Below are 63,278 nucleotides of genomic sequence, written 5' to 3'. Positions count from 1 at the left end.
CCCCAGGGAGCTAAACAACAAACACTACATGACAGATGTGTAGTCATGTTGCTTAATAAACTACTGGAAGGTGCTCAGGTTCCACAATAAGGAGCACTATATAAGAACCATTATGGGCTAGAACATCTGACACACAAGATAGGAGCCTGCTGGAGGATCCCTCTTTGTATCTATGTTTCTACTCTTTCTTTTTAAGAGAGGCTTAGGAGGGATCGAAGGAGCACTTCTAGCTTTCAAAGGATTTAGCAACTCAGCTCACCGGAAAGAGAAGCAAGACCTCCAAATCCACAGTTACATTTCCATGTAAAGCACATTGCAATAGTCTAATTTCAAAGGTGACAAACTACAAGAATAATGAGTCCTAGAGTCCATATTAAACGTCACAATCTTGCCAAGTTCAGATAGAATAAAGCACTCTTGTTCACAGCTGCTATATTGTCCTTTATTAGCATCATAGGTCCTTCCAGACCTCATCAGACACAGCAACAACTGACATCTTAATTCAGATGTTTTACTTAAGTACTTCATCTTGATGAAGAATAATTTATCCAAAAGTAGGGATGGCAACCTAAATGCTTTTCCTGACTAGAAGTCAACCTGCTTGTCTTACAATGGTGGCACCTCAGAAAAAACTAAATTAGTTATTAAAAATGTTAATGCTTATTGCTTACACTTAAGAAGCTAAAGACTGCCATTTGCACAGCTTTAAAGAATAAACAAGACAGAAAATTTTGAACAAATGTGCTCTTCATGCATGTGCATCTGAAAAAAATGCCTACTTTGACTATTCACAGGAAGCTATAATTGACCATCAGCATGAAGGGAAATTTATTCTTCACAAAATAGTTTCCATGGGGTAAAGTCATAACTACTAATGACTAAAGAAATAACAGACATGTAAAAAAAATTTGGGAAATGGACTTTTTAATATACTTGTGCAAAGTCTGATCAAATGAACTGCAATTTATTTTCCTCAAAAGTAGTTCTACGCTTCTCTATCCCTGTATCTGTTCATCCAAAAATCCTTACAAAAATGTAATAATTTACTTCATATAGTAAGTGAAAAATGGTTACTTACTCTACTGTAATAGTGGTTCTTCAAGATGTCATAGTCAGTGTGGATCCCATAGTAGGTGCATATGCATCTTGTGTGCAAGATGAAATTTTTTTTTTAAATGGCAATATCTATTGGGCATGTACCCTGCCACCTTTGCTCTCTAGAGGAGTGACCTCAACCCTCCCTCGCAATTTAATGCCATGGTAGCTCAAAACTCTGAAAAGTTGGGATGGAACAGAAGTCATAGGATCCACACCACCAACTTCTCAAAGAACCACAGTTAGTTACTGTAGTGTAAGTAACTGTTGTTCTTCAACTATGTTACTGTTGCTCTCACTGTAGGTGACTGGCAAGCAGTATCCCCTCAAAATGGTGTGCATGACAAATTTCAGTCAAACAGCCATAGTAGAATTGCTCTCCTGAATTTGGCATCTCACTCGACTGCAAAGTTGAAGTCATAGTATTTGAGAAAGGTCAGTGGCTTACTCCATCCCACAGCCTTGCAGATCTCAGATACTGGCAAATTTCTGAAAGCAGGCAGATGTCACCTGAACTCTGAGGGAGTGAGCCTTGATGTTCAGTAGGAGATGTACATTCTCCAACTGCTAACAGAAAAAGATGCAATCTATTTTGATATTCTTTTAGATGAGATGGCCTTATCTTTAGAATCTATAGATTTAGAGCTATAGCCAGAAATAGATGGGCCAACAGTCTGAACTGTTGTTCCTGTCCATGTAATAAAACAGAATTCTAGACACATCTAGTGTATGCAGTTACTTTTCTCCTGGTGTTGAGTGTGATTTCAGAAAGAAGACAAGCTGGTTGATTGGTGACAATGAAGTTCTGAGACCACCATGGTGATGAACTGTAGATGAGGTTTCAGCACTACTTTGCCCCTATCAAATGCTGTACGGGGAGGGTCACTCATTCTTCCAGCCAAAGTGATAGCTCCTACAACAGTCTTCAGACTGGAGAGGTGCAAGCAGCGTTCCGAGAGGCTCCAAAGGAGGCTTCTTAAGTCTCAAGAGAACAATATTGGAGAACCCAGGCAGAAGTGGGCTCTCTACTGGTGTGCAAGTGTGTAGTAGCCCTTTAAGAAACTTTGATACTGTGGAATGAAAAAAACTGAGCATATTTGCACAGGTGGGTGCTAAGCTGAGATCACTGCAAGACGGGTTCTAATAAAGCTAAATCCCCTCCCCCCCAAAAAATCCTGTTTGAGGTGCAGTAAATAGTCAAAGATCTTTGGCATTGAGGCCTGGATCATATCCAGGCCTTTTTGGGCTGCCCATATCAAGAACCTCCTCTACTTGGAAGAATGTTTTTCTGTGAAATGTTTTCCTTTGTATCAGGATTTCCTGGACATGTAGGGAGCAGTGCCTGTTTATGGTGCTTAGGCACACAACAGCCACGATGTCAGGTGCAATGATTTTGGGCTTGGATTGAGCATCTGGTTGTGATGCTAAGTGATCAAACCCAGGAAATCTGAGAGCTGGATCAGAGACTGAATGAACCATCTGTAGTAGATATCAACCAAAACTGCCTTGGCCAGTATGAAACCCCCAGAATGATCACAGCTTTGTCTCTTCTGATCTTGGAAATCACTATGGGGATCAGTGGAATTGGTGGAAAGGTATACAGCAAGCCTGTGTTTCATTGCAGGACAAAGGCATCCATAACACAGTTGGACTCTGGCCAACTCTTAAACAAAAGTGACATTTTTTAATTCTTCCAAGAAAACCTGCATTACATAATTTTGGAGGACAGATTGGCTTGTAATGGCATTCCTATCTGATGACTCCAAGCTCCAGGACATTAGTACACAATCCCATGTAGTGTCACATACCTGCATGCTGACATGTGCCCTAACACTCTGAGCCTTGGTCTACACTAGGAGTGGAGGTCAAATTTAGCAGCGTTAAATTGATTTAACCCTGCACCCGTCCACACAACGAAGCCCTTTTTTTCGACTTAAAGGGCTCTTAAAAATGATTTCCTTACTCCACCCCTGACAAGGGGATTAGTGCTGAAATCGGACTTGCCGGGTCGAATTTGGGGTACTGTGGACACAATTAGACGGTATTGGCCTCCGGGAGCTATCCCAGAGTGCTCCATTGTGACCACTCTGGACAGCACTCTCAACTCAGATGCACTGGCCAGGTATATAGGAAAAGGCCCACGAACTTTTGAATTTCAATTTCCTGTTTGGCCAGCGTGGCAAGCTGCAGGTGAGTGCAGAGCTATCAACAGAGGTGACCATGATGGAGTCCCAGAACCACAAAAGAGCTCCAGCATGGACCAAACGGGAGGTACAGGATCTGATCACTGTATGGGGAGAGGAATCCATGCTATCAGAACTACGTTGCAGTTTTTGAAATGCCAAAACATTTGTCAAAATCTTCCAGGGCATGAAGGACAGAGGAGATAACAGGGACCCGAAGCAGTGCTGAGTGAAACTTAAGGAGCTGAGGCAAGCCTACCAGAAAACTAGAGAGGCAAACGGCCACTCTGGGTCAGAGCCCAAAACATGCCGCTTCTATGATGAGCTGCATGCCATTTTAGGGAGTTCAGCCACCACTACCCCAGCCATGTTGTTTGACTCCTTCAATGGAGATGGAGGCAACATGGAAGCAGGTTTTGGGGATGAGGAAGATGATGATGATGAGGTTGTAGATAGCTCACAGCAAGCAAGCAGAGAAACCGATTTTCCCGACAGCCAGGAACCATTTCTCACCGTGGACCTGGAGCCAGTACCCCCCAAACCCACCCAAGGCTGCCTCCCGGACCCGCCAGGTGGAAAAGGGACTTCTGGTGAGTGTACCTTTTAAAATAGTATACATGGTTTAAAAGCAAGCATGTTTAACGATTAATTTGCCCTGGCATTCGCAGCTCTCCTGGATGTACTCCCAAAGCCTTTGCAAAAGGTTTTTGGGGAGGGCAGCCTTATTCCATCCACCATGGTAGGACACTTTACCACTCCAGGCCAGTAGCACGTACTCGGGAATCATTATAGAACAAAGCATTGCAGTGTATGTTTGCTGGCATTCAAACAACATCCGTTCTTTATCTCTCTGTGTTATCCTCAGGAGAGTGATATCATTCATGGCCACCTGGTTGAAATAGGGTGCTTTTCTTAAGGGGACATTCAGAGGGGCCCGTTCCTGCTGGGCTGTTTGCCTGTAGCTGAACAGAAATGTTCCCCACTGTTAACCATGGGGAGGGATGAGGGGCTAGCCACGCGCTGGGGGGAGGCAAAATGTGACCTTGGAATGAAAGCACATGTGCTATGTATGTAAAGGATGTTAGCAGCAAGGTTTACCGTGAAAGAGTATACCCATTGTTCTATAAAATGTGTCTTTTTAAATACCACTGTCCCTTTTTTTTTCTCCACCAACTGCATATGTTTCAAGGATCACAGGATCTTCTCCTTCTCAGAGGCTAGCAAAGATTAGAAGGTGAAAAAAACGCACCTGCGATGAAATATTCTCTGAGCTCATGCTGTCCTCCCGCACTGACAGAGCAATACATGGAGGCAGACAATGGCAGAGTGCAGGAAAGCACAAAATGACTGGGAGGAGAGGCGGCGGGCTGAAGAGAGGGCTGAAGCTGAAAGGTGGCGGCAGTGTGGTGAGAGGAGGCAGGATTCAATGCTGAGACTGCTGGAGGATCAAACTAATATGCTCCAGCGTATGGTTGAGCTGCAAGAAAGGCAGCTGGAGCACAGACCGCCGCTACAGCTCCTGTGTAACCAACCACCCACCTCCCCAAGTTCCACAGCCTTATCACCCAGACGCCCAAGAATGCGAGGGGGGGGCCTCTGGCCACCCAGCCACTCCACCCCAGAGGATTGCCCAAGCAACAGAAGGCTGGTATTCAATAAGTTTTAAACTTTTAAAGCGCTGTGTGGCCTTGTCCTTCCCTCCTCCCCCCCCACCCATCCCGGGCTACCTTGGTAGTTATCCCCCTATTTTTGTGATGAATTCATAAAGAATGCATGAATGTGAAGCAACAATGACTTTATTGCCTCTGCAAGCGGTGATCAAAGAGAGGAGGGAAGGGTGGTTAGCTTACAGGGACGTAGAGTGAACCAAGAAGCGGGGGGTTTCATCAAGGAGAAACAAACAGAACTTTCACACCGTAGCCTGGCCAGTCATGACACTGGTTTTCAAAGCTTCTCTGATGCGCACTGCACACTCCTGTGCTCTTCTAACTGCCCTGGTGTCTGGCTGTGCATAACCAGCAGCCAGGCGATTTGCCTCAACCTCCCACCCCGCCATAAACGTCTCCCCCTTACTCTCACAGATATTGTGGAGCGCACAGCAAGCAGTAATAACAGTGGGAATACTGGTTTCGCTGAGGTCTAACCGAGTCAGTAAACTGCGCCAGCACGCTTTTAAATGTCCAAATGCACATTCTACCACCATTCTGCACTTGCTCAGCCTGTAGTTGAACAGCTCCTGACTACTGTCCAGGATGCCTGTGTAATGCTTCATGAGCCATGGCATTAAGGGGTAGGCTGGGTCCCCAAGGATAACCATAGGCATTTCAACATCCCTAACCGTTATTTTCTGGTCTGGGAATAAACTCCCTTCCTGCAGCTTTTGAAACAGACCAGAGTTCCTGAAGATGTGAGTATCATGTATCTTTCCTGGCCATCCCACATTGATGTTGGTGAAACATCCTTTGTGATCCACCAGTGCTTGCAGCACTAATGAAAAGTATCTCTTGTGGTTTATGTACTCACCGGCTTGGTGTTCCGGTGCCAAGATAGGGTTATGGGTTCCGTCTATGGCTTCACCACAGTTAGGGAATCCCATTGCAGCAAAGCCATCCACTATGACCTGCACAGTTCCCAGGGTCACTACCATTGATATCAGCAGATCTTTGATTGCATGGGCTACTTGCATCATAGCAGCCCCCACAGTAGATTTGCCCACTCCAAATTGATTGCCGACTGACCGGTAGCTGTCTAGCATTGCAAGCTTCCACAGGGCTATTGCCACTCGCTTCTCAACTGTGAGGGCTGCTCTCATCTTGGTATTCTTGCGCCTCTGGGCAGGGGAAAGCAAGTCACAAGGTTCCATGAAAGTGCCCTTACGCATGCGAAAGTTTCACAGACAGTGGGAATCATCCCAGACCTGCAACACTAAGCGGTCCCACAAGTTTGTACTTGTTTCCGGAGCCCAGAATCGGCGTTCCACCGCATGAACCTGCCCCATTAGCACCATGATGCCCGCATTGCCAGGGCCCGTGCTTTGAGAGAAGTCTGTGTCCATGTCCTCATCACCGTGCTGAAGTCGCCTACTCGCCTGGTTTCGCTTTGCCAGGTTCTGGTGCTGCATATATTGCTGGATAATGCGTGTGGTGTTTAATGTGCTCCTAATTGCCCAAGTGATCTGAGTGGGCTCCATGCTTGCCATGGTATGGCGTCTGCATAGAAAAAGATGGCGAAACAATTGTCTGCCGTTGCTCTGATGGAGGGAGGGGCGACTGACAACATAGCTTACAGGGTTGGCTTAGAGGGAATTAAAATCAACAAACGGGGTAGCTTTGCAAGAAACGGAATGGCCCCCTCAAGGATAGAACTCAAAACTGGATTTAGCAGGCCGTTGATTTCACAGAGGGAGGGAGGAGAAAATGAATACAAAACAAATCTGGTCTATTTCTTGTTTTGATCCACTTCATCTATCTTTATACATCTTGCTGGCAGCAGACTGTGCAGTACGACCACTAGCCATCGTCGTCTCCTGGGTGTTCGGCAGAAGACGGTGCAGTATGACTGCTGGCCATCGTTTTCCGCTGGCTGCAGATTAAAAAAAAACAGTGCACCGCCATGAGACGAAACTTAAAGGGGAAATGAGCTGGCTGAGTCACTCCCATGTTTGCCCAGGTGCCCCCGACCTCATCGAGGTCGGTTAAAAGAGCACCCTGGACTATGTCGATGACGGCTACCAGTCATACTGCACTGTCTGCTGTCAAAAGGCAATAAACTGTTGCTGTGTAGCAATGCAGTGCCGCGTCTGCAAGCACCCAGGAGACATACGGTGACCGTTAGCTGAGCAGGCTCCATGCTTGCCGTGGTATGGCATCTGCACAGGTAACTCAAGAAAAAAGGCGCAAAACGATTGTCTGCCCTTGCTTTCACGGAGGGAGGGAGGGAAGGGGGGGGCCTGATGATATGTACCCAGAACCACCCGTGACAATGTTTTAGCCCCATCAGGCACTGGGATTTCTACCCAGAATTCAAATGGGTGGTGGAGACTGTGGGATAGCTACTCACAGTGCAACGCTCCGGAAGTCGATGGTTGCCTCTGTACTGTGGACACAGTCCGCTGACTACATGCACATAGAGCATTTGTGTAGGGGCACACACAGTCAACTGTATAAAAACACTTTCTACAAAACCGACTTCTATAAATTCAACCTAATTTCATAGCGTAGACATACCCTGAGATGTGTCCATACTATCAGTCATTTCTGATGTTAACTGGAGTAGGAATCCTAGTAGGGACTGGAGTCTGTGCTAGGGCAGGTACACTTTTTCTGATCTGGATTTGATCAGGGCTACTATAAACTATCATCTGTGATAGATAAGTGATGATTTTTTTGTATTTCACTAGACGGCCTAGTCAAATAAATATGGATAGAGAGTATTCAAGGCTTACGGCTGACTCCCATTATGACTAGCCTCTGCTCAGATGTAGGAGCAGGATTTTATAATTGTACTACAAGAATAGAGGTACTAATGTCTGCTTTGATTTAATTTTACCAGCCAGCCCATTTAAATAGTAGAAAGGAATGACCCTCTGGCACATTGGTAGAAATGCGTCTGACAGACTGCCAGCATCGGTACTGATGTTAAGGCAGGGACAGACCAGAACAATCCTTATGACTGATTATGGTCACCCTTTTGTTTTAGGATAAGTTATAATATCTACTATGGTTTCCTATATGTATTACAAATTAGGCACTCCAGTTAAATATACATTTCTTTGTTTTAAGTAAAAGACAGGATCTTGTATTGTGTCTGTTAAGAAGATTCAAAATAAACTGACACTGTTAGTATTCTCAAAGGTCTCTGTAAAAAGACTGTGTGAATAAGCAATGCATGCATCAGGAAAAGATAAGGTATGAAGGCCATTGTTAACCCAAATGCTTAAGAAAGGAGGAGCGAAGACCCTCATCAAGATTTGTTGATGCCAAAGAACCATCAACATGCATCCATGATTGAAGAAGAGTAGATGGACAACCCTGAGGTAGAAGCTGGCACCCCTAAAAACAATTGATTAAATCGAAACCAGTACAGGATGACCCTCTCAGAGGTGTTTTTGGAATGTTAACGACAAAAGATACACCACTTCAGGAGTAACTGGTCACAAACTGACACAGCAAAATCTATAGACTTTAACAGAGGAAAAAAAAAAAAGACTATAAGAACAGGGTGCTTGGCCATGGGACTTTGGGTTCGTCTTGCCACACTCCAGGAGCATTGGATCGTGACTGACAGAGCCCTGCTCCCCTTTGTGACCAATCTGGCTGGCCACTGGATTGATCCAGACTCTGGACTGGTAATGATAAACATCAACTGGCAGCGGGGTGGGGTGTCTGTCTGTCTGTTTGAGAGAGAGATGAAAAGCATATGCTAACTTGTATTCTCAATAAATGCTGCATGCTGCCTTTTCCCCTATAAAGATCCCCTGTGCTTCTTATCAACACAGACGGGTCCATGTAGGAGTAGATGTGAATGCCTTGTCTTCTCAGGTGCTACCACCCCAAGGCATTTTGTGAAGTCCCTTGGTGCTGTGGAGAGCCTGCCCAGCAGTACCTTGTACTGGTCATGATTGATCCCACCGTGAATCCAGGTGGACAGCTATGTGGAAGTACACATTTTGGTTTGTGTCTTTCAACTTGAAGTCTTGAGCCTGAAGAGATGGAGGCAAATGTTACCATCCTGAATCTGAGACAGCAAATATATTTATTCAGTCTCCTCAGGTCTAGGATAGGATAAACACTACCTTTCTTCTTCATGTTAAATACAGTGAGAAGCCTTACCCCCTGTATTCTTATGAAACTTCTTCTACAGCTCCTTGACAAAGCATCAAAGACATTTCTTTTTGTAACAGATGCTCATGAGAAGAGTCCCTACAGAGGAACAGGGAGGCAAGAGTTGGGTCTGGATGGAATAACCATAGGTGACTATTTCCAACCACCATTGTCCAAGGCAATATTTGGACTAAGCCCAAGGGAAAGGGGCAAGTAAGTTCCCACAGGTAGTTGCTGACCCTGATCAGCCCTGATGTGGATCCTGACAGCCCCATCAAATCTGCTGCTGGTTGATGGGGTGGTGTGTGTATGATATGGAAGGCAAGTGACACGCATCTCCTGTGGGTACTGTGCCTGTTCCCACTGGGGTAAATCTGGTTATCTATGCTGGGTCCAGGGTCCCATGGCCTCTGCTAGGACAAATACGTGCAGGGATTCTTGTAGGCGATTGATGTATATAGCCCCAGAAATCTGAGGAAGGCCCTTGAGTCTTTTAAGGAGCGGAAGACTTAGCCAATCATTGTGTGGAAAAGCACCATTCCCTCAAATAGGAGGTACTGGATAGTATCTTGGACCTCTCAGTATCCCAGAGGCTGACAGCCAGTGAGCTCATATTGTAGTCATAGCTTTGGCCATGAACCTTGTGGCCATGTCAGAGCATCTTGTGATATATGGCTATATGGTAATCATTTGGCTTTCTTTAATAGTCTCCTATAGCATGTCCCTAATGTCTTGTGGCAGTCTGGCTAGAAAGGAAGTTCCCACATCAGGAAATTATATTTGGCAAGTAATGCCTGATAGCCTTGCTTAACTCTGCCTGGCAAACTGACAAGTAAGCTTTGAGCACTTCCCAGGGGTACCCAGCATTGTGAGCACTTGCTACCGCCTGCCCTTAGCGTGTGGAAACCTTGTCTGCCATGGTGGGGGTTAGTTCCCCAACTCCACCAGCCTCTGGCAACAAAAGCATGATATCCACACCTCACACTCTCTTTACAGGTTAATGATAGGTACACTCTAACCCCCGAATCCTCAGCCTCCCTCCGGACTGCTCAGCCCCTATTCCACTGGACACTCACAGAATTTGCATATCTGCTATTCCCAAAGGAACTGTACACATTAGCTTAGCAGTTATGCCTCACAATCACAGCTCCCCTCAACTCACAGCCCTGGGAATTATTTATAGAGAAAACAAGTTAACATTTAATTTAACAAAGATTCAAGGAGCAGTAGATAGAAATAATGGAAACAAATGGTCACAAAATCGTTAACATTTTCTACAGTCTAAACTTAAGACATTGTCATGCCATATAGAGCAAAAGCTCACCCAAAACCTTCCAGCTTATTACAGCCAGGCTTGGTGGTACTTCTCCATTCATGAGACAAGCTCCTGTCCTCTCACTGTCTCAGTGGAAAGATGCAGAGTGTCTTACAGTAAGAATCCAAATATACATTATCTTCATTTGCAAACAGGGTAACCCCCACTTTCATTTCCCTGCCTATAATCTCCCCTGGAAAAACTTTGAAATCACTAGTATTTTCCTGAGACTCTAAATGGGGACCCATTGTGAACCATACAACAATTTACATAAGCAACTCTTGGCTGAAAGAAGCCTGTCTCATCTTTTGGTGACAAGCTCCAAGCCACAAACCTTAAGTTAGTTTTCCGTACATATACATAACTCCTTACATATTAGCCGTACTTACATGTTGCAATGATTATGAGGATCAATGTGAAACAGGCTTTCAGAAGAGACCTCACATGACACATTTTGACAAACCAGTACATAGATACCAGACCCAGGGGCTCTCTGTAACCAAGAAATCTCTGGGTCTAACTTCTGAGAGCCCTTTTCATCATTTTGACTTTTTCTGCATTGCTGCTAAAGATCCCTGGCTTAGGTGGGAGTAAAACTAATCAAAATTTTTCAGGGGCACTTGATAGGGCTTCTCCCTAGTTTGGATTTGGACTGAACAGTGGCTCAGGTTTGCTAGAGACCCTCGGCCAGTTCTAATATGCCCTCATTGATGGGGGGGGGAGAGATCCTAGCTGGGGCTAATGTGCTCAGGCTGTCAGAGTTTATAGGATCTCTCCTGGATAAGCATCATTCCTATATCCAAAGACTTCGCTATGTAAGTTATAATGCCTTTCAGGATCTCCTAATGGTCTTCTGCCAGGGCATGGGCTAGTTAAATTGCCTCAATGCCAGGGCTGGCTCCAGCTTTTTTGCTGCCCCAAGCAGCGAAGGAAAACAAAAACAAAAAACCCCAAGCCCGGTTGAGCTGCCACCAAAGTGGAAGAGAAGGACTGCAGGACCAGCCACCGAAATGCTGCCGAAGACCCAGACGTGCCTTCCCGATGACGGACAGAGTGCCACCCCTTTCTATTGCCCACCCCAGGCACCTGCTTCCTTTGCTGGTGCCTGGAGCTGGCCCTGCTCACTGGATGACGACGATTCTATTGGCAGAGACTGGAGGTGCCGCTGTTCTTCTAATTGCGGTTCCAGGGTGCAGATGTCAAGCTCTGTGTCAGTTGTTTAAGTAGTAATTCCACCACACAGCTGGATCGCTTCATCTTTCTAGATCCGTAAGATGATCTGCTATGGGACGCGAGGGATGATGTTCCCCAGTAGGGCTAGTACAGCCAACATGCCATTATGAATGGGTACTGGCTGGTCAGTGTTGCAGCTGGTCAGGCCACCGAGATGGTGCCTTGTGAGAGGATCTTTGATGCTGGTTCTAAGGTCACTCCTTAGAGTGGAGAGAGAGGTGTCCCTGTTTGACACTAAGGAAAAGGTGAAATCTAGAGATTAATAAGGAGTTGCACTCTTTGAATGGCAGAGCTGTGGGGTAGTGCTCAGAGCCTGAATCACGCTGGTCCACTGCTGACAATATCCTTGGTTATTTAGGCTGTTCTGTAATGACATATCTTGGGCCTGTAATTGGTGCAATGGTCAGCACTGGAGACTTTGCTAGTTCCAGTATTGGTCCTGGTTTTCTAAGCATCACTTACCCTGGCAGAGAACTTAAACTCGGTCTCTGGAAGAGTCTTATCTCTTTCTCTCCTTTTAGGAGAAAGTCTTCTGGTATTTGGAGCTCTGCCCAGACTCCGGTTGGGCCCTTTTGGTACTCACCCTTGTATTGGGGTGCCAAACTTCATTCTGATGTTGTCAATGTTGTGGGGGCCAGTGCCAAGTCAGGTTAGCCCAGTTGCCTGTAAAACTTATTGGTGCCAAATTTTCTTTCCTGCTGCTGCTCGGGTGTGGTTTCTGCTCAAGGAAACACTTGCTGAAGATGACGCTTTTCATTGTTTGGAGGCAGTAGTCCCTCTCAATTGAGTAGGTGTAATTTCAGCCATGTCCCTTGACTTACAAGTCCTCAATAAGGATTTGCATACTGGCACACTTACTGGGAATGTGACTTCCTCTAAACAGAACAGGCATCTACTAAGCCTCTCAACCCAGGGGATATGTTCAGCACAGGTTGGAGTTCGCCATAGTGGTAGATGCAGGGTGCCAAAGCTCTGCTACAGGGGATGTACTCAGTCTTTTCTATTTTTGGAACTTCCAACTTAAAAACGTAAAAATGAGGATGAAGGTGATTTTTTCCACCAGAAAGTTCAAAAAAGGAATATGTTTGAAGCTCCAGAGAAGCAAGACAAGCACTCACTGGGTTCTGTCTTATTGCCATGGGCAGTAAGAGAACTGACGGAAGGTCACGGCTGCTTCACCTTTCATGCCCTTGCATGCGAGCATGAGATGACACAGGGTACATGCATGGCCCTGACAGACATTATTAAACAAAACCCCATCTTGTGTGCAACAGGCATGTGCTTCTACAGCAGGATCCACCCTGACACTCACTCGAAGATGTTTGAGCCAATGAAGGTTTGTGAGTATACAGAATAGACCTACCAACCTTTCCAAAGGTCAGAAACATAAATACAACATACTCAAACTATATTTTTTTGCCTATACATGTTCTTTTTTAAAAGGATCATGAGTTTCAGTGTTCTTTTCTGCTTTGGTAGTTTGTCCAACAACAAACATCTGTTAATGGATGCTGACATCAATTCTGTTAAAAATACAATTGTCCCACGATCACAAAATAGCCCATTGTAAGTTTCACAAAAATGAAGCCCAGGTATAAGCATAAAGAACGTAATACCATGATCACATAATACCACATAAGACAGTATATCATACTTTTCCGACTGCTATAATTAGCAGTTTGTCAGTAATGAGAGGAGCTTTCATAACTGAATGAATATGCTACATAGCTTTTACTATATATAAAGTATATTAGTTGCTTCAGTAATCATCTTTCATGAAAGAATCCACATTAAAAAATAGAAATCAGAATAAAGCTTTTGATAACCATGTGGAATTGCACTCAAGAGTCCAATTCTCCACTGTCTAGAAGTGTAATGAGAGACAGCTGTACAAACTGGGTACTAAACATTATGGACAAAATGCCTTAAACTGATAGCCCAGGGAAAAGTGGGGGTAAGATGGCTTTAATCTATCTTTGTGTCCTTCCAGTTCTGAGCTGCTATGTCCCACAGCATAAAACTCATGCAGAATGAGGAGTACTGCTCAAGTTATGACAGCTTGTCATCAACTGCCTATGGGCAGCAACACTGCCCGTGATCTTTGCTGGCAAACATACCATATCCCTGGTTTTGTGAAGGGGGCCTCTGAAAAACAGCCTGCAGATGATCTTCCTCAGAAATATCAGTCTCCTTTTATAGTTGTTAGCCAGATAGTTGTTTAGTATGTTGAAGTTTTTCAGAAAAAAAAATAAACAGCATATTGTGTAATATTATTTACTGTTAGTTAACACATCTGAACCAAATCATTCACAATATTTGATAATACATTTAATTACACAGTAGTTTTGGACAATCACAAAAACAAGAACAAACTACATAAGGCCTTAAAATTAGAAGCACAGTGTGTATTCTTGGAATATTACTATGTTTACAAATTAGGCTACATCTAATTTTAAGTTTGTCATTATCTTTCATAGTTTTATTCAAGCAAAACTCATTCAAGGGAAAGGCAACTTACAAAATTTATTTCACTATGAGTTAATACAAAAAAAAGTGTCAACATTCTCTTTCTTCACTGTTCAGGACCAGATTAGTAAAATTATCATACAGTAATAAAAAACAATAGGTTGCATACTAATAAACACCCAAAAGTAAACCTGAACTGACGACTGCAAGCTTTCATTTGTTCATTAGAAAGTTAGACAAACTTCCAGAATTCTTTCTATCCATATACTGCATCTCCGCAGAATTGACATTTAAAACGAGCTCTAAATACCTTACCGGTTTCAAACAAACCACTAAAATATTTAGTTACACCTCAGTAGTGAGCATATGAATGAAATTTATTATAACAGTGGTATTTTATGACTCCATTTTACAGAATAACCTCTTTAGCTAAGGAATAGATGAGTAGGCAGATTTAAACCTCATCTTCCAGATAAAAAAAACAAATTAAGCACAAGACATAAGATATAATGCACTGTAGCAAAAAAAGCTTGTTTTGACCTGCTCCCTATAAAACAGGGCCTGGGCCAATTCCAGTGAGTGTCTATGTTTTCATTACATATTTGCTTAAATTTCATGGCTATTGGTATTTTTACAAGTACAGCTGTTTCGAAGTCTGATTTTTAATGTACACCTGTGTAACAGAATAAGTCACAGTACATTTTGAGATGTTTAAAAAATATTTATAAATTTGTTTGATATGCTAAAGCATTTGGCAACACTTTTACAGCATCTGATTTTACATAATTAAAATTTCATACAGTACTCCTTGTGATATTTTGTACATCTAAAAAGAAAACTCACACATAGTATACGAACTACACAAGTTGAACTGCATGATCATGTTATTCCAGTTTATAATACTGGTATTAAAACCTTCATTAATTATGTTCACAAATCATTACCTGTACATTTATGAAGGCAACTGACATGATTTGAAAACAAAACCTTCAGGTTTTATGTTAGTATTTATCAAAGTGTGCAGTTCTGCAGTGAAATGAAAAAGCATGTAAATATATAAAGTACTTTACAAATTCACCAGTTCCTGTGATACAAACTGTTTTAATCGTTCAAGGTACTGTCCATAAAGCTCCACATCATTATGGCCTGCTCCTTCTACCCACAGTGGCTCTACAGGTCTCTGGCAACGCTCAAACAATGCTAAGCCATGCGAAAAGTCAATTACTTCATCTTCAGTCCCATGGATTATTAACACTGGTGATGTTATTTTAGAAATTTTGTCAATGCTGCAAGAAAAAAAGATTCAAACAAACATGAACACAGAGCAGTCAAGTTTACACACTTAACCTTCAAGAATAAGAGACTCTTAGGCTATGTCTACACTTAAACAGGTACAGCAGCATGGCTGCAGCTGTAGTGCTTCAGTGTAGCCACTTGCTATAGCAATGGGAGGAGTTCTCCCATTGCTGTAGTTAATCCACCTTCCTGATAGGCAGTAGCTAGGTTGATAGAAGAATTATTCCATTATCCCTAGTGCTGTCTACATCAAGGGTTAGGTCAGCTTAACTATGTTGCTCAGGGGTGTGGATTTTTCACAACTCAACGACATAGCTGGGTCAACTTAACTTGTTAGTGTAGACCTGTCCTTAGGCTATGGGTTAATCTTTTTTCATGTATTCAAATGTTTCTGGATTCACCATGTCTTGATTCACTCTTTGTACACAAGAACGGCCATACTGGGTCAGACCAAAGGTCCATTTAGCCCAGTATCCTGTCTTCCAACAGTGGCCAATGCCAGGTGCCCCAGAGGAAATGAATAGAACAGGTAATTATCAAGTGATCCATTTCCTGTCACTCATTCCCACCTTCTGGCAAACAAATTATGTAATTAGAGGATATTAGAGTTTATATTACATTACCTTAAAGGACAACTGCAAAGAATTTGCAAGATTACTTTCTTCCCTATTCTGAGAATGTTAGTAGCAACTTACTTTGGGAACGCATCAAAGCAGTAGGTCTTCTTCGTATCAGGAAAGGCTACTCGCATTCCCGAGGTCAAAGGAGAATGAAGAATTACAGCAGCACTCTCATACCGAGCAGCGAGATCCACAGATGGTACTGTTCCTATACTTTGGCCATATATAATCACATTTTCAGGGCGGATTCCGTACCTATAACATTAACAGTGTTAAAAACTGGTATACACTAAAATAAACTGAATTGGTTTTGTTACATGAATTAGGTAGAAAAATAATCATATTTGTGGATCAAAATTTACCAAGTAGGATGAACAAAAGTGACTAGTAAGAGAACCACATATCGTAGTTGTAATATTACTTTCCTGTACTTCAATCTTCCACTTTTGTCTGACTTAGAATTTTGACAGTAAAGCTTTTCTACTACCAGTTTTGTATTTGCCAAACATTGTCGTCTTAAGTCTGGAAAGATACTGAAATATGGGGGGTTTGTTTTTTGTTTAAAGGCTACATGTATGCAATAGCACCATGGATAAAGTCAGAACTCTGGAATCATGTCCACTAGTTAGCCTGCTACAGAAAACAGAAGTGTTTGTTGTATTCCAAGATGACAGAGTATTTTGAATTAAGGCAGCTTTCTACATCAGATTTAACAAAGTTAGGGACATGCCTAATTTGGGACAAACTATCTTGTTTTTTTTTTTTTACAAAACTTAAATATGTTTAACCATAAAGCCCGGTAACCACAAAAAAGGCTCATGCTGCTGTCACAGTCCATTCTCCCCCCCCCCGCCCCTCACTATACTTAAGTTATGGATAGGGCCCTACTAAATTCACGGTCCATTTTGGTCAATTTCATGGTCCTAGGATTTTAAAAATAATAATAAATTTCATGATTTCAGTTATTTAAATCTAAAATTTCATGGTGTGGTAATTGCAGGGGTCCTGACCCAAAAAGGAGTGTGTGTTGTGTGTGTGTGGTTGGAGGAAGGGGATCTCAAGGCTAATATAGATGGGATTGCAGTATTGCTAGCTACCCTTACTTCTGTGCTACTGCTGGCATTGTCTTCAGAGCTGGGCAGTGAGAGAGTGGCAGCTGCTGGATGGCATCCCAGCTGTGAAAGCAGAGCCGCCCCCAGCAGCAGCACAGATGTTAAGAGTGGCATAGTATGGTATTGCCTCCCTTACTTCCGCACTGCTGCTGATGGGGCACTTCCTTCAGGGCTGGGCAGCTGAAGGCAGCAGCACAGGAGTAAGGGTGGCAATACTGTGAAACCCCCCCCTGCAACAACCTTGCAACTCCCTTTTGGGTCAAGACCCCCAATTTGAGAAACACTGGTCTCTCCTGTGAAATCTGGTCTTTTGTTTGCTTTTACCCTCTATACTACACAGATTTCACAGGAGACCAGATTTCATGGGCTGTGACATGTTTTTCATGGCTGTGAATTTGGTAGGGCCCTAGTTATGGATAATGTAATCTTTTATTGGTTTAATCCAGTGATTCTTAAACTTTTATACTGGTGACCCCTTTCACATAGCAAGCCTGTGAGTGTGACCCCCCCCCCATACAAATTAAAAACACTTTTTAATATATTTAACACCATTATAAATGCTGGAGGCAAAGCGGGGTTTGGGGTAGAGGCGGACAGCTCGCAACCCCTCCACATAATAACTTAACAACCCCGAGGGGTCCCAACCCCCGTTTGAGAACCCCTAGTGTAAACTTTAAAGACATCTGATATTGACTTCAAAAATGTAGTAAGTTATCTATTTTTGTTAAATGGCTGTATAGTCCTTTCCCACCCCTTTTTATCAAATATCAAGGTAGGAGTACTTCATTAAACACTATTACACAAGGTTGTGGCAAATGGAATAAACACTGTACAAAAGAGCTGTTAATACTTGATATGCAGCAAACATGGGATGCTAAAGAAGATGGTCAGTTACAACATTACTCAGCCACTCTTAATTTTTAAAAAATTACGTACAAGTAAAATGAGGCATCACCTGAAGCATCACCTTGTTAAACCACAAACCCAACTCTGAAATAAAATCCTCCTATACAGAGGCAATGTCAAATTTCAGCTCATCAAAATTAGTACCATCAAATTTTAAACTCCAGAAAAAAGGCTTATGATTAGGACTTGAAAAAATTTACCAGACACCAACCAGCCAAAGAACATGTGAAAAATTATGCAGGTCCCCTCAGGTCAGATCAAGGAACAAAGCCCTGGAGAGGTGCCCAGGCCCCTCCCTGTTTGAAGAGAGGTTGATGCTACAATTGCAAAGTGGGTAGTGTTTCTGGATCCTGCTCAGTCCTCTCCATCTTTCATATTGGCTTTCCAGTCTCACACACAGACCATTATCAACCTCTGTCACTCCTGCTGGAAAAGAGAAAGCATTCTCTCTGCTACCCAAGAGCTTCTTCACTCAGTTTAGAATACAACCCATTTTATGGAACAATATGTTCAACTCTGATCACCATCTCTCAAAAATATGTAGCAAAAATAGAAAGAGTTTGGAACCAGGTGATGAAACAGTGGAATGGAAAACATTTCAAATGGAGAGAGATGGCAAATACTGGAACTGTTCAGAGAACAAATAATGGAGAGACATGATATAAATAATGAATGGTACTGAGAAAGTGGACTGGGTACTTCTATTTAGCTGTTCTCATAATGCAACAATAAGGAGGCATTCAATTAAACTGACAGGCAACAAATTCAAAACGGATGACAGGAAGCATTTTTTGCAAACCACGCTATTAGTCTGTTAATTCATCCTCATCAGATACCACTGAGGCCAAGAGCTTAGCAAGATTAAAAAAAGACTAAGATTATATGAACAGTAAGAACATCCAGCTATGTTAAGATCACATTTTAGAAAACCCTTAACATTTCGAAGGCATATAAAACCTTCATGCTTTATTCAAGGAATAAGCTAACCATTAACTGACTTCCTATATGGGCTTGTTACTACATAAATTGTCCCATTTGAGGTTTCTTGCATCTCTCTCTTTGAGGCATTAGGTAACTGGCCAGAGACCAGATACTGAAACAGATTAACTACTGATCTAGATAAGGGAGAGCTTGGATGCTTGTTCAGGGGTTCCATCCTTCATACTGTCTCTGTCCAATATATATATTAAGCCCCCTCTCACTGAACCCTATTTAGCTGCTGTAAGGCAGAAGATCCTCCCTTTCTGTTCCTTCCATGCACCCCAGAGCCTCCTAGCCACTGTGGTAAAAGTCACAGCTACTCTATTCTGTGGCTGCTGTGAGCTGGTATCTCCATTTTAAGTTCTCTTCCCCAGTAAATTGCTTTAGTGCCTGCCTCTGCTGCAGCTCAGTTTTCCCCAGGCAGAGTGAAACTGACCTAATTTTTGAGAGTTTCACTTCTGCGTAACAAAACTGGCAAGATTAGTTAGTTTTCACTCTGCTGCAGCTTTGCAAAGCTGTCAGCAGCAGCAGGGGCCCTGGAGCTTAGGAAGAGAGCACAACATTTATTTATGCTAGTTGCTACTAGCATACTCAATTGAGTGACAACCAGCTACTCTTGTTATATAGGGATAAATGATTCCTACAGCCACCTTCTAGGAGCAAGAAGATTCCCATTTGTCTGTGATGACAAAAATCGCAGTGAGATGTGCTCTGCTCATTCACAGATTTTTTAAGGCCAGAAGTGACCATTATGATCATCTAATCTGTCAAACTGCATAATACACTATACAATTTCATGGAGTAGTTCCTTTATCAAGCCATTATTTCTGGTCAATCTGGAGTTTTTTTTATAAGAAGACATCTATCTTGATTCAAAGTCTTGAAGTGATTAACAGTCTACTTTTGGTAACTATAACACCCATTTTACAAATGGGGAACAAGGGAAAGAGATTCAATGACCTGTCCAAGGCTACACAGGCAGACTGTAACAGAGCCAGAACCCAGATTTCTGCTGCCCTAACCAAAAGGCATCCAGTGCAACAACCTTGCTCTACATCACTCACTCCCATAAGAGCATGGCCACTGAAAAGCAATTCATAAACTGGTGCTTGGAAGCCTTAAAGGGGAAAGAACCAAATGAGCACCAATTGCCACGATAAGTACTCCTCCCATCCTTTGCCAGAGCTACACAGCTCTTTACAGTCTGACTGCTAGGAAGTTCATTGAAGCAGCATCAGGGCTTGGCAGAGAGAGAACAGGTCAGACTGAAGAAAGGGGTTAACTGAATCAGAATTAAGAACCGACAGGTACAGTGGGAAGGAGTAGAGAAAAGTAATGGAGAAAAAGGAAACTAGAAAATGGATTTGAAAATGTGAGTTGCCCTATTTAGTTTTCCTTTTGGAAAAGTGGATATGCAAATGTGCATAGGAAAAATCTAAATAAAGGACGAACACAAAATAAACCCAAACAGCATAAATGGAAAACAAACAGAAGCTTTAAAGTAGTGAAATATTTTAGAATATCACAGAAGAAAATAGAAAAACTGAGAAAAAATAGCCATAAGGTTTTTTCTTTCTTTTTTTTTAAAAAGGTTTTAATAAAACAGTATTTCACCATTTAATGCAATTTGTGTAAAAAATGACCCTGTTTTTCACATGTTGAAATAGTGGTATCACACACGTTTAGACATTCCCCCCCCCACGTTGTGCAACATTGATACATTGAGAAAGATGTCTGTCAGTATGTTTTAAAGTAGTCCTGTCTGCCTTAGAAAAATAAAACTCAGAGCTCCTCTTGAAGATACGAGAAGCCACTCCCTTTAGGAACTCTGCTTTAATTTTCGTAACTAATACAGTAGCATGGTGTACATTTGCACTGGTATTTGTAAAAAGTTTTTAATTTTACCAATTCAATACATACGAAACTTAGGCTAAGTATACATGACAAACTGTTGCCAGCATAGCTACGTTGGTCAGAAGTCTCTAGCCTCTAGTATGAATGCAGTAATACTGGCAAAACTGCTCTTTTAGTTGTATAGCTTATTTTGTGGGGAAGGTGACCAGGCGGCTGTGTTTGCTGGTATCAAACTGTGTCCACACAAGGAGCACTTTGCCGTTATAGTATACCAGCAAAGCGCTTCTAAAGGTAGACCTGGCCTTACTATCAGGTACTTGTGAACATATACCTAGCCAGATACTTTGGGGAGCTTATCCGGGAAGACAGGTATTTAAAGTAGAATATGAAGATACAGAGACAAATCTTCATTCAAGATTAACTTAGCACAGGAAAGAAAGGACACTCGGGTAGTTGGTTTTGGCTCTCTGATTCTGCCTCAGTTGTCCCTGGTCCCAGTGTCAACTAGACCAGCACAGGGACAACTTGAACATATGCCAACTGGCAACTTTCCTAAAAAGGACTGTCTACCAGCTGAGAAGAGCTGAAGCACTGGCCATGCCCCTGCATACATTTGGCCTATGGGGGAAGTAGAGGCAGAGAAGCCTGATGAGAACACTCGTACCAGGGGAGTTCTCAGCTGAACAGATACAACTAGATTCACCCCTTTGTATCTCTGAACCTATGAAGAGGGATAAGAAAGGGAAGGGAAGAATCTGGCCCATATTATACAAAATATGGCTAAACAATTGTATGACGACTGGCTGGTATATGCAGTGATGGAATATATAGTTAACTTCCATTTTCAGAAAGTCTCCAAATCCATCCTGTATTTAAAAAAAACTACTAGGAAACCTTCTAAATACTTCCAACACTGAGTGGCTTAACAATTTCCCAATAATCCAAGACAGAAAACATTGCATTTAAACATAGAAGCTAGTAGTCAAAATATAAAACAAAGCTAGCAAAATGGGTACAGTGCAACCAGGTATCAATTTTAAAAGGACTACAGATTGTAAAAATGAAACAGATTTCATTTGACTCCTCAAAACTTCAGAAATTAGGATGTAAATCCACTGTTCACAGCTGGGCATGTCAAAAAGGGAGTATAGAAAGTATTGCCCTACTACAGCAAAATATTGGCTAGAAGCTAGCCTATGTTTTTGATTATTCTGAACTGCGATCTCACCCATTATTTAGGGAAATAGTAGCTATGATTATAGTCACATGTATAATTCTTAAACACTGGGAAAAAGAATAAGACACCTGGACATAAGGAATGGCTGAAGGACAAATCCATTTATCAGCTATAAGACAAAATGGGGAAATACATCCTGGAATCACTTCCCAAACATCCACCATGCAGAAAATACACAATTATGTATTTTGGAGCACCAGTACAATTTATCCACACTAAAGACCCCCCCTGTTATTTCTGTGTATATACTTGAACATCTGAGCACCTACCCATCATTTTCTCATTTCCTTATTCCGCAATATATAATTGTTTAGATGTAAGATAAGGCAATGTTCATTGCATCATTTGCCTGACTGAAATATGCTATACCAGTGGTTCTCAAACTTTCACACTGGTGACCCCTTTCACACAGCAAGCCTCCGAGTGTGACCCCCTCTTATAAATTAAAAAAAGACTTCTTTATATATTTAACACCATTATAAATGCTGAAGGCAAAGCAGGGTTTGGTTGGAGGCTGACAGCTTATGGACCCCCCTGTAATAACCTCGCAACCCCTGAGGGGTCCTGAACCCCAGGTTGAGAACTGAATGCTACACAAACTCTCAATAAAGAGCATATGGAATCCTCAAACAAATAACATGGGCTGTGTTTAATTTATTGCATTCAGAAATTTCTTAAATTATTTATTTTTGAAAAATGCAGGTCCTTCTATAAAAATTTAAGTGAAAGCTCAAATTATTATACAGAATTAAATACATTTTTGGAGGGTAAATTCCTCAATTTTCCCTTGCTTTCCCAATTTTTTTTTTAAACAATTCTTTCCTCCAGCCAAGGGATTTGGCCACAACTATAAACTGGGAAAAGTAGTTCAAGAATAGTACAAAGTAATTTTTCTCTACAATGACTGAACATACTGTCTACATAGCGTTCTCAGCTGCTACTGGCCTCAAAGTTTACAAACTGAAATAGAGAAGCTACTTATCAGTAAGGTTAGCTCAAGAGCATTGCTGCACATTCCCACATGTGGATAACTGGGACATACAAACGTGGAATATAGAGAGTAGCGTCAGTCGGGGCCACATTTCCTTTCTATGTTCTTTTCTTGCTGTCCTTCAATGGCAATACTTAACACTAGACTCCAAAGATTTGAAGAGAGGGTGGGTACTAGGCATAAACACTAAGAACTACAGGTTTCAGAGTAGCAGCCATGTTTGTCTGTATTCGCAAACAGAAAAGGAGTACTTGTGGCACCTTAGAGACTAACCAATTTATTTGAGCATAAGCTTTCATGAGCTACAGCTCAATGCATCCGATGAAGTGAGCTGTAGCTCACGAAAGCTTATGCGCAAATAAATTGGTTAGTCTAAGGTGCCACAAGTACTCCTTTTCTATTTAAGAGAACTACAGTTACTGTAAGTAATTTGCTTTTTCAAGGTGGCCTCTGCTTACTCTGTTCCCACTTGTGGATGTTTAGTAAACAGTACAATCTCCACTGGGGTTGGTGGAGAAGTTCTAGTTTAACAGAGTACAGAAATATCCTCCCAAATAGTGCATCAGTTTTGAGTGTCAGGTTGAGCGTATTAGTAAGAAATGACTAATACTGTTCTCCCAAACTGGGCCTCAGATTTAGAGACCAAGTTGAGGGAAACATTGCCACTTAAAGAGCATATAGAGTTTCAATTAGCAGCTCTGAAAAATACTAAGATAATGACAGAGCAAGAACACACTATAAGAACTGCCATGTGTCTAGTTCTGCATAAACAGATATCTCTAGGAGGCTGAATATCTGCAAGATCACAAGAGTAATACACAGTGTCAAACATTTGGACAACCTTTGGGCTGTGATTGGCAAAGCCCTGGTCTTCCCTCATCTGCCTGAGAGGCATAGGGAACTAGAACATAAATTGTCTATTTAGGATCAAACTTTGGGCCCTCCAAACATCTAAAATACAGAGTTTGAGCTCCTTTAAATATCAATGAGGTGGGGGGACAGGGGGAGGGGAAAGAGATCTAAACAGGGTAACTGCCCCATTAAGATGGAAATCAGGGGTCAATTTAGACAAGAATTATGAATAAAGACACAATTACCTTATTCTTATGGAACACAACATTGGGAGAAATAGAATCATATCACAAAACTTTGGGCTGGTGTGATGGCTATGAAGATTACTGTCCTCAAAAGATAGATGGTACAGAGAACAGTTTGACTTAAGTTTGAACAGAGGCTGCGCTAGCTTTGTGAGAATAGGATTCAAGCCTATGGTGCAGGTGGTACAACAATACTTTCATCAACATGGTTACTGTAGTGAGTGACTACTGTCAACCCTTGCATGAGTGTGAAAAGCTGAGATAGCGGTGAAGTGCATCCTGATAGCTGTAGCTTTCTGATTCTTTTGGGGATGGCCTAGGAACAACATGGAAGAAGGCTTTGATTTTGAAGAGCAGGGACAGGTTCATTTGCACCTATTCAGAGGAGATCTAGGATAGCTGCCTGCATTCCCTGATTCCTCCTGGGGCAGAAATTTAGGTTGTACCATTTTTTTTAAATGAGTTGAAAGACCATACTTGCAATACTGTCCATCCACGTTAGCATTTTTGCGAAGGCATGCAAGGGCACTTAGGGAGTCAGATGACTATTTTCTTTGGTTATTTACTTATTCCTGTGGGCCTGGTGCCCTAGATAGTTTTAATGCCTGAACAAAGGTGCTTAGGTGAAGCCTGCCTGGACTTCACTATATAGGCCTTTCACATGCAACAAAGAGGCCAGGTTTTCTGGTAAAAATGTTTTCCTGTTAGATGCTACAAGTCCTTGACCACCATTTATCTTCATTAGTGACACTAGGATAAATTTTGACTAGTGCACACCAAGGCATCTGACATTATAGAATGGAGACCTCGGGGGGGAGAGGGGGAAGAGGGAGAGAAGAGAAGCAGTATAAATGTGGTACATCTTGACCTTAGTAAGGCTTTTGATACTGTCTCTTATGACCTTCCCAGAGAGTAGTTATCAGTGGGTCACAGTCATGCTGGAAGAGCATAATGAGTGGGGTCCCGCAGGGATCGGTTCTGGGTCTGGTTCGGTTCAATATTTTCATCAATGATTTAGATAATGGCACAGAGAATACACTTATAAAAAGTTTGCAGATGGGAGGGGTTGCAAGTGCTTTGGAGGATAGGATTAAAATTCAAAATAATCTGGACAAACTGGAGAAATGGTCTGAACTAAATAGGATGAAATTCAGTAAGGACAATGCAAAGTACTCCACTTAGGAAGGAACGATTGCACAGATATGAAATGGGAAGACTGCCTAGGAAGGAGTACTGCGGAAAGGGATCTGGGGGTCATTATGAGAGCCAGTGTAACGCTGCTGAGGGGGAAAAAAAACAAAACAAAAACGCAAACATCATTCTGGGATGTATTAGCAGGAGTATTGTAAGCAAGACACAAGAAGTAATTCTTCCGCTCTACTCCGTGCTGATTAGGCCTCAACTGGAGTATTGTGTCCAGTTCTGGGGGCCACATTTCAGGAAAGATGTGGACAAACTGAAGAAAGTCCAGAGAAGAACAACAAAAACGATTAAAGGTCTTGAAAACATGACCTATGAGGGAAGATTGGAAAAATTGGGTTTGTTTAGTCTGGCAAAGAGAGGGGACATAACAGTTTTCAAGTACATAAAAGGTTGTTACAAGGAGAAGGGAAAAAAAATGTTCTTCTTAAGCTCTGAGGATAGGAAAAGAAGCAACGGGCTTAAATTGCAAAAAGGGTGGTTTATGTTGGACATTAGGAAAAACTTCCTGTCAGAGTGGTTAAGCACTGGAATAAAGTGCCTGGGGAGGTTGTGGAATCTCCATCATTGCAAATTTTTAAGAGTAGGTTGGACAAACACCTGTCAGGCATGGTCTATAGAATACTTAGTCCTGCCTTGAGAGCAGGAGACTAAACTAGATGACCTCTCAAGGTCCCTTCCAGTTCTATGATTCTATGACAGTGATATCACATCATCAGACGATCTCCTCATACAGCAGGCTATATTGGATTTAGGACTAGCTTTGCTCTGGAAGAGCACTGCAAAATGCACCAAACCCAGGAGAAAAATCTGACCAGTGTCTAAACCAATCACATACTATTTCTCAAGCACAATGCACTTTCTACAGTTTAGATGCACAACTAGCAATTTATACTATTTTGTTCTTCTGTCTATGCAAGACAGTCCATATGTTTGTTTTTTAAAATACTCTAATGTATACAAGATATGATTTACAAGGTTTTAGAAAAGGTTTTGCATGCCCCAAGGTTTTGCATGGCCCTCCCCCACAACATCAAGGTACCTCACAAGCCCCTTAAACTACTTGTTCCTTGTTGCTGAAGTTCCAGGTCTGATGTGGGAAATGGGAAAGGAGTCTGCTGCAGGTTACCAGCACACCAACAAAGAACATTACAAGGAAAACAGAAGACAACTTTCTCAGATCAAATGTGATATCACTCCAGGAGCAGTGGGTTTGGTTGACATTTGCCAACATTGGTATCTGTTAATCCTCCAACGGAAGTGGGATACACATAGGTTAGTTAAGTGGACTGGTCCAAAAGTATCTGCCTTTGGGCACTAGAATTTCAAGCCATCTATAATCATTTATACCCCAATCCTGCAAGCTGATCCAATCTACAGAACTGGAACCTAAAATAGATTTAACATATAGCAGTAATTTTTGTAAGCAATTCACTTGAAATGTGGCAAAGTCTGACCACCCAGATCTAATATGAATTTGATAATGCTAGAATACAGTATTTTAAGATGGGAATAGACTCCATGCTAGCATAGATTAAGTAAACTTTTGTAAAGCACAGCAAAAAACAATTTGCAATTAACTCCTTACCTTGTCCTAAGAGCCACCCAAGCAGCATCAACATCAGCATACAGGTTCTTCTCTGTTGGTTTCCCAGAACTTGCGCCATATCCAGAATAATCATATGAGAATATGTTGCAGTTAATCCGTGAACCCAGTCCTATGTAAAAACTGCTCATCTGACCTAGGTCAACTGCATTTCCATGTGAGAAGAGCAAAGTATATTTGGCATTAGGTGAGCAACGCACAAACATACAGGCAATCCTGTTACCTTTGCTGGTTCTAGTCATGAAACACTCAATGGCATCTTTTTCTCTAGAGGAGTATTGCCAGTCTGCTCGTTCTGAAAGATGCAGAGTCCAGCGACTACCACTTTCATCACACATCAGTGTGTAAGTAGGATCTGGAGGTAAAAACGCCAGTTTGGAAGCAATTTTTCCTGGGCATGGTGGACAACAGAACAGGCAACACAGTTCACTAAAGGAAAGATTATTCATCTTCTATTCTGAAATAGGAAAAGAGAAAAATTTCTAATTACAATTCCATAGAAGAACATGGAGTAAAATTAAACATGTCATTGTAATTACAGACTACAGGAGCATGTTGGAAGAATGTTTTACAACAAAGGTTACTCTTTATAATCTTAAATTTAAAACAGACTATCAACTTGTAACAAGAAAATTTGTGTACAACAATTTTTAACGTCTTAAAATATAACTTTAGATTATTAGAGGTGAAATTTGAAAACCAATAGAGGAAAATTAATGTCATTAATCATGAGAATTTATTTTTATTAAAAGAATAATTATATTCCTTAAGACAAGTACAAAAATTTTGACGTTAGAAATCAACTATTCACATGATGTATTCTGGCCCAGAAAGCATGGTACTGATCCTTCCAAAAACTTCAAGTTAGAATGACAATCACTGAAAAGCCAACAACATTAAACAGAACACGGTTTCCAATGCGCTAAAGGAATAAGGATCTCGTTAGCCAAGAATCACTACTGTGTCATCAACCATTTCAAACTTATCGTGAGTAACGTGATTCTGGCCCCTACTGCAGGGAATCTCATGACATGAAAATCTTCAGCCTTCAGACTATTTTAAGGATGCAAAACCAGAGACAGGCTCCCCATACAGAGAGTACTGTAGCTTAGCAGAATTTACAACTAAACTGCAAGCCCAGAGTCCAATCCCAGTTCTTCTGCCAACTGCCAGTTGTGACAGGTTTGGTCACAGGGACCCCCTTGGGACTGTCACCTGATGTGCTGAAACTACCCCGAGCCCATCTTCCTTGCCAGCTTGGGACTCCAGAACGCTGTCTTGTTGAGCCAGACACGCAAGCCGGCTGCAACGCAGACCCAGGGTCTGAACCACGCCCCCAAAGCTACAGACTTTCACCAAAAACTGCTCAGCAAGTCACCTATCTTCAGCACACAGACACCCAGTTCCAAATGGGATCCAAACCCCAAATAAGTCTGTTTTACACTGTATAAAGCTTATTGTCCACCCTCTATAACACTAATAGAGAGACATGCACAGCTGTTTGCTCCCCCAGGTAACAGTCCCTTACTCTGGGTTAATAAAAAAAAAGTGATTTTATTAAGTATAAAATGTAGGATTTAAGTAATAACAGACAGAACAAAGTAAGTTACCAAGCAAAATAAAACACAAACACACATGCCTAATACATTAAGAAACTGAATACAGGTAAATCTCTTCCTCAGATGTTCCATAAGCTTCTTTCACAGACTAGACTCCTTCCTACTCTGAGCCCAATCCTTTCCCCTGGTATGGTCTTTGTCAGCTCCATCTTAGGTGGTAACTAGGGGATTCCTCATGTCTGGCCACCCCTCTGTTCTGTTCCACCCCCTTTTATATCTTTGGCACAAGGCAGGAATCCTTTGTCTGAGTTCCCACCCTTCCTTCTAAATGGAAAAGTCCCAGGTTTAAGATGGATTCCAGTATCATGTGACATGTTCACATGTCCGGTGAGACTTCATTACCCACTGGCTGACACACAGGTATACAAGACGGCTTACAAGTAAACAGTCATTTACCACCAATTGTTCTAGTTAATGGGAGCCATCAAGATTCCAAGCCACCATTAATGGCCCACACGTTGCATAGTTAGAATAGAACTTCAGAGTAACACTTCATATTTCTTGCTTCAGATACAAGAATGATACATTCATACAAATAGGATGAACACACTCAGTAGATTATAAATTTTGTAATGATACCTTACAAAAGACCTTTTGCATAAAGCATATTCCAGTTACATTAAATTTACACTCATAAGCATATTTCCATAAACATATGGAGTGCAATGTCACTTTACAAACTTTATTAGCAGCAAAGGCTTTGTATCTTGTGGGGCGATAACGGTCAGTCACCAATTTTACAAATAAAATGACAGTTTGCATGTGTCACTTCAGGCAGAGCTAGGAACAGAACCCACCTACTCTGCCACAAAGACTTTCAACAGGAACATGACAAATCAGATGCTTGTGTAACCCCCCACTAACTCGAGCAACATATAGTGAGTTCGCAAAAAGAAAAGGAGTACTTGTGGCACCTTAGCGACTAACCAATTTATTTGAGCATAAGCTTTCATGAGCTACAGCTCACTTCATAGTGGGTTATGACTCTGATGGTACTTCCATGCTAAGAGATTTGGTTCTTTAGCTCAAGCAATAGACACCTTTAGAAACAAGCCAAACTCAGAGGTCCTGGGTTCAAAGCCCTCAAATGACCCAAATAAGAGCATTGTTACAGTTTTCTATGCTATTTGTAACTAGACACCATCTAATGACGGACCCTGGAGTAGAAAACAAGAATCCTGATGCTAACCGTTCCCATTGCTATCTCACAAATACTTGTGTAACCCAATGGCTGTGTCCAAATTTACTTCTAAATATAATGCTTTGCAGTATAAAATTATTTCAACAGTTACTCCAGGATACTTACACTATCCATTATACATGTAAATATTTTTCACTCCCACATGGGTTGTCAGTGGGATATCACATCCCTCACCTTGCTTTTGTAAGGCTTTACATGCCACCATCGTAAGTGTGGTTGAATCCAGTATAATAACCAGGTAACCACATCTTGGACATGAGTATTCCCCATTCCAGGTCAAATATTTAGCGATGTATGTTACCACAATGTGTTGAAAGAGGTACCCTTCTCTTCAGGTGATCGATACAGATGCCTTCAGAGCTGGTTGGGAGCATCACTATCACTGTCCAATAGTTTTTGCAGTATGTACTCCTGGGGGAATTCGGCTCCAAAATACTAAAAATTCTACACACAATATTTAAAATTCTGCATATTTTATTTGTCACAACACAATATAATCATGCCAGTTTCAATTATGTTGGTATTTTTTATTTCAAAATACCTGTCAGAAAGTATGTCTGTATCAATACAGGCAACAAAAAAGATTCGAGAATTGTTTTATGACAAACAGATTCCTTACTAGGCATATTAATACAGAACTTTGAGTAATAATTCATTTAAACTACAATACAGAAACACATTTCCCACACCCCTCACAAGCAGTGCAAACACTTGGGGGAGTCAGGGGTAACATAGGAGCAGAGGGAGAGGGAAGTAATTGCTGGAAAGGATCCTGGGAGGGAATCTGGAAGGTTGTTGGGTGTGGAAAGTATGGAACAGGTGTTTTGGGGGGATGGGAGAGAGGGATTGTTAGCGAGTTGGGGAGCCTCCCTCAGGCTCTCCCATTCAGTCAGGCACATCTACTGCTGTACCCATGTGTTCCTGCATTCCCTTTCCTGATTCAGTCAGGCGTAGCTGCACATGTCCCCATGTGACCCTGCACCCCAACTCAGCAACCCCCTGCCCACATCCCTGAACCCCCACTCTTCCTCATCCCCATGCGGCCCTGCACCCTTCTCCCCATCTCCATGTGGTTCTGCACCCCTACTCCCATTCAGCCCCTGGCTCAATGTTACCCCACTAGCTCCTCTGCCTCTCCCCCTCCCACTAGCCCTTCTGAATCCCAGTTTGTGTGACCCCAGCAGTCCTGTGTGACACCTCCCCCCCACACACACATCCGTCCATCCCTCCCATATCCCATGCCTCCTCATCTGTCCCTGCGGGCAGGGTGCTGTGAGGAAGACAGCCTCTGCCCCCTCCCTCTCTGCAGCTGGCTGCTCCAGCTCATGAGCCAGCTACCCTCTCTTCTGGAACCTCAGTAGTGCCTGGTGGACAAAAGGTGTAATTGCAATGTGACTCCTCTCAGCTTCCCTTCATCTCCCAGTCAGAATCAATTACTCTGCCATGGGATGTAAAAAAAGGGGACATTGATTCTGTGCTTGCGCAGTGGTGTAGAATTCCCCCAGGAGTAAGTATGGATACCTAGCACAGGAGAAACATTGTACTTGTCACTGGCAAGTTAAGATATAGAGCTCAAGGAAGTTCAACAAGGTACAAGTATGTTTGCAGTGTCAGCATTTCCAAGATACGTGCTCAAAGTTCAGAACAATAAGAAACTAAATATATTTAAAAATATGAGAAAAATCTAAGGTTTAGGTTTATCTTACTACAAAGTAGAAATTTCTGAGGTATAGTTTAAAACTTCACTGAATAAGCTTGCACTATTGCACCAGTATAGGCTCAGAATCATAGAACTAACTTGCCCACCCCCCTCTTTACTGGACCGTTTTTAAAGCATAAATAGCCTGCTTGTTAAAACTAATCTCTTCTAAGCTTCAGATGAATTATAAACTGTTATACCAAAGCAGAACATTCAAATTGCCTTGCCAGCTAAAATCTAATCCAATCTTCAGCAATTAACCTTTTCAGTAGAGCTGGAGAAAGGGGAAAAAGAGATAGATCAGTCTAATGAGTGACAACATCCCAAGTGTTTATCTTGGGCTCTTAGAACACTTCAAGTGTAATTGCTTTACATAGTCAATTTCTTTCCTCCCAGACCCATAAAAAGTAGCACACCCACTATCTCCTTCCCTAAAAGCTTAACTAAGGGTATGTCTACACTGCAAAGTTGTCTGGTCTTTCGTGGGTACTTAAAGCTCCACCCCCCCGAAAGACAGAAGGTTTGCCAACACAAGTGGCAGTGTGAACGTGTCAGCAAGAATGCTCTCCTGCCAACAAAGCTAACGCTGCTCGCGAGGCTGGAAATATTTTGTCGGCAAAAGTGCCAACAAAGAGCGTTTACACACGCTGACTGTTAGCAACAAGGCTGAGTCGACACAGCCTTGTTGCTAAAAGCTGTGTGGTGAGGCAAGCCCAAAGTCGACATCTCCCAAATACTGTAAACACCCGTGTTGTGCATAACCTTATTCATGTGAGTAGTCCCACTGGCTACTACAGAAGGACTACTGATATGAATAAAGTTAAGCATCTGAATATCTGTTTGCAATGTTCTTGGTGGGGGAGCTAAGACAATACTAAAAATATGCAATAGTTACACTGTGCAACATATATAAACTGTTTTCATTCCCCTCCCCCATTCTTATTTTAGCAGCATAGATTTAGACTATTCCACAAAACTTCCTTCACCGTTTCCTAAAATTTTGAAAGCAGACAAATGAGGACTAAAAACTACAACAGAATTTACACAACAATCCAATAGTTAAAATCCCTTTCCAGTTACATAATGAATTACTGTGGAACAAATATATATGAACAAACATCCTTTAACTAATTTGACTGGAAAGGGGATAAGATATTTGAAAATGTAATGAGAAATAACTATAGGAAATTAGTGCCCAATTAAAAAGATAGAGGACATTATACCAACAGAGCTATAAAGAATGAACGAACACAATGGATGCAGAGAAGAACATGGAGGAAGCCTGAAAACTAAAGTTAAAAATAAATACACACACACACACAATGTAGTTATTCTGTTATTTTCCAGTACTTCTTGAAGATATGTACTACCCTATACTAAAAACTGATCACTATAAAGGATTAGACTAATTTTTTTTGCCTTTAAATGAAAATATTCCTGGAAAACTATTTAGAATCATCATACCTAAAGAAGCACTCGAGGAAGACAAGGCCATTGTGAAGCTAAATGAATTATTTGTATCAATCTTCATTGCAGAGGATGTGGGGAGAGTCTCACCCTTGGGCCATTCTCATTAGGTGAAGAATCTGAGGAACTGTTCCAGATTGAAGTGTCAGTAGAGGTTTTGGAACAAATGATAAAATTAACCACTAAGAAGTCACTAGATGGTAGTCACCCAAGTGTTCTGAAGGAAGTCATATATGAAATGGCAGAACTATTAACTCTGGTATAAAACCTATCACTAAAATCAGCCTCTCGTACCAGATGACTGGAGGATAGCGACTATAACTCTGATTTTTAAAAAAGGCTCCAGAAGCAAGTCAGGCAATTACACATCACTGAGCATAATTTCAGTACCAGGCAAATTGGTTGAAAGTGTAGTAAAGAACAGAATGATCAGACATAGCTATGAACATGGTATGTTGGGGAAGAGTCAACATAACTTTTGCAAACAGAAACCATGCCTCACCAATTAGAGGTATTTGAGGGAGTCAAAACCAGATGAACAACGAACCTTGGTATTAGGAAAGGGATAGATAAGACCGAATAGATCATAATATCACTATACAAATCCATGGTACGCCCATACCTTGAATACTGCATATGGCTCTGGTCGCCCCATCTCGAAAAAGATATATTAGAACTGGAAAAGGTACAAGAAGGGCAACACGAGAGACTAGGATATGAAATAGCTTCCATATGAGGAGAGATTTAAAATACTTCAATTTAGAGAAAAAAAATTACTAAGGTGGGGATATGTTAGAGGTCTATAAAATCATAAATAGCATGGAGAAAGTGTATAAGGAAGTGTTATGTATGCCTTCACATAACACAAGAACTGCTGTCACCCAATGAAATTAATAGGCAGAAGTTTTAAAACACACACAAATAAGTACCTCTTCACACAACACACAGTCAACCTGTAGAATTCGTTGCTAGGGAAGGCTGTAAAGACTAAAACTTTAACTGGGCTTGAAACCAAAACAGATAAATTCATGAGGGACAGGTCCACCAACAGTTATGAGCCAAGATGGTCAGAGACAACCACACACTCTGGGTGTCCCTAAAACTGTGACTGTCAGAAACTAGGATTGATCACTCGATAACTACCCTGTTCATTTCTCTCTGAAGCATGGCATTGGCCCCTGTCAGAATATAGTGGGGAGATGGACCTTTGATTTGACCCAGTATGGCCATTATGTTCTTGTGGCTGTATGGTTTTACTATACTCAGTATTATTAAAAAGTATGAGAAAAAGCCTATCTTGCATTGACTGTCCAATAAAGAATTCCCTAACTGGTAGCAGCCACTCTTGCTGGATATTTCATATGTTTTAAACAGCTCTAGGGGTCTATTTTGAGGGGGGGAGGGGGAGAGAGTCAGAACAAACAATAGATAGCAACAACAAACAGAAAAACAATCCCCAGAAGATCCCAGATATACACAAATGTGGGATTAAGTCAGATTACATAATGTTTGTGTTCTGTATGCAAGACACTACTCTATAGTATTCTTCTACTTAAAACAATCTGCACATTGACAGCCACTGAAACACTGCATTGTTGGCAATTCAGTGCCTCAAACTGATACCTCATCACACCATTTAAGACACAAATACTAAAGAAAAATATAACTATTTAAAACAGATTTGTGTTTTTGCATTTATATTTTGGTTTTAGTATAGTTAATTGTTTAAATATCATTCTGAAAGTAACTGAAATCTATTTGCAAGATGGGTTATTTTACCACCATTCTGTTCATACTTTTTCTTCCACAGAAAATTAACAAATCTAAAAAACGGTCAAATCAGGACAACCGAAGAGTGATCTTCACATTTTCCAAACAAATATCCATTTTTTAGTTACTCCATAAAAACAAGAAACTTAGTTTTATTTATATATATAAAAACTATCTGAACCTACTAAAAGAAAAATCAGATATGCATTTTAGGGTCATTCTCCCAATTCATGGACTTTAAAAATAAAGTATTTGATTTCTCTCCATCCATAGTAGCACGTTTCATAGCTCAATTTACTTAGAAATGAGGTACTAAAACACTACAGCACTCCCACCCACCCCCCCAACACACACAGTTTAGAAATACCTCGCCTCATGTTAGCTACATTTCATTCCCCCACCCACCCAGCAGATGAGATAAGCAGCAGCTGTGTTTCAAATATTGATTTAGAATCTTTCCGCATAACCGTAGGACCTGCTGCTCGCACCAGAGGGTGGAGGCAGTCGGCTCCCCAGTTCCGGCGGCCAAGGAGAAGAAAGAGGGAGGCTGTGCCCCTTTAGATTGGCCCCATCCGCCCACGGGGCCGCAGAGAGGCGACCACAGCCCGTGGCCGGGAGTGTGGGAGAGCACCTAGGGATCGCACATAGCTGCGAAGCCTCCCTCCCGTTCGCCCTGGCGCCGGTGCCTCTGCAGCAACCTGCAGGGCCCCATTCCCCGGGCCCCCGAGACCTCCACACCTCCCCCCGGCCGCAGCGAGACGAAGCCAACTCGCTTCACGCTACCGCCCGGCACGGGTCGCTAGAGACGCGCCACCAGCCCCCCCCTCCGCTGTGCCCCGGCGGTGACCCCGCTGCCCCCCCCTCACAGACCGACCAGAGACCAAACTCCCCTCGGGACACGGGCCACCCGGAGCTCCCGCCGCCGCCGAGACGCGGCGCTCCGCCCGGGACCCGCTCGGAACTGGAACCTGGGCCCCGCGCTGCAGGAGCGATCAGTGAGTCCGGGGTCGGAGCACGCACCTGTCTCCGTCTCACGCTGGTTCTGTAGCGTGGCCGCGTCCGGTTCCTTCTGGGGGCTGCGGCCCCGTCAGGCGCCCCCTAACCGCCGCCGTTCGAACGCCGGGGACGTGCTGAGTAACGGCTCCGCTTGGCTCGGTCGGCGCGGCGGCCTGCAGCAGCGCGCGGAGCCCGAGTCGCTCGCACCCCCGGCGGGACACTACGAGGACGAGGGCCGGACTTCTCAGCGGCCCTCACCAGACTCCGTCCCCGCCTCCCTGACTGGACTGAATTAATTTGGGCTTGGGCAGAGCAGGGCAGAGGGCGGTTCAGCGGCCAAGGGGCGGTAGGGTGAGGACAGGCCCTCATTGACCGGCAACCGGCCACAACGCACCAATGAGCTTGCAGCCCGGCTAGGGCCAATGAGGAAGCACAAGAAATCCACAGGGGAGCAAATCCCAGCATACAGAGCAACCGATTGACAACGAGTCCCAGCCAATGGGAGAGCTCGATTGCCTTTGGCGCCGCAGCCAATCCGGTTACGAGGCCGGCAGTAGGGGGTGGGGCGAGAGGTTCCGGGTCAGGGGGCGGGCCAGGGAGCCACGTGCGGCAGCGGCGGCCCCAGGTGCGGGAGGATGAGTTCCCAGAGGGGGAACGTGGCCCGCTCGCGGCCCCAGAGACATCAGAACTCGCGAGTCTTCAAAAATGACAAGTATGACACAAGCGCCCAGCGCAAGGTACGGAGCGGCCGGGCCGCGCCGCGCCGCGCCGCGGGGGAGGCGCTGCTAGGGCCCCTGCGCCGAGGGCTTCCCCCGGCAGAGCGCTGAAGCGCCTCCGTGACCCCGGGCCGTCTGCAGAGCCAGCCCCTACGAGCGGGCCCGGCGGCGGGATGAGGCGCGCCCCGGTGTCGGGCGGGGCGGAAGTGGGGAACTTGAGCAGGGGTGCACGTGAGGTGCTGCGGCAAGCCCGTCACGTGCCCGTCCACTGGACCGTGCTGAGCAATCGTCGTTAACGTGCGATAAACAGCAGTTAAACCTCTAACCCGAGCACTGGCGATCGGGGAAGCGCTTGTTTGTGCTGGGCGGCTGGGGCGTGGGTGGGGCGCTGCTGGGAACCCCATAGCTGATAACTGTGGGTTGGGGGCCGAGGAGGTGGCGCGTTGTTTGTACAAGGGAGGTTTAGGGTTATGGGCAGCTGCCTGACAAGCTGAAATGACGAATAACTTCAACTGGCATCATTAAAAACCAGGCATGGGGCTGAACGCTCTCTCCAGCCCGCTAATAGGGGAGGGGATAGCTCCTGGTCTCCGCTTCAGCTGCTTTTGGCCTTCAGTTCTCAGCGTGTTGGCTCAGTATCAACCTGCCTAAACTGGAATGTAAAGGGGCCTTGTGTCAGCCTAGCTCACGCCAAAAATGTAGGGTTTGTGTAATAATACTGTTGTAGCTCAAGGTCTCAGCACTTTAGAAACATATGCTTTAATTTATTAACACCACCTCTGGAAGCTAGGTAGATATCCCCATTTTACAGATGGGAAACTTTGCCATTAGGTCATTCACTTGTTTGTTGCAGATGCAGACCAAAGTCTTTGAATGATTTCTGAACTTTATGAGAGGCTCTGGCCTACTTAAGTCGCATAAAACCATGCAAAAGTCACAGGTTTGCTTAATGCTGAACTGACAAACTTCTTGTTTGGGATTTACTTTCAGTTTTAGGATTAATTAAAAACAAAAACTCATGTACACGTGTCAGAGTAACAGCCGTGTTAGTTTGTATTCGCAAAAAGAAAAGGAGTACTTGTGGCACCTTAGAGACTAACCAATTTATTTGAGCATAAGCTTTCGTGAGCTACAGCTCACTTCATCGGATGAATACATGTGTGTACACCTCTGTAACAGAACACTGAATCAAACATTCAGATGGACCCTGATCATTATAACCTGACAGTTTCACATAGCTCTAGTTCACCACCCTGCGATAAATATTTAACTACTCATAACTAATTTCATTGACATTTATATAAAAACTGTTTCCTTATGATTTTTTGTAGTTACTGGTTATATACACATGTAACATTTCAATTGTTTGTAGTAATTTTTGAGTTGTGCAGCACTGAGCACCTTAATTAGGACTGTTTATTTTGATGATGATGTTGATCTTCTAGATAATGCATGGACTGAGAATCAACAATCTGAATTCTGGTCTGGACTGTTATTAAACTTGTTTGTGCCAGTGCATCACAACCAAAATATGCTGGCTCAAAAACAAAACTGGCTACTCTAATCTCTTTCTCTAAATCAGCAGTTCTCAAACTATGGGGTGGACCTCCCAAGAGAGGCGCAAACTGTGTGCTGTCTTTTTTTTTTAAAGAAAAAAACAGCTCTGGCTGTCAGCCCCAGGTGGTTGGGGCTTGTGCAGAAAATCTGTGCACACCTGGGAGGCAGGGATAAAGGGGACAGCTAGAGCCCTGCCACCTCAGGCTCTCCTCCCTCTCCCATTCCCTCACTGGGAGGTAGCCCGGCCTCAGGTTTTCCTTCCCCGCCCCCTCAATCCCTCACCTGGAGGCAGTGTGTCTCCAGCTGTTAGCTCCTTGGGTGGCAGCAGCAGCAGAGAAATAAGGATGGCAATAGGGTGCTAAGTTTGTGTGAAAAGTGATATTGACTCTTCACATTGCCACCCTTACTTCGATGCTGCTGCTGGCATGGCGCTGCCTTCAGAGCTGGGTGCCCAGCCAGCAGCCGCTGCTCTCTGCTCTGTCTTCAGATCTGGGTGGTGGTACTTGTGTGAGGAGAGGGGTGTAAATGACTACAGACACAAAGGGGAGGGTGGATGATCAAATAAGTTTGAGAACTACTGCTCTAAACTGAAGTTAATTAATATAGAGTTGTAAAAAAAAATCGTATTACTAATTTCGGGTGGCATTAAGAACAAAGGATTTATATTTCTTGTCAATATCTCAAGCCTACTTGAATGGATTTTGGAAAGGAAATAAGAAAAGGGAGATAATTAAATTAATACAAGGTGTTAGGTATAGTAGGTTGTAGGGAAAGCTCTGCAGGCAGTACAGGTGACTTTTCTGGGGCATCCAGCAGTTCTGACGATGATTGTTAGGAGCGTGGGGGGTGGTGGTGTCACTGCAGGAGTTGGGTGTACATTTTCCAGTTTGTCTAGGACACCAAAAATTCTAGAGAGCTAGACCTCAAGGAGTTCTGCACTAAACACAGTTTTAGGATCATTAGGAAAATTGTATTTGAATGTATGTCAAACATCTTTTTAATGTTTTCTAAAATTAAACTATATTTTATTAAAGTGGCAGATAAGTTACCCTTGTCACCAAAATCCCATGAACAAAGACTCATTCTTTCCAAAAACTTTTTAAAAAAGAAATTGGATTCATATTCCTGACCCATGCAACCTCTGAGCTGCTCCTTATTCATGACAGGTTTCAGAGTAACAGCCGTGTTAGTCTGTATTCGCAAAAAGAAAAGGAGTACTTGTGGCACCTTAGAGACTAACCAATTTATTAGAGCATAAGCTTTCGTGAGCTACAGCTCACTTCATCAGATGCATATCGTGGAAACTGCAGCAGACTTTATATATACAGAGAGAATATGAACCAATACCTCCTCCCACCCCACTGTCCTGCTGGTAATAGCTTATCTAAAGTGATCATCAGGTGGGCCATTTCCAGCACAAATCCAGGTTTTCTCACCCTCCACCCCCCCACACAAATTCACTCTCCTGCGGGTGAGAAAACCTGGATTTGTGCTGGAAATGGCCCACCTGATGATCACTTTAGATAAGCTATTACCAGCAGGACAGTGGGGTGGGAGGAGGTATTGGTTCATATTCTCTCTGTATATATAAAGTCTGCTGCAGTTTCCACGATATGCATCTGATGAAGTGAGCTGTAGCTCACGAAAGCTTATGCTCTAATAAATTGGTTAGTCTCTAAGGTGCCACAAGTACTCCTTTCCTTATTCATGTACATTTAGCCTATTATTATAGAACATTCACATATTGCAATAATGTATAGGCTCTAGAATTGCTTAAGTCTTCTGAATAAAGCACATTTTTCAGATCTGATTAATGTTCTGTTAATCATTTTTTGCTTTGTTTTAGTGACATAGGCCCCAATTAATTAATCTCACCTCATATGGCAGGCATTCCATACCCCTATTAATTTTTGTTGTCCTTTTCTGAACCTTTTCCAATTCCAGTATATCTTTTTTGAGATGGGGCACCCACATCTGCACACAGTATTCAAGATGTGGGCATACCATGGATTTATATAGAGGCAATATGATATTTTCTGTCTTATTATCTATCCCTTTCTTAATGATTCCCAAAATTCTGTTCACTTTTTTGACTGCTGCTGCATATTGAGTGGATATTTTCAGAGAACTTTCCACAATGACTCCAGTTCTCTTTCTTGAGTGGTAATTAATTTAGACCCCATCATTTTATATGTATGGTTGGGATAATGTTTTCCAATGTTCATTACTTTGGATTTATCAACATTGAATTTAATCTGCCATTTTGTTACCCAGTCATCCAGTTTTGAGAGATCCTTTTGTAGCTCTTTGCAGTGCCAACTTTCTTAAGTAGTTTTGTATCTGAAAATTTTGCCAGCTCACTGTTTACCCCTTTGTCCAGATCGTTTATGAATATATTATATAGGCCTGGTTCCACTACAGACCCCTGGGGGACACCACTATTTACCTCTCTCCATACTGAAAACTATTCATTTATTCCTACCCTTTGTGTCCTGTCTTTTAACCAATTACCAGTCTTATCTCATGACAGCTTACTTTGCTTAAGGGCCTTTGGTGAGGGACCTTGTCAAAAGCTTTCTGAAAATTGAAGTATACTGATGATTCTTTTCAGAGTAGCAGCTGTGTTAGTCTGTATCCGCAAAAAGCAAAGGAGTACTTGTGGCACCTTAGAGACTAACAAATATATTTGAGCATAAGCTTTCGTGAGCTACAGCTCACTTCATCGGATGCATCCGATGATTCTTTGAGACTCATCTCCAGCGAGGTTCAGATGACAGCAAGTCTGAGATGGGAACTTCCAGCTGTTACTTTGCCAACATGTAAATTTCTCGCTCACACTCGTTTTTCCTACAGAGAATGGCCTCTTAATCAGGTGATAGTCCACTTGATTATGACGACACCGGACTGGATAACAAAAGCCTGGAATGTAAAATGAAGTAAAGAGTAAGTCAAGCAGGGACAGTATAGACCATGCTGTCCAAGGATTGGTTCCTACACAGTGACCAACCCAAACCCAAAACATGTTATGCAATGTACAGTAAATGCAATGTAACATGTAAATGTATATAAAGGAAGAGTTTTGCTGTGTAACTTTAGATGAGTGATATGCCCCACACCCACCCATATTCTTTTTCCTACTAAAGAATGGCTTCTTAATCAGGTGATAGTTCACTTGATTATGTTGACCCCTGACTGAGGTGCTGGCTAGCCTTTTGTCTCTGGGGAACTGGTTTCAAGCGGTTTTCCTAGGCTTGGAACATGTCTTATACAGTGGAATTTCATAACTTTACATACAGTGTTGCCACGCATTTTACCAGGGCAATAATATTCAGTAGATTCTGAATTTTCAGATGATACCGCATAAGGCATACTTTGTACAACATTTATCAGAGTCTTGTAAAAAAAGGATGAAATTAAGGGTACGGCCTGTCACAGCAAGTAAATTGCTTGTTTGGATATTTATCCTTAGGTTAGCATGATTATTAAATAATAGTACAAATATCTAGATATTCAGGATGGGCACTCAAGAAAAATTTGAAGAAAAATAAATATTTTGGTTCTAGTTGCATTGAAGTCTACACTGACCTTTATTTTTTATGGTGCAGTCCTAATTATATAAAATGCAACCAATAACTGTCAGGAAGACCTTGAGAACTGCATCAAGCTATTTAAGGATATTTCACTGTGGGTAGAAATGAGGCAATATCAATACACCAAGTGGAGTTTGCCACTGTGTCACAATGTTCCTCTAACTTTTTACATCCATGTGTGGAATAAATTTTGTTATGTGCACCAATATGGGAGGTGATGCGGGGTGGGGCCGAGGGGTTCAGAGTGTGGGAGGGGGCTCAGGGCTGGGGCAGAGGGTTGTGGAGTGGGGGGTGAGGGCTCTGGAGCAGAGAATTAGGATGCGGGGCCTGAGGGTGGGGCTGGGAGTGGGGCTGGGAGTTTGGGGTGGAGGCTACCCTGGGGATGGGGGAGAAGCACCTCTCCCCACCTGTGCAGCCCTTGATAGCCTGCTGCGCAGTTCAGAGGGAATTTAGGTGTTAAGACTATCTAATCAGATTAGATAAGCAAATATAGTTCATTTGGGACCTCACAGTTTGAGCTAAAGTGCCTAATCAGAACCCCAAATGCAACTGCTCTGCATTGTACAGTTGTGTATTTAATATTTTGAAATATAAGGTCAGAACCTTTCTTTGTGAATTGCTTTGTATTTATATTCTGGAATTAGTATTTTTTTTTTCAAGATGGGATTAGGAAAAGTCTTCAACATACACAATCTTACGTGGTTTTTTTTTTTTTTGGATGGCCAGGTGGTTCATCTCTGGAGTTGACATTGCATCTATGCAAACAGTATTCTAGTGGTGTGGTTCCAAGGTTACAATATATGAAGCACAGAATTATGTCAGTCACACAAAATCAGACCACCTCATGCAAACATTGCTAGGACCTTTTGAAATATTGTATCTGTCCTTTAAATGCCTTAATGCTAGCTTGATAGAGATTTTATGAGCTGAGTTAATAAGTGTACTACATGTATTTGTGGCTAGATGACTTAATATTGATGACATGAATATTACTGAGGTCACCATTTCTAGAAACACATTTGACTTTATCGGAGTTTATGTGAATGTAATGTTCATTTAATATGTACTTACAAGTTTTTCCATAAAACTTGCAGATGTTAGACAATATATTTTAGGATACGTTTGTGAAAAATAGTGCAATTGGCATTAGCCGTTTAATGCCAGTTGTCCTTGGGTAGGAAGTGTGGCAGTGGGGAATGGAATGAGAAGTAGTAAACAAGGAAAATAGAGAAATACTGGGGGAAGTTATTGTTCTGGAGACAGCGACCCTTATCATTCACAGACCAGCAGGACTGCTGTCAGGAAAGCCAACCCGATTCCTGAAATGGCAAATGAGATGGCTGAAGGTTGAATCACTTGAGATCTGATAAGAGATTAAACAGGCAGACCCAGTTTGTCAGATTTATTTGAAAATTATTTAGATTCTATGCATCTTCTAGTAAATCTCCCCCAAATACTCAGGTATTTTCATAGGCCAGTTATTAACTAAACCTTTAGCCACTCTCAAAAAGTAACCATATCAAACCGAACTCACAGAAAACTGGTCTGTTTATTTGAGGTGTTTTAGTAGCATGAAAATCCGTCATTTAAACGTTTAAAGATTCAATATTCATTTTTTCAATCAATAGGGTATTATTTTCCTACCTATAAACTCCTCTCTCTTTAGTATAATACATATATATTTTCCATTGGGTGCTAAATAAGACCCCACCCCTTCAACTGGGTATCTGCCAGTGGGACCAGAAGTTTGCCTGCATTGATCCAGTTGCAGGATCAGGACGCAAATCTTGCCTGTCATTTTATAATTGAGCTCTCAATAGATGTGATCTGATTTGGTGTCCTTTATTTTCTGTTATTAGTACCTTAAATTGACATGGGACCAGTTTACACTTGGACATATTTCTTGAATTAATCTTGTTACTGATGTGGTGTAAGTTTATATTGCTATCAACATTTAATATCCAGGTGTGTATGAAAGGAAAGCTGCTGCTGTTTTATACTACGAAGTACTTTAGTTATGGCTAGCAAATGTACTATGAGACTCTGCCACTTATACACTACATAAATACTACAGTTCTTACTCAGAGTGTTACACATTCACATTCTTTGATTACATATTGAGAGTTTGTCACTGCTGTGCAATTTTTTGTTGTTGTGGACTGACTTTTTATCCTGAGTCTGCAGATTCTGTAGTGAAATTTTAGTGTGTATCTTTATTTATAGCTGTCTCATATTTTAATTATGAAGGGTAGGGCTGTTAGTTTGCCTTTTGTGAGTTTTACTAGAGGATGTTAGTTTGAAGTCATTGTTTATAGTGGCATAGGAGAGAGTGGCTTGGGAATAGGTTGTGGTCTCAGTTGTGATTATATCTACTTCTGTTCTGTATCATGGGAACCACTGCCAGATGTAAAAACAAAAGGTTAAACTGAATTTTGCATAGCAATGAGTACATTACCTTTCAGAACCCATACCTGACACGTCAAACAGCTACCTGAGATTAATGCACACTGACAATTTGTTCCTTGCTACTGCACCCAATCTCAGATCAGCATTTTGTAGTGCACTTCAAGAATGCCTGCCCCCAACAACTTTCAGTTCTACTCTTTAAGGAAGTTGCTCTTCATTCTAAAGTTTAAAAGGGTATCCCCAGAATATCTACTTGCTATAACTAATAAAATAGGGAGTGTACCCCAAAGAGAGCTATAATTTCATTGTCTCCACACTTTTTCCAAAGAGATGTGCCTGTATTAATCTACTCTTGCTCCTCCTCTTGATGTTTCTTCTCCCCTGCCCTTCATAATTTCCACATTGAGTCAATACTACTAGTGGGGGAAGGCTTTATCAAAAGATTGTTTTGTTTGGGTTTGAACACACTTATGGGTGTAATCAGTCTCATCACCTCTGCCAGAGCGTTCTTTAGCTGGTGACTACTACATTGCAAATGTTTCCTGCTCTGAGAAACTGACACGGACCAGTTAGCTACACTCACAGGGACACCACAACCTGTCTTTCTGGTTCATGAATGTGTATGAAGCCATTGGGAGTTTTAGTCCATTAATAATCTTATAGGCAGCCAGTGGAGCTTGTAAAGTACCGAACAACGTTCACTCCTGCCTTTGTTGATCAATAAACATAGTACACAAATTTGAATTGCATTCAACCCCCTGTTTTAATAGAATAACTGAGTTAAACAATTGAAAATGGAAGAAGTCATTCCATGCTCACTGCTTCTGCGCATTGATGAAGGCCAGCGTGAGTCTGAGGCTTCATGGTGCAGTGGTCAGATGCCCTCAGTTGACAGCAAGGTCACAGTTCTAGCATGGCTCTAGAATTTTTTGTTTTTAGCAGTATCACTTAGGTCTTCACCTGGGTTAGGTTTTTAGCTAAAAAAAGTCCCCTAAATAGAAAAAACTAAAAAAATCCCCATATTGCAGTCTAGATGTGTTTAAATAATAATAAAAACTCCAAAAAACCCTGCACTTGACAATGTGGTAATTTTTGGCTGGTTAAAATTCTTAAACCTTGACTGTAAACTAGGGCTTCTGACTTTTGGTTGTAGCTGATAAAAACCCTCCATACAAACAAAAAATTGGTGTTTATCCAATAAATACTGGAAATGGTTATGTGTAGACAAGCCCTAAGATGCAAGTGATGTGTAGAGTCACAACGTGGACTACAGAGATGTGATTTCTAAAGCACACTAAATGTGTTGAATATTAGTTAGTCCCTGTAGACCCTGCTGCTGCAAAGTAGAGATTCCCAAATGCACTTCAACATAGTGCTGTTTGAAACAGCAGTAATGTTAAAGGACACAAGAGTATATTACGAAGACATTACTCAATACAGTACATAAGTTCCAAAACCCTCTGATTTTTGGGCATCTACAGAAAACTTCAAAATTGCTAAAAAAAAATAACGCCCCAAAAGTGAAACTAACAAACCTCCAAAGCCAGAAGTCCTATAAATAACACATACAGTAGCTGGCAACTGCTCCCACATGTTTAGCTCTCTTGTGGTTCCACTCAACCCAGCCCTCTTACGGATTACTACATTTCACTTTGTCTGCTGCACAAACACAACAGGTTGGAATGGCATAGGAGATGCTGGCAAGGCATCAGAGGACAGGGGACAGACAGACTTACAAGCACAGGCAAGCTGCTATTCTCTTCCATTTCTGTATCGGATTTGAAATTGCCCTTTTGATTTTCAAAGCTTTGGATTGCTTCTGCCTTTCATGGACTGCAAATCCAGCTACACATCTGTGGGCTCACTTTGGTTTTATAATACAGGTCTCTTCTCTTTATTCATGTGTTTCACTATAGGTCTGGTAGGGGTTTCCACTTGTACTGCTCAGTCTGTTGAAAACGTTTTCCTGCCCCTATTCCAAACTACTTCTACTCTTTAAATCTGCTCTACTCAAAAAAAAAAAAAAAGTGGTATTGTGTTTTAGGGACCCAAGGTGATAAAATTACTTTCTTGTTTAGGCATCATGCATTTATTTCCATTGTATTTTATCATAAGTTGACTAAAAATATTTGAAAATTGTTAATGGTTATTAACAGTGGACAGTTTTCCTGAGGTTTTTTTTTTTTAGAAAGCTTTGAATGGAGTATCAAATGTCAGAGAAATCACACACATGTTGAATGCCAATCTTAAATCCAAAAGAAAAAGGAATCTTCAAATATAACTAAATATTAATTATGCCAGTGAAGATGAGATAATTAGACAAATGTTAATGATACTTTAGCTATTAAGAAATTGGACTAGTTCTTCAAATTGTAAAGTGATTTGCTGCAAAACAAAATTCAATTGTATTAAATTTATATTACCCTTTATTAAAGGTTCTCATGTGTACTGTTCATTTTAAATAAAAATCACTGGTACTACTCAGTGCATGTCTTTGTGGGAGAGGACCTTAGATGGGAGCTCTGTAGTTTCATATTATTCAAGCATATGTTGCTGGAAATGCAGAAGATTGGGCATATGAGGCATAGCTTTTTTTTGTCACCTGATCTTAACTTAAGGTGAACTTTGGAGTTTCAGTGTAAAAAGGAAAAGTTAAACTATGACTAATATGGGCAGGGCTGGGCACCCACTAATGAAGTGGAGGGATGGGGGAAGAGTTTATCTTTAACTGGTACGCCTGTGTTACTTGTATAAAACTAAATGTACTTCAGAAAAGAAAAAAATATATACAATACGCTGATTGCTTTCATTGCTGTATGCCAGTTGGTTTCTGCACGAACAGAGCTAATACAGGAAACCTGCTGCCAACAGGAAATGAGCATCATTCTTTTGTTTGGTAATTATAGTGTTCAGTGCTTTATGTCTCCATTAAAATGAACTCAGGGTTTCTCATAGCTTCACAAACAGGTATTTATCCATCAATTATGAATTATTTCCAACTAGTACTTGGAAAAGTATGTGTTCTTCAGCATTATTACATACATTGCAATTCTCTTGGGTATGGCCTTTTGCATTCCAAGTACATTACACATTGCTGAGCTGATCTTTGTCATCACTCCAGTAATAAATGTTTTTTTCCAGTACCAGTCACAGCGTATTATTGGAAATTAGTGAAGTATCTGTAAGAGAGGCCGACTCCTTGTTTAAAAGTACACTGCTTAACAATAATGAGCTTCCTTCAACTCAGAAGTGTAGTGTTGTACCTCCATAACATACTAAAAATGGTTAACGATACTAAAATGCTCTGCCAAATTTTGTGTACATGCTCCAAAGCATGAAGGCACTACAGCTTCTCAATGAAACGGTTGTAAATAAAAAAAAAAACATGGATTGAACAATAGTGTTTTTCCCTAATCTTCCTAGAAATGGCTGAACTCTTAGTTGAAACTTTTTCAAAACATTCTGCCTTAGGCAAACACTCAGCATGGAAAACAGACTCATCGGTTTGTTTGGCAAAGTTGGAAGCATCTGAAAGCTAGGTCTTATAATGTGAAGTTTTGGGCAAACTTGACCATAAGTGGCGCTGCCTGCGCTACTAATATAATTAGTTTAGAATAAAAACCCACTATATTTTGAGACCAAGTTTTTATGTTTACTGTACTAAGGTGGAAAGTTAATCGTAGAATGAAGATAGATAAACTGCTTTTCAGAAGTTTAAAAAGCCATTGTATATAATAGATACTTAAATACAAATATATTCCATGTTAAGAAAATAAGGGTTAGTTGCAGTTCCATTAAAGAGAATGGTGAAATGGATGTTGATTTAAGTTGAGCAGGATCAGGCCTGAAAAGCTTTAGTTAATCTAAACATGACAATTAGATGAATTGCTTAGATGTGTCCATTCTCCAATCATTTTATGCTGCAGTAGTTATTTGCATAATTTTAATTAAAACCTGTAGTATTTAAGTGTTTCTCATTTGCATAGGAACAATCCCTTCTAACTCCATGATATTATTGTCAGCTGTAATGGCAGATCCTGGGGGAAAGACTGAGTTTAAGAACTGCCCTTCATGTGAGACAAATGTCTGTAAGGCTACTATACATAATACCTTTGATGCATTGGTGAGGAGCATTTACTCACCAGATGTTCAGTCCGCCTGAAGTTCACCACTTGGGCGTGCGAGGATCACAAGTAACCTCCAGTCTGTGAAGATGTAAGAAACTTACAGCTTCCAGGGTGGAGTTGGAGTGGCTCCAGTCCCTTTAAGTCCTGTTTTGGAGCATGTTAAAATCCAGTTCAGAGAGGTTTTTTTTTGTTTTGAGGTGGTAGGGGGAGCATGGTCTGGGAAGCCAAGGATTTTTGGACTTGGTACAGAAAAGTTTTTCCATTTAAAAAAAAAATTTAAAAAAATTGAAAAGTAGAGGAAGAGGCATTGCCATCACTCCAAGTCCCCTTTTAAGAAGTTTAGAGGTAGCAATTCTAGAAGGGAATCAGCACTGAAGACTTGAGTGAATAGTTAGATATCATGGTTCAAAGTTTGTGTCTGGGGCAGCCTGAGACCAAGGAAAACAATGGATTAGATTTCATGGTGACTAAAAACATTAGCTTCTTGTCTACATTTGTTTAGATTACTTTTACTGCTGGTGGAGCTACCTCAGTCCAAAACAATCACCATGTATACAAATTTCCCAAAGTAAATAAGGCCTCAGGCAAAAGGAGGAGGAGATGAAGGTAAGGGTAGGGCCTCTAGGTCACATCTGTGATGTGTGGGAGAGCCAAGAATTGTACCCATCAGGAGGAGATATGAATAGTAATAAAATCGATTTTGGGTGTGGGGGTGTGCTCTCCAGTTGGTCAGTTGCAATGGAAGACTGAAGGGAAATAGCTGTCTGGGTCTTATTTCTCAACTTGTTTGCAGGACTGTGGGAAAAATTGTTACTAAAGAGGTAGGGGTTATTATAGTGTAGAATATTTGCAAAAATATTCAAAACTACTAAGTAAATTGATTGGGCTTAAAGCAGGTAGGAAGGAAGGTAAGCTTCTTGTATTCAGGTAGAATAAAAATGGCTAAGGAGGTCAGAGAACTTAGAGTTGGTATTCCTGAAAGTGTGACGATTCAGTAGATAAAATGGACATGCACTCATCCTGAGGCTTATTAAAAGATCGAACAACCTATACTAAGGAAACTACTACTTTGCACTCTTAACGAGGACATCTATCTTAAATAGGTAGGTATGGAAGATTAAATTATGAGTGTTAGAATACACAACTTACTCTACATATTTAATATTTTAACCCCACAGGTAAGGTGACTCATTACAACTTGTGCAACCTTACTTCAGTCCCACCTTGTGCATATGCATTATGATACATGATATCTAGGTACTAGGGTTGCCAGTTTTGGTTGGACATATTCCTAGAGGTTTCATCACATGATTAATCTTTAATTAAAGATTAATCTTCAATTCCTGGAGACTCCAGGACAATCCTGGACCGTTGGCAACCATACTAGTTACAGGATACTGTTTTTTCACAGAACCCTTGCCTTGCTCAGTGTGCAGGATGGACTGTGCTTTTGGGTTGAAGCAGAATTGTGTAGTAAAGGAGGCAGTTGTCTGTAAGAACCACGTCATGGTGCAGAAGTTGAAAGATATGAGAATAAGGTAGTGAAATGTCAGAAAAGGATAGTCTCATGCTTAAGGCAGTTAAACGTTGCCCTGGAGCACTGGATTTTATCCCTGAGTCTATCACAGAGTTCCTTTAGGATGCTTGGCAAATCATTTAAACTGAACTTTTCAGTTGGCCACAAATTGTATGTTACTCACTTTCTGGGTCACCTTGAGACATCTGGGGACAGATATACAGAAGTGGTGAGTTCTCACAATCATAGCTGGAGTCTGGCTTTGAACATATTAGAGTGCTATAAAAATGTTAAGTATGCTGGAAAAAAAATCAGCCCATTGCCATCTTCAAATTAGACACCCCATCCCACCCTCCAAAAAAACAGTGGACTCTTGACTACTTTTGCCTTACTCTGCCTCAGTTCCCCAGCTATAAAAAGAATAATCCCAGTTACTTACCAGTGGGGTGTTGTGAAGATGAATTACTTTTTGTGATGCACTCAGCTACTATGTGGGACTGCCACAGAAAACTTCAATGAGGAAATTAAAGACTTTGTATTAAGGATAAGGTGGCTGGCATACATTAAGACCTACCCAGGGGCCACACATTTTATGTGAAGGATTTAAGGGGATGGGGAGTTGAATGACTATCCATTCACTGAATGAGGCAGCAGGTCCCATGGGAAAAAAGTGTCATTTAAGGACTGGATCAAAATGCATATGCACAGGCAATCTTAATTAGGGCATTTGCTAACTTTTGAGTGCTTGACATTGTAATATTAAAATGTAGAATTTGTTGGTGGTTTGAAAGAAGAAGTATACAAAATGTTAAATTGTGTAGTCCTAGAGTAGCTATTCTGATGACAGGCACTATAGCTAATATAATGGAACTTAATAGCTACTTATTTTATATTGTGGCTATTACCAGGACAGCTACTCTAGGCCTACCTCATTTTAAAAATCATTACATGTGCATACACAGTTAGTGTTGTGAATTAACATAAATGGAGAAAAGGCATGTATACCTTGTGACTACTGGGATGAAACCAAGAGGCTAAATTGTATAAGTCTGTCACTTATGCCCATCTTTCCATTTTATAATGGTAACATCTTGGAACATAGAGACCCTGAAGTACCCAATTTTTACTTTAAAAACCCCAAAACAAGACAACCCCAAAACCTTAAAATAGGCAGAGGACGCAGGGAGATTGGGGAACAATTACTACATCTGAATTGCTTTATGAAATACTACTATTGCAAGAAATTCTTCAACATAGCATACCGCTTTTTATAACCTCACGTTTTTGGCATGATATACATTTATGTGAGAGAACAGTCATTTACACGCTCTGTCTAAAGTAGGGCAGTTTTGGTGGGGCGGGGGCACACAATCGGTCTGGGGCTTCTTGGCACTATCACAGTAGAAACAACAATAGGATCCTTTTCACTCTGTTGGCGGAGGATGTGAAGAGTGAGAACTCTGCTCTAAGCTCTACTAGTGTGCTCTATGAAATAGAAGCAGGTAGAAAGAAAGGAGCCCAGGCTAGAGATACTGTTCCATAGCTCCACTGGGCAGACTGCTAGTGTGCTCTTCTGTTCCATCATGAGTAGATGCTTCTGAACTGTAATATTTAGAGGTGGTTCAATAGTCAATTGACTTTGTTGCCATTATTTCCAGTTTAATATAATTGAATATAGCAATTGTCATTTAAATGGTTGCCATTGTCTCCTTTTGAAGCTGCTTACAGCAAACGTATGAAAACTATTCAAAAGCATAAGTGTTCAGTATTCTGAAAAAAACCTTAAATTTTTCATTGTTTTCTTCATATAGCTTGTAGCATTCATGGCTAATATAATTATCCACTCAAATATTTCAAACATGATATCTTACTCTTGTGTTTAGAAATAGTATTGACACTTTATTGAACATAAAAGATAAGAAAATCTGTGGTCAGTCTTTCATGGAGACTGGCTTCTATAATGAAACCGCTCATGAACAAGAAATAAGTAGCATACTTCTGTGTAATACCCATTATTCAGTCTCTCCATTTAAAAATATTAACAGATTTGATTTCTCAGTTCAGTTCTTAGTGGATTGATGTCATTACCAGAATTAATGTCATTGACAGTCCAAGGTGAAGGAATGAATATAAAGAATGTGCCTGATTCAGTCTAAGAAAGGGGAGCTGTTTAAGGAAGCCAAGGTTTCCTATGCCCTGGATAATTACTTTCTAGGGCAACCAGTGTTGTTTCATGTGTACTGTATTCTCACCTAATTCAGTGAATAGGACAACTTTCTTTTGCAACATGTACCTATACTAAGCTTTCCCTTATCATGGAAACACTTCTCTAGTTCAACTGATTCATTCCTTCTTAAAAATGAAATTAAATGTGGAAGGAAAGCAGAAGGAACTCTTTATAGGAATGAAGTTCATAATATGGAAGACGTGTCCTCCTGATGGTATAAGATGTGGCACTTCCATTTCCTCTGTGCTTTTAGAAAAAAGTTTGAAAAAACTTAATATACATTATCATTGCTAAAGCCTAATATAGTGTAAATTATAGGTATTAAACTTGTAACGGTCTTCAGTGAGCAAAGCTGGTCTCTCAAAATCCATTTCTGTACCAAACACATGCATTTTACTCTGAATGGAAGTACTCTGGCAACATTTAGCTTTACTGATTTTTAGGAATGCTTGGAAGTGTTCAGTCTCTTTATTACTAACATAAGAACAGGTAAATAGATGAACTCCTTGTTCTTGCACTGCCATTAGAATACATCTTCCCCCAGTACTGTAGCTGCAGGATATCAAAAGATGATGGGTGGAATTACTTCATAAGAGGCTTTTTTTTTTTTTTAAACTAAACTGATGAATAGTTGCTAATTGGTTGGTTTATAAAAGACGACACTTCAAGCACAACTTTTTTTTTTTTAGAAAATTAATGCAAAGCTTCATGATGGAGTGTGTCAGCACTGTAAGGAGGTCTTGGAGTGGCGTGTAAAATTCAGCAAATACAAACCACTATCAAAACCGAAGAAATGGTGAGTCAACAATTACTTCACAGCTAATCACTGTATAATTTGTACACCTCTTTTGGGGGGTGTATTACCATTTTTGGAAATTTCATTTTCGTGTGTAGAAGAGATATAATCCATATTGTATTGAGCTCTAAATTCAGTAGTCTGAAGTTCTAGGAAAGCTTATAATGTTTTTACTTTTTTAAAAAAAATTTTAAAAGTGTGTTCTCTTAAAAATGCAAACCATTGGGTGTCTTTTTTTTTTAACTACATATATAGCACCTTTCATTAAAATACCTAAACAGCCTTACGCATCATAGTGCTTGTGAGGGACCTAATTATCCTAATCCTCTAAATAGACAAACCTGAGGCACAGAAACATAAGTGATTGTCCCAAGATTGCAAAGTCAGTCAGGGACAGGGAAACATCTCTGTTTTTCCAGTACACAAGATAAACTGGGGGGAAAGGGGTGGAATTTTTAACCAAATGAATTTATTTTTTCAATCTTGGACCCTATCAAACCTCATTCAGTACCACCAAATGAATAGGCATCTGACCGCTATTGGACAGGGGCCTAAAGAAACCCTTTTAGGGCTTAATTCCACTTTTTTAATGCAGGCAGAACTTTTGTTTGTAATCAGGCTTTAAAATAAAGTGTTTTGTTTCATAGGAATATATTGTATAAAATACAAATGGCCTCTATGCAGGTGACAAACCGTTTTCACTAGTAGATTTTTCTAGTCATTCATGGAGATGGAAGACCATTAAATCAACTTTATTTTCAAAAATTCTCTTCAGTAACTGAGATAGAATAGATGGTTCTGGCATTTATCAGATCTTCGTTATTCTCAACATATACAAATAAAGGCTGCCACTATTACAAACTGCTCCTTATAAATGGATGTCACTGAAGCTCTGTGAGGGTGCAGAGCTCAGCCTATGTAGATCTAATTGCAGGATCAGGCCAAAATATATAATTTTAGCTAATAGAATGCTTACTGATGTGCAGGTCACATTAAACAGATTAAAAGAAAAAGGAATGTTTTAAGAATATTTTTGGTGGAGTTGCACTGATGTGTGTTATTATGGGGGAACATTTAAGATTACAGTAACTAAATTCAGTTAAAACAAATTCTTTTGTTTTAATTTTCCAAAACTGACATTTAAAAGGTTAGAGAAATATGATAGTAGAGTCAATTAGTTAACATATTTCTTTAATATTACATATGAGATTGGCATATACATAGGACTTTATTATTATAGAAAGTAGTCTTCTCCCACTTTGGGGTCTATGAAACAATTAGACTTGTTATTGGAAAGTTTTAAGAATTAATTGAATATTCCAATTTGCTAACTAGCCAATCATTCTAATATTTTCCTTCTTAATAGCGTGAAGTGCCTCCAAAAGACTGTAAAGGATTCTTACCATATTATTTGCAGATCCTGTGCTTGTGAATTAGAAGTGTGTGCTAAATGTGGAAAGAAAGAAGAAATTGTAGTTCCGTAAGTACTTCTCAGAAAGTTTGATTACATACCTGCACTAGTTGTATCTCATGCATTCTTTTAACAAAATAGGTTTGGAAATTTTCATTGTTCTGTTGTATTTCAGGGCACATTTCCTTATGTTAGTATGCTCCTTAAGTAATCGGGACAGGATTCAGTAGAAGACAGCAACCTCAGTCCTACAGAAATCAGGGGTGAAACTCCCATTGTCATTAGTGGGAATGAGATCAGACCCAATAAGACTTTATTTTAAGTTGCAAAGGGTAATTGCATATACTTTGGAACTAAGCCCTCTAAAATGGACTAAAGTTAATTACCATAAAATATGCACAAGCTAATTTACTGTTTGAATTTAATTTGTCATCTGATTATTCAGTATTACAGTAAGCAGAAAAAAGAAACCAAACAAGGGTTGATAGAGAGCATAGCAACTATGCTATTTAGTGTTTTTATTGCTCGGGCCAGCAGTTTCCCTTTACTGAGCATCATGTATTAATTTGCTGGTATGTGGCTTATGGCAAACAACAGTTGATTAGATAGATAGAAGATAGATGGATAGATCTGTCGTCCCCGTGTTCCCCCCCCATAGAGTGGTTTTATTTTTATTAAAACCACAAAACCAAAAGTTCCCCCTGCTCCACTCCCAGTTTAATAATTAGATCCTGAAAGTCTGTCAAATAAGACTTCTGTGTTTCCTTTTAGGATCAGTAAAGGACCAGAGAAGACGGAGAATGAGACTACTGGAAATTGCCAAAGAAAGCTCCGTAGAAGAGATGAGTCAGAGGAAAGTGATGAACTGGATTTTGATATTGACTTAGATGGCATGGATGATAAGAATCCTGACATGCTCGAGGAACATTTTAAAAATATGAAGTTTGAAAGGACAGACGTCTGAAACTGTTCCTGTAGAATCTTATATGAAAGGCTAAAGTTCTAGTCAGGAGACTGTACAACTGAAGAAAAAAGTCAAAGTGATACCTACCTAGTATTTCCACGAGGACAGTTCAGTCTGACATTTGAGTGCTTGACACACTGCTAATATAAATGTTCCATTTTATATTTGAATTTTATCACAAATCTTTATGCAAGAGTGGGATTCCGCAAGAAAAAATTGTCAATTTCTGGTATGCAGGGAGTTATGGAGCCTTTCCACTTCCAGGTCACTGGTTTTAAAAATCATCCTGATCGGAAATGCCTGTCATGTGGTGACTATTCTGTTGTTTGTGCAAAGTGAGTTACAGATCTCAGGCCAAAGTATTATGGACAAATGGCCCTAGCACAGGAAGGAAAGGTAAACTGTCAAAAATAGTGCTAATGAATGAGTCTAGAGACTAAGCTACTTTCTTAGTCATGTTAATATGCTCCAGAACAGGGTTCTGTGGACTACTACCACTACCCCCACACTTGCTGCTCATCTCTTGTGCGTAAATAGAGGATCTGTATGCTGTTCGGGTACCTCTCGTAAGCAATAGTACTTCAACTGAAGTCGTGTCATTAACATTTAAAATGTTAAGGGACAAGTTTGTATCTTTAGAAGATTCTCGGTGTGTAAAGACCACAGGCCTATTGTTTTTGGTTAGGGTATAGTTTCACACAACTGATTTTTCCTTTGAGCTGTATTTCTAATTCAGTTTGCGTTATGATTTGAGAAATAAATAAATAGTGTCCTCTAGTGACAGTCACATATAACTGCATTTATTTTTCAGCTGCACTATTGCCAGGTTTGAACTCTAATCTAGTTCACGCGTGTGTTTTTGTAGGAACAGCCTTTCTGAAATTAAAGCAAATCAGTTTTCTACATTATGGAGAAATAACTAACTATAAAATATGGACTAGAACATCTTAATGGGGAATGCTTAACTAAATGTATTGGACTAGAATAACCCTTTTATTACTTGAATTCAGTAGCACCTCTTGGTTGTGTGCTTTGCACCCGGAAATACTGCTGGAATTAGCAAGTGTTTCATCTGCTATGGCAATAGATTCCAAGGCCAGAAGGGACAAAGTATTAACCACAATTTTTACACTAGAGAGCATTTAAATTAACCACATATGGCTCATTATAGAATTGCCCAGTTCTAAGGGACCTTGCTCAGTGTACACAACTGACCTACCAAACAAAGTGCCATCCCAGATGCCCTGTCCGATTATAGTAGCAGTGAGCCAGAGGTTGAACTTCCTCACACCCCACTTGGAAAGTTAAGAGGTGGAGCCCAAAGCATGTGTGGTTTTTTTAGCCCACGTAAGGCAACAAGGGCTGGCTCCCAGTAGGTGGGAACTACTACCATGGATTTTTTTTTAGCCAAGCAATTGCCATAGAATCTAAATTGTAAAAGAAATTGCATGCAGGCTGCCAGGGAGCGCTGAGCATAGAAAGGGCAAAAAATGAGGAATAAAGAGCAGCAGCATTCAGAACCAACCTATTCTGTGTGGCCAACCACATTATATTGTATGGAAACATTTCCCAGCCTTGTAGAAGATTCTCTTCCCTAACTTGAAGATTCTGTTTAAACAATAGTTTAAATTTGCATTTAAACACAAGTAAGAGAGGAAGTAGTAGTATAAAGAGGGAAATGCTTTTAAAAGCTCTGAGTGCTTTGGAGACTGCATTGTCCTCCTCAGTAGGGAAGTGAGACTTACTGGATTGGATAGTAACTTCTGGCGAGCTAGTCAGTGTGGCCATGACACCTTCTGGTGGGGGGGTTGGGAGGGGGGGCAGAAATGAGAAGACAGTAAAAGCAGGTATTTTATTTGGCTCTATAAACAGAAAGTAGATAGTCCCTCCATACCTGTGCTGGAGTCAGAAGACAGGATACTGGACACTAAAGCATATATGTGGGGTGTTGGTAAGGAGTAGGTTATTGTAGTTCTTACCCAGTTTTGATGCAGAAACTAATTGCAAAACTTGTAATTATTAAATTGGAGAAGGAGATGAGCTTTTTTGTTATACATGGAACTCCACACTGGATTCCAAAAAATGTTTTGAGGAAAGTAGGAGAATTGCATGGAAAAGGAGAAAAGTTGGGAGAGGCATAAAAAGACTTCCATGCAAGGAGAGGTTGAAAGGATTAGGGGATGATAGATATCCCAGTGCAAAAATGACAAGGGGTTTGGAGAAGGTAAAATAGGTGCTCCTTCATAACACAAGTCTGACAGTCCCAGGCAAAATAATGGAATGGCTCATGTGGCACTGTTAAAGAAGGGTAATATAATTAATGTCAATCAACATGGGTTTGTGGGAAATAGTTCTTGTAATCTCATGCAAAAAAAAAGAGAGGATTCAAAGAAAAGCCAGGAGAATGATTAAAGGATTGGAAGATATGCTCTCTCATGAGTGAGCTCCTTGAGTCTATTTAGCTTGTCATTCCCATAACTGTTTGCTAAGATCCCTATGAAGGTACTTACAGAGTGAACAGAATTTTGATGAAGGGTCTTCAAACTATCAGAGATAATATAGTCCAGGGGCTGGAAGTTGAAGCTAGACAGACAAATTTTAGACTGGAAATAAGGTGCAGAATTTTAACAGTAAGGGTAATTAACCATTGCAGCAACTTGCAAAGGGTTGTGATGGATTCTCCATCATTCAGAATTCTTAAAATCAAGACTCCTGAAGATGCGCTTACCTGAATCATACCTATTGAACTTGAAGCAGGAAACTCCTATGGCCTGTGTTGTGCAGGAGGAGAGACTAGGCTATCATTTCTGGTGTTAAAGTCTGATACTAGCCACTCAGAATACAAGACTAGATGAATGTCTGGTCTGTTCCAGTAAGATAGTTCCTGTCTTACCTAGTATTCCTGCAAATATGCATATACTGTTTCTTGATGGTTTTATATAGATATGTACGGGGGTTTAAACTTTGTCTTGACCACAGAGGAAATACTTTGATGCTGGACAATTTTTTTTTGTTGCACTTTGCACAAGCACCACTGCTAACAATCACAAGACTGATTGCCTCATGCAAAAGATCACTTGGGGCCTGATCCTGAGTTGTGCTGAATTCAGGAGCCAGGCTCATTTGATGGTTAGCATCAGGTTTGGATAAAGTAGTGTGAGAATTAATCATACACTCTGACTTCATAACTCCAGCAGCTGGAGTTATGAAGATGCCCTGTAATTAATTTGTCTGCAGTAAAAAAAACATGTTTTTAAACGCAGCTACATAAAGTTGTCTTTAAAAGGATATTCTGTAGTGTGTGTGTTGCATTTGAAAATCTGGAGATCGTAATTGCATGTTTTGACATGACTAACTCCCATTTACTTTACATTCTTATAGCAGGAGAAAAAGAAATCTTAAGCATCTAGGACAGTAAAATATGAGGTATTTGCTGGGGTTAAACTTAAGAGTGCCTGTTTCAGATACATGTGAAGTATGAGCTCTTTTCTGAATTTAGTCAAGAACACTAGTGTAATAGGCAACTCCGCTGACGTGAATGGAATTACTTCTAGTGGTCTCACACTGGTATGAGCTGAATCAGGCCCTGTGGAAGAGGTTTTAAGTCAGAACTCAGTCTAGGGGATGAAGGGCTAAGACAGCTTTAAGCCACTTTGCACCCTCTGAACCTGGGCTTCTTCTAGAGCTGGAGAGACCGAGGGCCTGCCTAAATTATGCTGGGAGCGTCTAAGATACAGCAGCCTTCTTAGGCCTTCTGGATTGCAGACTGGGATGTGTGTTACACTACATAAGGAGTGTATACACTCCTTAGGTGTCCCTCTGCCACTCTGGCATGCCCCCTATACCAGGTGTATTATGGAAGTCTTATGGCTGTCTTTCACAATGCACACACTAGGGGGATATTCCCTATAGTTTTTAAGGGCCCTTTATTCTGCTCTGACCCATTTACCCAGCATAAAAAGAGAACAGACTGAGTGTGAGAATCTTTCACTGAACTTCATATACATAGTGGGCGAGTAACAGAACATGAAGCTGTATCTACTGTCAGTAACCTTTTTAAAGAAAAAAAAAAAAACCACACAGTTTGAAAATGTGTTTCAAAGCCAAGGCACTAATACTTACTTTATTTTCTGTTCCACTAGAGCTCTTTCATGTAATGGTTTTACAAATAAACTACAAACTCTGTAGTTTAAGAAAAATATTCAGCACACAGTGATATTCGAAGACTGTGTGGCAGAAGTGGAAAACAGATTTGAAACTTTTGATGTACAGTCTAATGGGAAATGAGTAGATGGTGTTTGAAGTCTGGGCTATAGGTCAAACCACACTGTTGTCAGAGGACGTCCCTCCATTGACAGCACTGACGTCTGCTTCAGTATGACACTGCCTTCCTTCCTGCTCACTGACGGCAATACAGGTATAGAGAAAACAAGGATTTGAAAACCCCCTAGTTTTCATAGGTAATTTGGAATTAATTACAGAATAGGGTTTTTTGAAATGGAAACAAGGAAGTTCATTGGATATGAAATTCACTCAGGAGAGTGATTTAAGTATGACAAAACATCCTTTCAATAGGCAACAGTATTGTTGGGAAAAAACTCACTAATGGTCTGGCCCTTTAGCCTAAGGTGAGAGGAAATCCTGAAGTTGTAGGAAAGTACGTCATGGAACTGGCAGTCTCCACAAGATTGAGAATTAGTGGAAGGTTTCTGCTCTTGTGGTGACAGCCTATCAATGCTGGGGACAAGCCCCAGTGAGCCGATGGGTGATGGACAGGGCAAAACAAGAATACAAAAAAAAAAGAGGACTTGTTCTTTAGTTCTACTTCTTTCAAACATTTAACTGATTTATGGTTGGGAAGCTACATTTGACTCTCACCTAGGCCATACCATCTGACATACATTGTTACACTGAGGCCTTTTTTACACCATTGCCAGCACTGATTTCATTGCACTAGTGTTGAAAGTGTGGGGAGTGTTGCTATTTAGACAGCTTTGGCAACCATTTTCCATGCCTTGTTGATTAGACTTGCCTAGAATGGGGGTTTATTGATAATGGTGTGAAAACTGCCACAACCAAAGCTATCATGCTTCAGTTCCCAAAATTGCTATCCACAGTATAAAAATTCCTTATGGTAGACATGATCTGAAAAGTTACCACTTCACTCTAGGTGAGACTAACAGGATAGATACATTTACATCAAAATCATCATTTCAAAATCTTGTAAAGAAAAAGTAAACCAGACTAATTGCCATGTTAGTCTAGACTGAAGTATGAATTGAGTACATTGAAGCAAGAGTCTCTAAAAATGCAGTTTTCCTAGGAGTTGGATTCTTTGTAAAGAAATTGTTTAGTTGAAGGGAGGGAGGCAGGCAACTGGTTATACCTGGATATTTCCAGGTATAACACACCATTATGGGGCTCCAAGTAAATTTAGACAAGGATGCAAAGAAGGGGAGAAATACACTCTCCTCTTTGAAGTGTAAGTCTTGTGCAAGACCTCTGAAGTGACCAGATTAGGATTACAAAAGAAGGGACAGTCTTCAGATTTTTTCTATGGCAGTTGTGTCTAGGTACCTACACGTGGAGATAATTTTGTGATGGCAGCTATGCCTCACATTAATTTATACTCATGTCACTGATCCATAAGATCTGTGCCACACTACATTTTAAGTAGTCCCTTGGAGGAACCTCTTCTGTGTAACAGACTCCCCCAGGGTTGGCCATGTGGCCTCAATGGCTCCAAGACAGCCTCTGGGCACCAGCACTGCTGTTTCACACAGTGAGCTCTGTCCAGTGGTTCTGCTGAGCTAGACTCCTGGTCAGAGACTTTTGCCCTTTTCAGGGGCCAGTGCATCTCACTAAGTATTTGTAGTGAGATCAGGCAGCCTTCTCAAGACATAAGAATGGCTATACTGGGTCAGAACAAAGGTCCATCCAGCCCAGTATCCTGTCTACTGACAGTGGCCAGTGCCAGGTGCCCCACAGGGAGTGAACCTAACAGGTACCGATCTAGTGATCTCTCTCCTGCCATCCATCTCCACCCTCTGACAAACAGAGGCTGGGGACACCATTCCTTACCCATCCTGGCTAATAGCCATTAATGGACTTAACCTCCATGAATTTATCCAGTTCTCTTTTAAACCCTGTTATAGTCCTAGCCTTCACAACCTCCTCAGGCAAGGAGTTCCACAGGTTGACTGTGCACTGAGTGAAGAACTTCTTCCTTTTGTTTTAAACCTGCTACCCATTAATTTCATTTGGTTGCCCCTACTTCTTATGGGAACAAGTAAATAACTTTTCCTTATTCACTTTCTCCACACCACTCATGATTTTATATACCTCTATCATATCCCCCCTTAGTCTCCTCTTTTCCAAGCCGAAAAGTCCTAGCCTCTTTAATCTCTCCTCATATGGGACCCATTCCTAATCATTTTAGTTGCCCTTTTCTGAACCTTTTCTAATGCCAGTATGTCTTTTTTTGAGATGAGGGGATCACATCTGTACGCAGTATTCAAGATGTGGGTGTACCATAGATTTACATAAGGGCAATACAATACTCTCCTTCTTATTCTTTATCCCTTTAATGATTCCTAACATCCCGTTTGCTTTTTTGACTGCCGCTGCACACTGCATGGACGTCTTCAGAGAACTATCCACAATGACTAAGATCTTTCTCTTGATTAGTTGTAGCTAAATTAGCCCCCATCATATTGTGTATATATAGTTAAGGTTATTTTTTTCCAATGTGCATTACTTTACATTTATCCACATGAAATTTCATTTGCCATTTTCTTGCCCAATCACTTAGTTTTGTGAGATCTTTTTGAAGTTCTTCACAGTCTGCTTTGGTCTTAACTATCTTGAGCAGTTTAGTATTGTCTGCAAACTTTGCCACCTCACTGTTTATCCCTTTCTCCAGATCATTTATGAATAAGTTGATTAGGATTGGTCCTAGGACTGACCCTTGGGGAACACTACTAGTTACCCCTCTCCATTCTGAAAATTTACCATTTATTCCTAACCTTTGTTCCTTGTCTTTTAACCAGTTCTCAGTCCATGAAAGTCCTTGTCTTTTATCCCATGACAACTTAATTTACACAAGAGCCTTTGGTGAGGGACCTTGTCAAAGGCTTTCTGGAAATCTAAATACACTATGTCCTTTGGATCCCCCTTGTCCACATGTTTGTTGACCCCCCTCAAAGAGCTCTAATAGATTAGTAAGACATGATCTCCCTTTACAGAAACTATGTTGACTTTTGAGAAACAATTTACGCTCTGTGTCTGGCAATTTTATTTTTTACTATTGTTTCAACTAATTTGCCTGGTACTGATGTTAGACTTACCAGTCTGTAATTGCCAGGATCACCTCTAGAGCCCTTCTTAAATATTGGCCTTACATTAGCTATCTGCCTGTCATTGGGCACAGTAGCTGATTTAAAGGACAGGTTACAAACCATAGTTAATAGTTCTGCAATTTCACATTTGAGTTCTTTCAGAACTCTTGGGTGAATGCCATCTGGTCCCAGTGACTTGTTACTGTTAAGTTTCTCAATTAAATTTCAAAACCTCCTCTAGTGACACTTCAATCTGTGACAATTCCTCAAATTTGTCACCTACAAAAGATGGCTCAGGTTTGGGAATCTCCCTAACATGCTCAGCCGTGAAGACTGAAGCAAATTCATTTAGTTTCTCTGCAATTACTATCGTCTTTAAGTGCTCCTTTTGTATCTTGATTGTCCAGAGGCCCCACTGGTTGTTTAGCAGGCTTTCTGCTTCTGATGTACTTAAACATTTTGTTATTACCTTTTGAGTTTTTGGCTAGCTGTTCATCAAACTCCTTTTTGGCTTTTCTTATTATATTTTTACATTTGTCAGTGTTTATGCTCCTTTCTATTTACCTCACTAGGATTTGACTTTCACTTTTTAAAAGATGCCTTTTTATCTCTCACTGCTTCTTTTACATGGTTAAGCCAAGCCACGGTGGCTCTTTTATAGGGTATGTCTACACTACGAAATTAGGTCGAATTTAAAGAAGTCGTTTTTTTAGAAATCGGTTTTATATATTCGAGTGTGTGTGTCCCCACAGAAAATGCTCTAAGTGCATTAACTCGGTGGAGTGCTTCCACAGTACCGAGGATAAAGTCGACTTCCAGAGCATTGCACTGTGGGTAGCTATCCCACAGTTCCCGCAGTCTCCGC

At 41.1% G+C, this 63,278-nt stretch overlaps 2 protein-coding genes across 3 annotated transcripts; one reads left to right on the top strand and one right to left on the bottom strand.

Moving 5' to 3' along the window:
- Positions 1-13,977: 13,977 nt before the first annotated feature.
- Positions 13,978-36,176, bottom strand: ABHD17B (abhydrolase domain containing 17B, depalmitoylase). Its single transcript, XM_084628640.1, has 4 exons — positions 35,791-36,176; positions 26,997-27,471; positions 16,106-16,285; positions 13,978-15,400 (listed from the first exon to the last, which is right to left on the bottom strand). The coding sequence occupies exons 2-4, from the start codon at positions 27,461-27,463 to the stop codon at positions 15,181-15,183; spliced, it is 867 nt and encodes a 288-aa protein (XP_084484766.1). The 5' UTR covers positions 27,464-27,471; positions 35,791-36,176; the 3' UTR covers positions 13,978-15,180.
- Positions 36,177-36,351: 175 nt separating this feature from the next.
- On the top strand, positions 36,352-58,364 carry LOC311521084 (uncharacterized protein C9orf85 homolog). 2 transcript variants are annotated; one of them, XR_014711779.1, is made up of 4 exons: positions 36,352-36,503; positions 52,595-52,701; positions 54,119-54,181; positions 54,884-54,959. XR_014711779.1 is itself a non-coding variant. In XM_084629193.1 (4 exons), the coding sequence occupies exons 1-4, from the start codon at positions 36,402-36,404 to the stop codon at positions 55,074-55,076; spliced, it is 516 nt and encodes a 171-aa protein (XP_084485319.1). In that variant the 5' UTR covers positions 36,352-36,401; the 3' UTR covers positions 55,077-58,364. The 2 variants fall into 2 exon arrangements, 1 of the variants encoding a protein (XP_084485319.1); XM_084629193.1 differs by having other exon boundaries at positions 54,068-54,181; positions 54,884-58,364.
- The last annotated feature ends 4,914 nt before the right edge of the window (positions 58,365-63,278 follow it).

This window comes from Lepidochelys olivacea (genome assembly GCF_965140295.1).
Source record: "Lepidochelys olivacea isolate rLepOli2 genome assembly, chromosome: 5".
Taxonomy (NCBI): Eukaryota; Metazoa; Chordata; order Testudines; family Cheloniidae; genus Lepidochelys; species Lepidochelys olivacea.
This window is presented reverse-complemented; position numbering and strand designations above follow the sequence as displayed.

Bases quoted from the DNA above. Each gene is read 5' to 3' on its own strand.
- ABHD17B (XM_084628640.1), bottom strand. From the start codon at position 27,463: ATGAATAATCTTTCCTTTAGTGAACTGTGTTGCCTGTTCTGTTGTCCA. The intron at 16,286-26,996 runs GTAAGGAGTTAA...TTAATGTTATAG, and splicing joins TGGGTGGCTCTTAGGACAAG to GTACGGAATCCGCCCTGAAA. The intron at 15,401-16,105 runs GTAAGTTGCTAC...TTTTTCTTGCAG, and splicing joins TGCTTTGATGCGTTCCCAAA to CATTGACAAAATTTCTAAAA.
- LOC311521084 (XM_084629193.1), top strand. From the start codon at position 36,402: ATGAGTTCCCAGAGGGGGAACGTGGCCCGCTCGCGGCCCCAGAGACAT. The intron at 52,702-54,067 runs GTGAGTCAACAA...CCTTCTTAATAG, and splicing joins CTATCAAAACCGAAGAAATG to CGTGAAGTGCCTCCAAAAGA. The intron at 54,182-54,883 runs GTAAGTACTTCT...GTTTCCTTTTAG, and splicing joins AAAGAAGAAATTGTAGTTCC to GATCAGTAAAGGACCAGAGA.